The sequence below is a fragment of the Lithobates pipiens genome, unplaced genomic scaffold, assembly GCF_037356315.1.
Source record: "Lithobates pipiens isolate NorthernLeopardFrog02 unplaced genomic scaffold, aLitPip1_a1.2 Scaffold_27, whole genome shotgun sequence".
NCBI lineage: Eukaryota > Metazoa > Chordata > Amphibia > Anura > Ranidae > Lithobates > Lithobates pipiens.
The window spans coordinates 5,019,516-5,091,604 of NW_027507788.1; positions in this window are offsets into that span (position 1 = coordinate 5,019,516).

Below are 72,089 nucleotides of genomic sequence, written 5' to 3' on the forward strand. Positions count from 1 at the left end.
TTCTTCTCTCAGCAAAAACACTCCAGCAAAGTTCAGCAAAATATGCCCCTCAGCTGGCACAGCTGGGACCTCGATGAACAAATGAAGAAGCACAGCTGGATTGCCCAAAAGGGCAGCAGCCTTTTGGCCTAGGAACTTCTCCTCCTGGACAAGAACCCTTCTGCTCCAGGCCTCAAGCTATTTATTTTCTCTCCCAGCCACCTACTGGGCACAAGACAAGAACCCTTCTGCTCCAGGCCTCAAACTATTTATTTTCTCTCCCAGCCACCTACTGGGCACAAGACAAGAACCCTTCTCCTCCAGGCCTCAAGCTATTTATTTTCTCTCCCAGCCACCTACTGGGCACAAGACAAGAACTCTTCTGCTCCAGGTCTCAAGCTATTTATTTTCTCTCCCAGCCACCTACTGGGCACAAGACAAGAACTCTTCTGCTCCAGGCCTCAAGCTATTTATTTTCTCTCCCAGCCACCTACTGGGCACCCTCCCCAGGGCTTGGCTGGGACCACATAATATATACAGACCGTAGCTTTGACACTCCCAGCCCAGTACTTTCCAGAACCATCCAGGAGGCAAGGGGAAACAGTCAAACCCATAACCAGTAAGACTCTGACCAGGTCCAATCACAAGCAGCTCCACTAATTACAAAGGAGCTAAGAACTACATTTTCCCGAACATAGCGAGCTAGGAGGGTGCCGCAGATACTTTGTAATAAAAAAAAAAAGGAAAACAAAACCAATTGGAATAAATGGCAAGTATGTTTTGGATACAAAATTGCCAAAAAAGATCATAATTTCCTGTTTTATTTTATGTATCGGTCCCCAGCCCATTTGCTCGATCGCCCCTCGATCACTCCACCAGCTGCGTCAGACACAATTCCATCTAGTTCAACCATAAAAAAAAAATAATAATAATAAAAAATAAAATAAAAACAAATAAAATTTTTTTTTTAAATAAATTGGTCCCCAGCCCAACTCTTTGATTGCCCCTCGATCACTCCACCAACTGCGTCAGCCACAAGCCCATCTAGTTCAACCATAAAAAATAAATAAAATAAAAAATAAATAAAAAAATAAATAAATAAAATAAATGGCAAGCGTGTTTTGGGTACAAAATTGCCAAAAAAGATCCTAATTTCCTGTTTTATTTTATGTATCAGTCCCCAGCCCAACTCCTTGATCAGTCCCCTCGATCACTCTGCCAGCTGTGTCAGACACAAGTCCATCTAGTTCAACCATAAAAAAAAAGAAGAAAAAACAAATAAAACAAAAATTTATAAAAATAAATGGCAAGTATGTTTTGGGTACAAAATTGCCAAAAAAGATCGTAATTTCCTGTTTTGTTTTATGTATCAGTCACAAGTCCATCCAGTTCAACCATAAAAAAAAAAATAAAACTAAAAAAAATAAATAAAAAATAAATGAAAATAAATAAATGGCAAGCATGTTTTGGGTACAAAATTGCCAAAAAAGATCATAATTTCCTGTTTTATTTTATGTATCGGTTCCCAGCCCATTTGCTCGATCGCCCCTCGATCACTCCACCAGCTGCGTCAGGCACAATTCCATCTAGTTCAACCATAAAAAAAAAATAATAATAAAAAATAAAATAAAAAACAAATAAAAAAAAATAAAAAAAATAAATGGCAAGTATGTTTTGGGTACAAAATTGCCAAAAAAGATCGTAATTTCCTGTTTTATTTTATGTATCGGTCCCCAGCCCAACTCCTCGATCAGTCCCCTCGATCACTCTGCCAGCTGTGTCAGACACAAGTCCATCTAGTTCAACCATAAAAAAAAAAGAAGAAAAAACAAATAAAACAAAAATTTATAAAAATAAATGGCAAGCATGTTTTGGGTACAAAATTGCCAAAAAAGATCGTAATTTCCTGTTTTGTTTTATGTATCAGTCCTCAGCCCAACTCCTCGATTGCCCCTTGATCACTCCGCCGGCTGCGTCAGACACAAGTCCATCTAGTTCAACCATAAAAAATAAAAATAAATAAATAAATAAATAAAATAAATGGCAAGCGTGTTTTGGGTACAAAATTGCCAAAAAAGATCGTAATTTCCTGTTTTATTTTATGTATCGGTCCCCAGCCCAACTCCTCGATCAGTCCCCTCGATCACTTCGCCAGGTGCGTCAGTCACAAGTCCATCTAGTTCAACCATAAAAAAAAAACTAATAATAGAAAAAAAAAAAAAAACAAATAAAAAAAAAACGAAAAAAAAAAAATGGCAAGCATATTTTGGGTTCAAAATTGCCAAAAAAGATCGTAATTTCCTGTTTTATTTTATGTATCAGTCCCCAGCCCAACTCCTCGATTGCCCCTTGATCACTCCGCCGGCTGCGTCAGACACAAGTCCATCTAGTTCAACCATAATAATTAAATAAATAAATAAAAATAAAAATGTAAAAAAATAAATGGCAAGTATGTTTTGGGTACAAAATTGCCAAAATAGATCATAATTTCCTGTTTTGTTTTACGTATCAGTCCCCAGCCCAACTCCTCGATCTCCCCTTGATCATGCCGCCAGCTGCGTTGTTACATAGTTACATAGTTGTCAGGTTGAAAAAAGACACAAGTCCATCTAGTTCAACCATAAAAAAACTAATAATAGAAAAAAGAAAAAAAGAGAAAAAAAAAATTTAAAAAAATTAATGGCAAGCATGTTTTGGGTACAAAATTGCCAAAAAAGATTGTAATTTCCTGTTTTATTTTATGTATCGGTCCCCAGCCCAACTCCTCGATTGCCCCTTGATCACTCTGCCAGCTGCATCAGACACAAGTCCATCTAGTTCAACCATAATAATTAAATAAATAAATAAATAAAAATAAAAAACAGATAAAAATAAAAATGTAAAAAAATAAATGGCAAGTATGTTTTGGGTACAAAATTGCCAAAATAGATCGTAATTTCCTGTTTTGTTTTACGTATCAGTCCCCAGCCCAACTCCTCGATCGCCCCTTGATCACGCCGCCAGCTGCGTTGTTACATAGTTACATAGTTGTCAGGTTGAAAAAAGACACAAGTCCATCTAGTTCAACCATAAAGAAAATAATAATAATAATAATAAAAAATAAAATAATAAAAAAATAAAAATAATAATAATAAATAAATAAATAAATAAATAAATAAATAATAATAAAAAAAAATATCATACAATCCTGTATACCCAATCCTATACCCACAGTTGTTCTTAGGAGCGTCGGCCACCCAGCTCCCGGGGTTCATCTGGTTCTCTATTAAGGTAATCAATAGTCACATATGACACCAGGGTAACTTATTTGTATTGACACATGAGCATCACATTGGTTTTTATTGCGCGGCGCGGGCACGGCCTAACGTCTTCCGGTCAGAGGACACCTTGGATCTTCTTTTTTTTTTTTTTTTTTCTCTTTTTTTTTTTGTTTTATTGCCCTCTTCGGTTTTTTTTCCTTGTACAAATGTACTAATACAGACAATATCCATCCGTAATAGCCGGGGCCGAGTCAGCGGTACCATCTTCCCCGCAGACATGTCATTTTCTGCTATTACAGCAAGAGTGTTAAAGAAAATAGATGCCTGGATGTGTAATATAACAGCGCGGGGATTGGGGACGCTGAGCACAGTGCAGATATATATGTCACTTCCTCCCCCCATGGACTAATCCTCTATCTCACATTTCGGCCGTAGGAAAAATAAATTTCTTCTTTTGCCTCGCTGTATTTCCTCTAGAATAGAAGCGGTTTTTTTTTTTTTTGCTTTTTTTTTTTTTTGCTTTATTTTGAGCGCTGGCTTTTTTAATGCGGCTCCGCACCCCTTGCACCCTGTCGCCACTTTATCCACCTGCATGGAAAGAATTCAATAAGAGGAAGATGAAAGCTGAAACAATTATGCAAATAATATCTGAATGGAGGCCGGGGCAGAAGGCAGCGAATAAAAGCGCGGAAACAAGCGCACGCTAAAAAAAAAAGAAAAAGAAATGGAGAGCGGCGAAGTGGATGACGCTCGGGGGGTCGCCGGGATCAGCGGAATAATCGCCATCCTATTTGCAGTCTGGCTGCAAGTAGTTCTGTTTTTTTTGATTCACTTTATACCTATGTGCCTGAGTTTATCATCCCGTGTACCGTCATATTTAATCATGCCATTGTGCTTAATACCTGAGCAAGCGTCGTATGAGCTTTGCATACACAGTGAAATAAAACAGATGCCGGAGGGGATGATTTCTCCTCTGCGATCTGCCTTTTTTCTCCGCGACTGCAGTGGAGTCTAAGTAGGTTTACATAATTCCTTGTGCTTGCTTGCTGAATGACCTACTTCCCAGAGCTCGGCACAGGCTGCGCTTTAGAACAAAACCGTGCTGGTAAAGGGGTTACACCAAAGAGTTGATTTGTAAAGAATTCACATTCGTCATTCGTCCGGTGAAAATGCACGTACATCTGTTCTGTGCGAACGAGGCAGTTAAAAAAGCAAACAAACAAAAAAAATAAATAAAACGATTGTAAATAAGCTCTGTTCGAAAGTAAATCATTGAATTAAAATTGAAAAAAAAAAAAAAGATTTGGTCACTAGATGGGGCTAATCATGTTTACCTGAATGTAATGATCTCCACCCTGGCCATTTAGAAGAAGCCTTGTATTTAGTGATGGTTCCGGTATGGCACAGGATGAAGCTTGGGGGTGATGATCTTGGTATGTTATAGAATAAAGCTTGGGGGGGTGGTTCCAGTATAGCACAGAATGGGGTGATGGTTCCAGTATGGCACAGAATGAAGCTTGGGGTGATGGTTCCAGTATGCCATAGAATGAAGCTTGGGGGGGGGGGTGGTTCCAGTATAGTGCAGAATGGGGTGATGGTTCCAGTATGGCACAGAATGAAGCTTGGGGTGATGGTTCCAGTATGCCATAGAATGAAGCTTGGGGGGGTGGTTCCAGTATAGTGCAGAATGGGGTGATGGTTCCAGTATGGCACAGAATGAAGCTTGGGGTGATGGTTCCAGTATGCCATAGAATGAAGCTTGGGGGGGTGGTTCCAGTATAGTGCAGAATGGGGTGATGGTTCCAGTATGGCACAGAATGAAGCTTGGGGTGATGGTTCCAGTATGGCACAGAATGAAGCTTGGGGTGATGGTTCCAGTATGCCATAGAATGAAGCTTGGGGGGGTGGTTCCAGTATAGTGCAGAATGGGGTGATGGTTCCAGTATGCCATAGAATGAAGCTTGGGGGGGGGGGGTGGTTCCAGTATAGTGCAGAATGGGGTGATGGTTCCAGTATGGCACAGAATGAAGCTTGGGGTGATGGTTCCGGTATGGTACAGAATGAAGCTTAAGTTGATGGTTCTAAAATGGCACAGAATAAAGTTTGGTGTGATGGTCCCAGTATGGCGCAAAATTAAGTTTGGGGTGATGGTTCCATTATGGCCCAAAATGAAGCTTGGGGTGATGGTTCCAGTATAGTGTAAAATGAAGCTTGGGGAGATGGTTCAGATATGGCACAGAATGAAGCTTGGGGTGATGGTTCCAGTATGGCACAGAATAAAGCTTGGGGGGGGGGGTGTTCCGGTATGGCACAGAATAAAGCTTGGGGATTCAGATATGGCACAAAATTATTCTTGAGGTGATGGTTCTGGTATAGCACAGAATGAAGCTTGGGGTGATAGTTCTGGTATGGTGCAGAATGAAGCTTGGGGGGGGGGGGGGGTTGTTCCATTGTGGCACAAAATTGGGGTGAAGGTTCCAGTATGGCACAGAATGAAGCTTGAGGTGATGGTTCTGATATGGCCAAAAATGAAGCTTGGGTTGATGGTTCCATTATGGCACAGAATGAAGCTGGAGGTGATGGTTCCAGTATAGTGTAGAGTGAAGCTTGGGGTGGGGTGTGTGTGTGGGGGGGGGGGGGGGGGGGGGGTTGTACCAGAATGGCGCAGAATGAAGCTTGGGGGGATTGTTCTAATATGGCACAGAATGAAGCTTGGGGGGATTGTTCTAATATGGCACAGAATGAAGCTTGGGGGGATTGTTCTAATATGGCACAGAATGAAGCTTAGGGTGATGGCTCCTGTAAGGCACAGAATGAAGCTTGGGGTGATGGTTCCAGTATGGCACAGAATGAAGCTTAGGGTGATGGCTCCTGTAAGGCACAGAATGAAGCTTGGGGTGATGGTTCCAGTATGGCACAGAATGAAGCTTGGGGTGATGGTTCCAGTATGGCACAGAATGAAGCTTGGGGTGATGGTTCCAGTATGGCACAGAATGAAGCTTGGGGTGATGGTTCCAGTATGGCACAGAAGGAAGCTTCGGGGGATGGTTCCAATATGGCACAAAATGAAGCTTAGGGTAAAGGTTTCATAATGGCACAGAATGAAGCTTGGGGTTATGGTTCCAGTATGGCACAGAATGCAGCTTGGGGTGATGGTTCCAGTATGGCACAGAATGAAGCTTGGGGTTATGGTTCCAGTATGGCACAGAATGAAGCTTGGGGTAAAGGTTTCATAATGGCACAAAATAAAGCTTGGCGGGATTGTCCCGGTATGACCTGGAGAGCCAAAGGATTATCCGTTATTCACAAATGTACCAGCCTAATTTTTTTTTTCTAGAACTTGATCTTTGACCAGAGGCATGTACCCTATTACTTGTACGGGGTATAATTATCTACGTCGCTGGTGACCGTTATTGAAAAGCTTTATCTGTACTCTTACAGTAGACAGCAATTATCTCCCTGTGCCGGTACTTATGCCTTTTCTCAGGTCCCCTGTGCTAGATGTAGACCTATTATTTTTTTATCTGATACAAAGTGTTCGGTTTACAGAGAGAAGGATGAATAGTCCGCTTTATTTATTTATAAATGTATAATGCCGCTCTATCTATATAGCGTTCAGGTCCTACGGGTGATTGGAGAGGATCGGATGGTATCAGATGAAAGTTTGGTAGATGTCTGATAGAAGTATTGGGGTTTCAGGTGCAAACTTTGGGGTCCTTTTTATAAAAACAAAAGTACATAACCATTCGTGCAGCGAATCCACAAGTACATTCGTTCTGTGCGAATTGGGGGAAAAAAAATTATTCTTTAGGCCAGTGGTCTCCAAACTGCGGCCCGGGGGCCAGATGTGGCCCGTTGCTTGCTTTTATGCGGCCCTTGAGGCACTATTTTTATCCACTGATACCAACAATGGGACATAATTCCCCCCCTCCCCCCACTGACAAAGATGGGGCACATTTCCTCCCAACGACACTAACAGTGGTGCCCAATGACACCAATGAGGGGCACAATTCCTCCCAATGACACTAACAGTGGCGCCCAATGACACCAATGATGGGGTACAATTCCTCCCAAAGACACTAACAGTGGTGCCCAATGACACCAATGATGGGGCACATTTCCTCCCAACGACACTAACAGTGGTGCCCAATGACACCAATGAGGGGCACAATTCCTCCCAACGACACTAACAGTGGCGCCCAATGACACCAATGATGGGGCACAATTCCTCTCAACGACACTAACAGTGGCGCCCAATGACACCAATGATAGGGCACAATTCCTCTCAACGACACTAACAGTGGCGCCCAATGACACCAATGATGGGGCACAATTCCTCTCAACGACACTAACAGTGGCGCCCAATGACACCAATGATAGGGCACAATTCCTCCCAACGACACTAACAGTGGTGCCCAATGACACCAATGATAGGGCACAATTCCTCTCAACGACACTAACAGTGGCGCCCAATGACACCAATGATGGGGCACAATTCCTCTCAACGACACTAACAGTGGCGCCCAATGACACCAATGATGGGGCACAATTCCTCCCAACGACACTAACAGTGGCGCCCAATGACACCAATGATGGGGCACAATTCCTCTCAACGACACTAACAGTGGCGCCCAATGACACCAATGATAGGGCACAATTCCTCTCAACGACACTAACAGTGGCGCCCAATGACACCAATGATGGGGCACAATTCCACCCAATGACACTAACAGTGGCGCCCAATGACACCAATGATGGGGCACAATTCCTCCCAACGACACTAACAGTGGCGCCCAATGACACCAATGATGGGGCACAATTCCTCCCAACAACACTAACAGTGGTGCCCAATGACACCAATGATGGAGCACAATTCCATCCAATGACAACAATGGTGGGACGGTATTCCTCCTACTGACATCAATGATGGGGAATTGTTTATTTCTAATGGCATCGGGACCTATACTACTCCCTATGGCCACAGTCTGGCCCCCTTTAAGTCTGAAGGACAGCAAACTGGCCCTTTGTTTAGAAAGTTTGGAGACCCCTGCTTTAGGCTATTTTGTCTTCAAACTAGTTTATTCACTCATTTTCTCTGGCGCTCACTAAAAATGTTACATTGTATCTCCTATAGCAAAAGACAAATGTATTTCCTATGTTTCTCAGCTCCATCTGGCAACAATGTTGTGTTTGCTACTGTCCATGGTAAAGGAGCATTGGTTCAGAAGAGAATGTAGCCTAAAGACAGTGGCACTACCAGGGTCTGGCTTTCTGCCACCGTTGGGGGGAGACTTCAAGATGGCAGGAAGGGCTACAGAACATGTGAAAGAGTCTCGCTACACTGCAGCCAACCACCGAAAGTCGTGCAACTTGCTTGAGATTTCCTTGCAACTTTTGTGACTTAACATTGTGGCTTTGCCATTTTTTTTGATAACTAGATATTGTGTATTGGTTCAGGGTTGTGGGTTTGGGAATTGGCCAACAAGGACAATCCCGTCTTTGGTTCTCTACCTCCTGGTGCCTCCAGAAACACCAGATTTATGGTTTGAATTGTGCAATTTGCTGATAGGTTCACTTTAACCTTATTTCCCATTTCATATAAGAGTTCAGCTTTGGCCAACTGTTGCATAACTCATACATATTGACTGGCTCATCGTCATTATTATTTAACATATTGTATGTTTCAGTGCTGAGCTCTTCTCCCAGAACTCTCCATGGTGTCTTCGCACTGATCCTCCTTTTATTTTATTTTTTTGCTCTTCACTTGGATTATTCAGATCATTGAGATATGCACAACACTGCTGATTAAACCACCACTGGACGTTCCTTCGCCGCCCATCCTGACCGCCCATCTACAGCACACTTCATTAAAGGAGCTTTTTTAAAATGCTATCGTTAAAATTCTCTCCGACGCCCCGACTCTGCCCTCTGCATGATAATATTGATCTGTTTTTTTTTTCAGCCGTATGATGTTGATTTCATAGTTAGTAAGGTTGAATAAAGACACCAGTCCATCCAGTTCAACCGGAGTGAGTGTCTACAATTGTCCCTATCCCTGTATATTGCACTCTCACATCAGTCCCTACCCTCAAGGAGCCCACAATCCAAGGTCCCCATTCATATACTAGGGCCAATTTTTGGACCGAAGCCCATTAACCTACCTGCATGTCTTTGGATAGTGGGAGGAAACCGGAGTACCCGGAGGAAACCCACGCAGGCACAGGGAGAACATGCAAACTCCAGGCAGGTAGTGTCGTGGTTGGGATTTGAACCAGCGACCCTTCTTACTGCTAGGTGAGAGTGCTAACCACTACACCACTGTGCCGCCCACTACACCGCTGTGCTGCCCTTAATCTCTGTTGGTAGTGTAGTGCTCACCCCCAAAGGGTTCGCTGATTTGGCCCAGGTTCCTTTCCCAGATTGGTGCAAAAGCAGCCAAGCACAGAGCAACAGTCACTCTTCTTGCTCAAAGAACAGTCTAGGGCAGTGGTCTCCAAACTGTGGCCCTTTGCTTGCCTCTATCTGGCCCTTGGAACACTATACCTTCAACTGACACCATTATTGGGGCACTCTTCCTCCCACTGACATCATTGATGGGGCACTGATCCTCCTGCTGAGGCCAATGAAGGGGCACTATTCCTCCCACTGACCCAGTCAATGGGGCACTGTTCCTCTCATTGATATCAACAATAGGGCACTATTCCTCCTGCTAGAACCAACAATTGGGCACTATTCCTCCTGTTAGAACCAACAATTGGGCGCTATTCATCCTGTTAAAACAAACAATAGGGCACTATTCCTCCTGCTAAAACCAACCATGGGGTCCTATTCCTCCTTCCAAAACCAACCATGGGGCACTATTCCTCCTGCTAGAACCAACAACAGGGCACTATTCCTCCATCTAGAACCAACAATTGGGCACTATTCCTTCTGCTAAAACCAACCATAGGGCACTATTCCTCCTGCTAAAACAACCATGGGGCACTATTGCTCCTTCCAAAACCAACAATGAGGTACTATTCCCCCTGCTAAAACCAACTGAGTTCGCCGTGGCTAGATTGATGCCTCCCCAGCACTCTAACCCCTCTGAACCCCAGATATTTCCCCCCCAGCACTCTTACCATATACCATAAGATACTCCTTGTATTGTGACCCCACTACATCCCTGCTACCCCCTACACTGTGGCCTCTCTACATCCCTGATACCTCTAGCACTATAGCCACCCAAGCTACCCCAAGCATTGCTACCCCCTATACACCCCAGATACCCCCTCTGCATTGTTTTCCCCTATACACCCTTGATATCCCCCAGCACCATTATTCCATCCATGTAGTAGCCCCCTTTTTCCAGTGGAGATACAATGCATGTAAACTTTTGGCTCTGTGCCCACCTCGAGCACTGGGCTCACCTATACCAATCAAGCAGGCAGAAGGAGGGACAGAGGAGGGAGCATGCCTCTTGCATTCCAAGCCCTTCGGTGCAAAAAGTGCCGGACAGCTGGGCTCACCATGACACCATCCACAACGCCACTTCCGCAATGTGGGCTCTCAGTGCTGCCCACTCAGCAGTGCCGCCCACTCCAGCTCCTACCCGAGTCCCGAGCATTCAAGCTGCATGGGTGTGGGGTCAGAGCATCACTGGCGCTCCGGCCCCCGGCATGTGAAATAATAGGTATCGTTCTGCACGACGCGCCGCTGCCAACCTACCTCCCCCTGTGTATCCACCACTCTCAGTGCCATCATGGGGGCCCTCCAATTTTGGGGGGCAGCGTGGGCTCAAGGACCAGCTGCTTTGGGGAAAGTGCAGGACCCCCCCCCCCCATGCAGTTGGGGCCTCCAGGCAGTGCCCAGGTGTGCCCACTCATTAAGACAGCCCTGACGGGGCGGGGGGGAGGAGTCAGACAAGGGGAGCTCCCCCATTTTTATTGTAGTGCCCAAAGACAAGAATGTAAGACTGTGGCTTGGAAGAGGAATAAATAACAACTGAGAAGGAACCAGGATGGCTTCTTGATTGGCTCCTTACCGGCATCCCATAATCCGTCCTTCGCGTTCAGTATTTTGTTTAATGGGCGCATTGCAAAAGGTTGGCATAGAATGGGCCAAGTTCTTGAAAATGAGTGAATACTTGGCACCGGGGGGGAGGGGGGGGGGGGCGTTCTTATCGCCTATTCAGGAGCGCCTCGGGAACTCTCATCTCTGTAAAGAACTTCACAAACGCTCGCCCAGATCGGAGGATTTTCGGCGTGCGCCCAGCTGCGCTTCAAAACGTTAAAGGTTACGCTTTTTTTAATTAATTTTTTAGTTCTTTCAACCCCTCTTTGTAAAGGAAAAGTCTTTAATGAAATGTATACTGCGATGGCCGATCTAAATTCAATTTTCTTCAGACGCCTCGCTTTTTATAAAAAAAAATAAAAAATAAAAATAAAAAATAAATAAAAGTCGCGCGGGCCTTCTCGGCGGTCGCTCTCGGATTCCCCTGTTAAATGTCGATACGGAAACTTAAGTGCTTCTACTTTGTAAAATGTTTGGTGGATAAAAACTTGGCTGCTTTCTCAGCGCACTCCCCGCCGCATTGGCCGCCGGCGGGGGGGGGACTCGTTACTTGCCTTTGAATTAAAGATTTGTGTTTTCTCAGACCTGGTGAGAAGTTTTACTAAAGGTGATTATCCTGGAACAATAACGCCTTCCCCTCCCCCCTCCCCCCCCCTACCGAGCGAAACTTCGCGCAGCCTGGAAAGTGGAGGACACAAAGGAGCTTTCTTCCCGGCTGCCGATAATTACCACCGCGGCCGAGTCCCTTTCTTCTATTTCATGCATCTTCAAACACGGGGAAAGGAGCCGAGTGGACCTCACTGGAAGTTTCCGGTAATACGCTCATTTGCTTTCTCTAGAAGCCTGTGATTGATTGCGATGCTGAGTGTGAAAAGGAGCTCATAATTACCAGCGCTGTGCAGCTGAGCAACGCGGAGCATTCAATAATACCTGCCCCCAGGGGTCCAGGGCAGCGCCTCTCAACCTTTTTTTTCTTTTTTTTTTTTTTTTAGTCATGGCACCCTTTAGTAGTATGCAAAATGCCAAAAATTCCATGCGCCCAAATCTAAAATGGGATCCTTACATGAGAGAACACGTGTTCTACCGAGAACCTGAAATATGATAGAAACACCTATTAGAAACTAAGAAAGGACGCACGGTGGAGGGGGAGAGAGAGAGAGAGAGAGAGAGCGGGAAGAGGAAAGACAGAAATAGGAGTGAAAGAGAGAGATGGGAAAGTAGGAGGGGGATGGGTGAAGGGGAGAGAGGGGGAGGTGAGACAAAAAGCCTGGGGTGTGAGAGAAAGAGGGAGGTGATAAAGATTGGGGGGTGAGAGAGAGAGGGGGAGGTGATAAAGATTGGGGGGTGAGAGAGATAGAGGGAGGTGATAAAGATTGGGGGGTGAGAGAGAGGGGGAGGTGATAAAGATTGGGGGGTGAGAGAGAGGGGGGAGGTGATAAAGACTAGGGGGTGAGAGGGGGAGGTGACAAAGATTGGGGGGTGAGAGAGAGAGGGGGAGGTGATAAAGATTGGGGGTGAGAGAGAGAGGGGGAGGTCATAAAGACTGGGGGTGAGAGAGAGAGGGGGAGGTGACAAAGATTGGGGGGTGAGAGAGAGAGGGGGAGATGATAAAGATTGGGGGGTGAGAGAGAGAGGGGGAGGTGATAAAGATTGGGGGGTGAGAGAGAGAGGAGGAGGTGATAAAGATTGGGGGCTGAGAGAGAGAGGAGGAGGTGATAAAGATTGGGGGGTGAGAGAGAGAGGAGGAGGCGATAAAGATTGGGGGTGAGAGAGAGAGGAGGAGGTGATAAAGATTGGGGGGTGAGAGAGAGAGGAGGAGGCGATAAAGATTGGGGGGTGAGAGAGAGAGGGGGAAGTGAGAGAGAGGGGAGGTGAGAGGAGCAGAGAGGGGGGAGATAAAAAAAAGGGAGGTGGGAAAAGAAAGAGGGGGGTGAGTGAGAGAGAGGGAGGTGGGGGGGGGGTTGAGAGAGAAAGAGAGAGGTGAGGGTGGAGAGAGGAGAAAGAAAGAGGGGAGTGAGAAAGACTTGGGTGAGAGAGAGAGGGGGAGGTGATAAAGATTGGGGGGTGAGAGAGATAGAGGGAGGTGATAAAGATTGGGGGGTGAGAGAGAGGGGGAGGTGATAAAGATTGGGGGGTGAGAGAGAGGGGGGAGGTGATAAAGACTAGGGGGTGAGAGGGGGAGGTGACAAAGATTGGGGGGTGAGAGAGAGAGGGGGAGGTGATAAAGATTGGGGGTGAGAGAGAGAGAGGGGGAGGTCATAAAGACTGGGGGTGAGAGAGAGAGGGGGAGGTGACAAAGATTGGGGGGTGAGAGAGAGAGGGGGAGATGATAAAGATTGGGGGGTGAGAGAGAGAGGGGGAGGTGATAAAGATTGGGGGTGAGAGAGAGAGGGAGAGGTGATAAAGACTGTGGGTGAGAGAGAGAGGGGGAGGTGATAAAGATTGGGGGGTGAGAGAGAGAGGGGGGATAAAGACTGTGGGTGAGAGAGAGAGGGGAGGTGATAAAGATTGGGGGGTAAGAGAGGGGGAGGTGATAAAGATTCGGGGGTGAGAGAGAGAGGGGGAAGTGAGAGAGAGGGGAGGTGAGAGGAGCAGAGAGGGGGGAGATAAAAAAAAGGGAGGTGGGAAAAGAAAGAGGGGGGTGAGTGAGAGAGAGGGAGGTGGGGGGGGGGGGTTGAGAGAGAAAGAGAGAGGTGAGGGTGGAGAGAGGAGAAAGAAAGAGGGGAGTGAGAAAGACTTGGGTGAGAGAGGAAGGAGAGGACATGAGCGAGGGGAGTGAGAGAGAACAGGAGGTGAGAGAGTGAGGGGGAGCAGAGAGGGGGGGAGAGAAAAAGAGAGAGGTGGGGGAGAAAGAGAGGGGTGAGAGAGGTGAGGGGGCATGATACAGAGAGGGGGAGAAGATAAAGACTGGGGGGTGATAGAGAGAGGGGGAGGTGAGAGAGAGGGGAGGTGAGGGGAGCAGAGTGGGGGGGGGGGAGAAAAAAATGGGGATGGGGACAGAATGAGGGGGGTGAGAGAGAACGACTTGGGGAGAGAGGACATGAGAGAGAGGGGTGAGAGAGAGGAGGAGGTGAGAGAAAAAGAGGGAAATGGGGGAGAAAGATGGGGGTTGAGAGAGAGGGGGAGGTGTTTCTCACAGAGGTGGGAACATGATGCTTTGAGGCTGTTTCTCTGATAAAGGTCCAGGCCGACTTTGCCCCATTGAGGGGCCATATATTGTAAAATCTTTACCTTCTTCCCTCAGCCAGAACACTGAAGATGGGTCATGGATGGGTCCTCCAGCATGACAATGACCCAAAAACATACCGCCAAGGCAACAAAAGGAGTGGCTCAAGAAGAAGCTGATCTGCAGACTATACCAGGGGGGTCAATAGGAATCAGTTTTGTCAATAGATCTTTGAATATTTCAAAAAGATCAAACAATAAGTAAGATAGGACTCCCTGTAGCGTCATAGGCATGCACCTGTCATCATCAACAGCCTGGCACTACTACATGATGACCTTTGATGTGTGATTGCTTCCTGACTACTTCCCCCCTGACGAAGCGACGCGTGTGTCCTTGAAACGCGTCGGGCTGCCTGCTTTCTATGGGAACTCATCTTTAGTTTGATCCAATTTTTTTGGGGGTTTGATATTTCTAAATGTGTATACATGTATAATAAATTATATTGTATTTTTTGTACTCCGTTTGCTGTTAAAGTCACAGTTTCTTGGGGGGGGAATTCCTTTTTTTTTTTTTCCGAATTTACTGCATAAGGGATGTTGGCAACCCCCGAGTGGTATGGTTGGTTGTTCTTTCTTTTATATCTAACGATAGGCGCCAAAAACGCCACTTTGATCCTTAGTGGAATTTCTTAGTCATCATTTATATGTATGAAAGCCTCTTTGTTGGAATGACTTGATTTGAGTCTGACGTCCTCGCGTATAAACGCACAAATAGACTTGTTTGTAGCGTTGCGATTCCCGACATGCCACCTGCCACACAAAAGGGTAGAGAGACGGCGACACGGCTAGAACTTTCTTTCTTTAGAAAGCTTATCTTTTGATGGCCGACTCATGGTAAGGAGCGGAGCCGTTGACGGATCTAAAAGCCCCCCCCCCCCAACAGAACGTTTCGTGCGTTGCTCTCCAGTCTCTCGGGAAGCCTTGCGACTTTATTCTCTCCCCCCCCCCCCAGATGCGCTTCCTTCTGTATTGTACCTGGTAATGTATGCATCTGATAGTAAATTCATTCGCAAGTGTGCATGTTGCAGGCGCCGTACAGCCGCTCCCCTTGCGTAGCGCCCCGCTGGGTTTGGTTTTGATAATGCTGTTATTGAAAAAAAAAAGCTCAGGACTAATCTTTTTTTTTTTTTTTTTTTAGAACTGACGGCATTATCACCCAAGGGGGAGATGTGGGATATTTTGTTTTCTTCTTCCCTCTATTATTATTCCCTCTCAACAAAGAGAGCTTTGAAAGGCATAAGCAGTCCCGTTCTATAATACTTCACTTTTTTTTTTTTTCTTCTGAGCTTTTCTTTCTTTGAATCGCGTTTACCTGGAAATGCGTAAAAATCGCGGCGACTGATCTGAAGACCTGGACTTAAAAAATCTAGTTACTGAGCCGTATCTCTTTCTAAAGGATACGCCGCAGCGACCCGCAAATCCATGGGGGGGGGGGGGGGTGCTTTTTTAATTTTCTGTGTTTTTTTTTTTTAGAATGCAGTACCTTCTTATCGCAGCAAGATGTCGCTGTTGCAGGTTTGCATAGAGAGCAGGAAGCGGATCAGTCCGCACATGCACATTTCTGTGTGTTTGATACATTGTAAAAAAAATAAAATAATAATAAATAAAAAAAAAAAGCTACAAATGTCAAGAAGATAAAAAAAAAAAAAAACATCCCCTGCTTTCTTTGCTTTGTAACACCTTTGGGCTTCAAAGGCTAAGTTCATCTTTTTTCTTTTTTTTTTTTTCCTAAATTCCAGCTCCCCTATGTATCAATATAGCATTAATCACGGGGGTGGCCTGTCCATTGGGGGCGCATGGGTTGGGCCCTGATGCAGGACGCATGAATTCTAATGGTGGGGGGGATGAGTTTTTTTATAGCACCTGATTAGAGCCATAGGCTCTTCATGGTTTCATAGTTAGTAAGGTTGAATAAAGACACCAGTCCATCCAGTTCAACCTGGGTGAGTGTCTACAATTGTCCCTATCCCTGTGCATCACACGCTTGCATCGGTCCCTACCCTCAAGGAGCCCACAATCCAAGGTCCCCATTCATATACTAGGGGCCAATTTTGGACAGAGGTCAATTGGCCTACCTGCATGTCTTTTGGATTGTGGGGGGGGGGGGCCCGCGCGGGCTCGGGGGGGGGGGGGTGTGGGGTGGGCTCCGGATGGGTGATGTTGTGGTTGGGATTTGAGCCAGTGACCCTTCTTGCTGCTGAGTGAGAGTGCTAACCACTACACCATTGTAAAGCCACCCCCACCCCCCCCACCCCCGATAGGCTTCAAAATAGGGTGGGCTCGGGTCACAGAGCCCACCCAGTTGTGGGACAATAGCAAATTAATATTCGCTATGTTCACGCTGAATCTCCTCCCCGGCAATCCGGAAGTGGGTCTGAGACCCATTTCCCGATTGGCCAAAGGGAGAAGCGTTCCTAATTAGCCACTGGATTTATTTTACAAGTAGCGGGAAGGGACGCCCCCCCCCTTCCCCCCTGTCCCGCCGCCTTCTGTGGCTTTACTGGGATCTACCGTCCTACCGGTAGATCGACCAGCTGAGTCTTCCGCCGGATGATCATAGAGCGCAGCAAAGACCGGATTGGCTTAGTTGGGCTCTATTGTATAGTAACCCAGAAGCGATGACATCACTTCCAGGTTACGCGACTGCGAATGGCGGCACTTTAAAAAAAAACAAAAGCATTTGTTTTCGCCGATCGTGGTGTGACCAAATGCTTTTAAATGCAGAGGAGGGGATTTGGGGGGGGGGGGGGGGGTCTTATAGACCCCAGATCACTTTATAAAGAGGACCCGTCACGTGCCTATTACTGTCACAAGGATGCAAGAGAAGAAAGAAAGAAATTTAAGCAACAGTGTCGCACACAAAGGTGAACGCACGCACGCAAACAGCGATTGTCCCACACGTGTGAGGTATCACCACGAACGTCAGATCACGGGCAGCAATTCCAGCAGCAGACCTCCTCTGTAAATCGAAAGTGGTGACCAGTAAAGGTTTTTAGGGCGTCCCCTGAGGATAGTAAAATTGTCATCGTTTGTCGCTTGAGCACGCACAATTTTTAAAGCGTGGCATGTCTGGTGGTATCTAATCGGACATGTCGGCCGGTTCCTCAGACCTGCCAGTGGGAAGGGAGAGCCCGAGAGAGCTGGTGAAGGCTATTACAAGAGCGCTGACCGCCGGTGTTCTGATACAAAGTGTCCGCCTATCGAATAGTGTCCGCCCCGTACTGCGGAGGCGCAGCGCTTTTCTGCAGTACGGAGGACAAGGTGACTCCGAAAGTCTCAGAAGAAGAACGGCGCCTGGTTGAAGCCCCACCATCCAAGTGGACATAGGGTTGCTCATAGTAACAGGGCCACTCGTGGGCTTGCTTCGCTAGCCACACTTCAGGCACGGCCTTGCTTCGCTCGCCACGCTTTGGGCACGGCCTCGCTTCGCTTGCCACACTTTAGGCACGGCCTTGCTTCGCTGACCACGCTTTGGGCACGGCCTCACTTCGCTTGTCACACTTCAGGCACGGCCTTGCTTCGCTCACCACGCTTTGGGCGCGGCCTCGCTTCGCTTGCCATGCTTCAGGCACGGCTTTGCTTCGCTCACCACTCTTTGGGCACGGCCTCGCTTCGCTCGCCACGCTTCGGGCACGGCCTCGCTTCGCTCGCCACGCTTCGGGCAAGGCCTCGCTTCGCTCGCCACGCTTCGCTCGCCACGCTTCGGGCACGGCCTCGCTTCGCTCGCCACGCTTCGGGCACGGCCTCGCTTCGCTCGCCACGCTTCGGTCACGACCTCGCTTCGCTCGCCACGCTTCGGGCACGGCCTCGCTTCGCTCGCCACGCTTCGGGCACGGCCTCGCTTCTCTCGCCACGCTTCGGGCACGGCCTCGCTTCGCTCGCCACGCTTCGGGCAAGGCCTCGCTTCGCTCGCCACGCTTCGGGCACGGCCTCGCTTCGCTCGCCACGCTTCGGTCACGGCCTCGCTTCGCTCGCCACGCTTCGGGCACGGTCTCGCTTCGCTCGCCACGCTTCGGGCACGGCCTCCCTTCTCTCGCCACGCTTCGGGCACGGCCTCGCTTCGCTCGCCACGCTTCGGTCACGGCCTCGCATCGCTCGCCACGCTTTGGGCACGGCCTCGCTTTGCTTGCCATGCTTCGGGCACGGCCTAGCTTCGCTCACCACTCTTTGGGCATGGCCTCGCTTCACTCGCCACGCTTCGGGCACGGCCTCGCTTCGCTTGCCATGCTTCAGGCACGGCCTCGCTTCCCTCGCCACGCTTTGGGCACGGCCTCGCTTCGCTTGCCACGCTTCAGGCACGGCCTCACTTCGCTCGCCACGATTCGGGCACGGCCTCACTTCGCTCGCCACGATTTGGGCACGGCCTCACTTCGCTCGCCACGCTTCGGGCGCGACCTCGCTTCGCTCGTCCACGCTTCGGGCACGACCTCGCTTCGCTCGTCCACGCTTCGGTCACGGCCTCGCTTCGCTCGCCGCGCTTCGGGCACTGCCTCGGCTATTCTATATTCTAACTCTATGTCCACTTGGATGGTGGGGCTAGAACCTGGACTCACTGCGCAGGCGCCGTTTATCTTTGGAGATGTTCGGCTTCTCCTTGTCCCCCGTCCTGCGCAAGCGCAGCACAGGGCGGACACTATGTGATGGAGGGCACTATCTGATTGGACACCATTTTGTTTCGTTCTTCTAGAGGTGCTGCAATAAAGGGTCTCGGGAACTACGTCTGAGCCATCCCATAATCTTCCATGCCCACTCTCCTTGGCACGTACAGTAGATCTGTTTGCACCCCTGTGCCACAGTCTCCACTCCCGTGTAATTGTCTGACCTGGATGAAGTCATTGTTCAATTTGGAAGGGATCATGATAGGGAAACGGTATATACAGTGCCTTGAAAAAGTATTCATACCCCTTGAAATTTCCCACATTTTGTCATGGTACACCCAAAAACGTAAATGTATTTTATTGGGATTTTATGTGATGGACCAACACAAAGTGTCACATAATTGTGACGTGGAAGGAAAATGATACAAATAAATATGTGAAAAGTGTGGGGGGGGGGGTACATTTGTATTCTGCCCCCTTTACTCTGATACCCCTAACTAAAATCTAGAGGAACCGATTGCCTTCAGAAGTCACCTAATTAGTAAATAGAGTCCACCTGTGTGTCATTTCATCTCAGTATAAATACAGCTGTTTTGTGAAGCCCTCAGAGGTTTGTTAGAGAACCTTAGTGAACAAACAGCATCATGAAGGCCAAGGAACACACCAGACAGGTCAGGGATAAAGTTGTGGAGAAGTATAAAGCAGGGTTCGGTTATAAAGAAATCTCCCAAGCTTTGACCATCTCACAGAGCTCTGTTCAATCCATCATCGGAAAATGGAAAGAGTATGGGCACAACTGCAAACCTACCAAGACATGGCCGTCCACCTAAACTGACCGGGCCGGGCAAGGAGAGCATTCATCAGAGAAGAGCCAAGAGGTCCATGGTGACTCTGGAGGAGCTGCAGAGATCCACAGCTCAGGGGGGAGAATCTGTCCACAGGACAACTATTAGTCGTCTCTCCACAAATCTGCCCTTTATGGAAGAGTGACAAGAAGAAAGACATTGGAGGAAGAAAGTCATAAGAAGTCCTGTTTGTAGTTTGTGAGAAGCCATGTGGGGGAGGGGGCAGCAAACATGTGGAAGAAGGTGATCTGGTCAGAGGAGACCAAAATTCTACTTTATGGCCTAAAAGCAAAACGCTATGTGTGGGGGAAACTAACACCGCCCATCCCCCGAACACACCATCCCCACCGTGAGACATGGTGGTGGCAGCATCATGTGGTGGGGATGGTTTTCTTCAGCAGGGACAGGGAAGCTGGTCAGAGTTGATGGGAAGATGGATGGAGACAAATACAGGACAATCTTAGAAGAAAACCTGTTTAGAGTCGGCAAAAGACTTGAGACCGGGGCGGAGGTTCCCCTTCCAGCAGGACAACGACCCGAAACATCCAGCCAGAGCTACAATGGAATGGTTTACATCAAAGCATATTCATGTGTAATATAATAATAATAATAATAATATAATACAATAATAATATAATAATAAGAAGAAGAATAACCATAATAATAATAATATTATAATACAATAATAATAATAATAATAATAATAATAATAATAATAATAATAATAATAATAATAATAATATTATTATAATACAATAATAATAATACAAATAATAACAATAATAATAATAATAATAATAATAATAATAATAATAATAATAATATAATACAATAATAATATATTATTAATAATAATAATAATAATAATATTATAATACAATAATAATATAATAATAATAACAATAATAATAATATTATTATAATAATAATAATAATTATATCACTATCTTTGGAGACATTTTTTTCAATGATATTTATTAAGCATATAGCAGATAAAATAATAAAGAGGCGGAATGAGAGCTCTTCCGAGATGAACTCTTCATAACGACTGAAGGTGTCTCAGTAATGGGCTGTTGATAACAAGTTTGCCATTCATTCTGGACGTCTTTATAGTTCCTTTAACTTAAATGGCGATGCCAGGCCTCTAAGCGCGCCTCCGCTTCTCCATAAGGACGCTATTGATTTCGTCTTTCCTCTCCGTTAATCTAGAATGTGTAAAATAGGAAGTTTGACTGGCAGTTTATGATGTATCGTCGGCAGAGGTCAACTGGGTGGTCAACCAGAGATATTTAATTACTGAACAAACTGTCTCATTGTATTGATTTAGCCGTTACGTTCATGAAATATATATTAAAATAACGCTCGCCAAACCCCCCACCCCCCCCACCCCGCGCTCTCTGTTATATTTTGTACCCGGCGTGTTGTTTTTTTTTTTTTTTTTATTATTTTCCTGTCGGGTCTTATTTATTATTTTGCGGCAGATATTTCCTGTAGTGGCGTGTTTACATATATTACCTCAATAAAACCTGCGAGAGAATCACGTACACCAAAGTGGGAGAATTACAACTGTAATGAACAGTGACTGGTACAGATTTTAAAGTTTAATCCACTTGTTATACGCTATATTACCAAAAGTATTGGGACGCCTGCCTTTACTCGCACATGACCTTTCCCCAGTCTTATGCCGCGTACACGCAAACGGAATTTCGGCCAGCAAAAGACCGATGAGAGCTTTTCTCATTGGGAAAATGCGACCGCGTGTAGGCTCCGTTGGAAATTCTCAATTTTTTTTTTTTACGACGGAAAAACTTTCTATCGGAAATTTCCGATTGCGTGTAAGCAATTCCGATGCGCAAAAACTCACGCATGCTCAGATTGAACTAGGAGATGGAAGGTGTTGGCTACTGGCTATTGAACTTCCCTTTTCTAGTCCCGTCGTATATGCGTTGTACGTCACCGCGTTCTTGACGGTTGGAATTTTGGTGTGACCGTGTGTAGGCAAGACAGCTTGAGCGAATTCCCGCCGGAATTCCGTCCGGAAAACCATCAGAGCTTTTTCCAACCAAAATCCCAATCGTGTGTACGCAGCATTAGTCCGGAAGGGTTCAATATTGAGTTGGCTCCGCCCTTTGCGGCTATAACAGCTTCACCTTTTCTGGGAAGGCCGTCCACAAGGTTTAGGAGGGTGTCTATGGGAATGTTTGACCCATTCTTTCAGAAGTAAATTTGTGAGGTCAGGTACTGATGTTGGACAAGAAAGCCTGGCTCGCAGGTGTTCTATCGGGTTGAGGTCAGGACTCTGTCAAGTTCCTCCACCCCAAACGTGCTCATCCAATCCATGTCTTTATGGACCTTGCTTTGTGCGCTGGTGGGCAGTCATTTTGGAACAGGAAGGGCCGTCCCCAAACTGTTCCCACAAAGTTGGGAGCATGAAATTGTCCAAAACGTCTTGGTATGCTGATGCCATAAGAGTTCCCTTCACTGGAACTAAGGGGCCAAGACCAACCCCTAAAAAACAACCCCACACCATAATCCCCCCTCCCCCCACACCATAATCCCCCTTCCACCAGATGATTTGGACCAGTGCACAAAGCAAGGTCCATAAAGACATGGATGAGCGAGTTTGGGGTGAAGGAACTTGACTGGCGTGCACAGAGTCCTGACCTCATCCCGATAGAACACATTTGGGATGAATTATAGTGGAGACTGCAAGCCAAGCCTTCTCATTCAACATCAGTGCCTGACCTCACAAATACGCTTCTGGAAGAACGGTCAAACATTCCCCATAGACACCCTCCTAAACCTTGTGGACGGCCTTCCCAGAAGAGTTGAAACTGTTATAGCTGCAAAGGGCGGAGCCAACCCAATATTGAACCCTACGGAGTAAGACTGGGATGCCATTAAAATTCATGTGCATGTAAAGGCAGGCGTCCCAATACTTAATAGAATGTATTTGTGGGGGCTTCACTCAAGGTGTAATGCTTCCCGATGAGTTCAGTCCAGACAGGAAATACTGTTTTAGGGCTTGTTGATTAAAGAAATAAAGTTAAAGAAATCCAATGAAACAAAAGATTAGCTTTGCAGGGGTTTCCACCGGAAAGGGTGGATACAGGGTTAGAGGCTTCATCCCTCCCAAGGCTTCTTGAGGCCTCTGAACTCCAGAAACCAATCCGGGAGATACCAAACCCTCCCTGCTGCCCTGGCCCACACCCTGGCCTTTGGGGTGGGGGACCTCCTGTCTCTCAGGTGGAGTCCTGAACTACAGACGGGCTCTTGAGTATAAAGGCTGGGCATAACTGCACACTCAGTCTGCTGGTCTCCAGTAAGACCTGGACACAGGATTAGAGGCACCAATCCTCCTCCAGCAGGACCTCCATCTCCTGGCTCTTCCACCTTGGAAGCTGTACTCTCCTCAACCAGGCAGGGAGCCCTGAACTACAGACAGGCTCTTGTTTATAAACGTTGTGCATACCTGATCTCCAAAATGGGATATAGGCACCAATCCCATTCCAGCAGGACCACCATCTCTGGGGCTCTTCTACCTTGAATGCTGTACCCTCCTCAATCAAGTAGGGCAGCTTGAGGAATTCTGTGCTCCTCTCCAAATAAGTCCCAGCCTACACAGCACCTGCTCTTGTCCACACCTCCCCATGCCATAGCACGGGGAAAGAGAGGTCACCAGAACTCCCCCGAGATTTATATTCTTCCCCAGCACGCACCACTGGTATGAACCTCCTAGTGGTTGCATGAAGGGACATAAGGGCTCATTAGCCCATGATTGTTACCACCTCCAATAATATTGCCCTGAGTGCCAGTGACACCCTGTGGGGAAAAGCAGGAATACTAAACTTAGGGGAGAAACCAAATTAAGAAAACTACAAAATGGACTGTGCAAACTACTACCCAGGAAAGGTAAAGTTACAAGACACCTCTGAACGACAGGGTGGCCACAAGAATATAAAATATCTTAATATCTGATTTCAAGTCCTTATTCCTTTTAGGTCAGTTCTGCGTATCGGGTGCTTGAAAAGCCCATGGTGGGGGAAGCCCACAAAGGGGAACCAAACATGGTTCCGCTAGTGCACCTTCACATCTTCCTTCTCTAACATACACCTCACTCTATCCAACCTCACTAGACTCTAACTAATGTATATGAGAGGATTCTACAAGGATTATTGGGTTACTTCCTGTTAAAGAAGGGTGTAGTGCATGGGTCGCTCAGCGTGTGGCCCTCCAGCTGTTAAGGAACTACAAGTTCCATCATGCCTTAACCTTTGGGAGTCATACTTGTAACTGTCAGCCATGCAATGCCTCATAGTACTTGTAGTTACTCAACAGCTGCAAAGCCACAGGTCAAGCAACCATGGTGTAGTCCTTATACCTTTTAGATCAGAACTGAGTGTCGGATGCCTTAAAGCCCATGGGAGGCACACATAGGGGGACAAAACATGGCTAAGACATACCTCGCTCTACCCAACCTTACTAGACTCTACCCAAGGTATATAAGGGGATCTACCAGGATTATTGGGTAGCTTCCTGCTAATTGGGGCGTAGTCCTTATTCATTTTAGGTCAGTGCTGATTGTCGGGTGCCTTAAAGCCCACACAGGGAAAACCCACATAGGGGAACCAAACATGGTTCCACTAGTCCACCTTTACATTTTTCTTCTCCAAGATACACCTCACTCTACCCAACCTTACTAGACCCTACCCAATGTCTATGATGGGATCCACCGGGATTATTGGGTTGCTTCCTCTTAAGAAGGGCTTAGTCTTTCCAAACTCACTAGACTCTACCCAATGTATATGAGGGGATCCACCGGGATTATTGGATTGCTTCCACTTAAGAAGGGCTTAGTCTTTATTCCTTTTAGGTCAATGTTGAGTGTCAGATGCCTTAAAGCCTGTGACAGGTGAAGCCTACGTAGGGGAATCAAATGTGGTTCCGCTAGTCCATCTTCCTTCTTTAAAATACACCTCAATCTTCCCAACCTTACTAAATTCTAGCCAATGTATATGAGTGGATCTTACAGGAATATTGTGTTTCTTCCTGTTAATGAGGGTCCTTATTCTTTTTAGGTCAGTGCTGAGTGTCGGGTGCCTTAAAGCCCACATAGGGGAACCAAACATGGTTCCACTAGGCCACCTTTACAATTTTTTTCTCCGAGATACACCTCACTCTACCCAACCTTACTAGACCCTACCCAATGTCTATGAAGGGATCCACCAGGATTATTGGGTTGCTTCCTCTTAAGAAGGGCTTAGTCTTTCCAAACTCACTAGACTCTACCCAATGTATATGAGGGGATCCACCGGGATTATTGGATTGCTTCCACTTAAGAAGGGCTTAGTCTTTCCAACCTCACTAGACTCTACCCAATGTATATGAGGGGATCCACTGGGATTATTGGGTTGCTTCTTCTTTAGAAGGGCTTAGTCTTTATTCCATTTAGGTCAGTGTTGAATGTCAGGTTCCTAAAAGCCCGTGACAGGTAAAGCCTACGTGGGGGAACCAAATGTGGTTCCACTAGTCCATCTTCCTTCTCTAAGATTCACCTCACTCTACCCAACCTTACTAGGTTCTACCCAATGTATATGAGGGGATCCACAGGAGTCATTGGGTTGCTTCCTCTTAAGAAGGGCTTAGTCTTTATTCCTTTTAGCTCAGTGCTGTGTGTCAGATGCCTTAAAGCCCGTGACAGTTGAAGCCTACGTAGGGGAACCAAATGTGGTTCCGCTAGTCCATCTTCCTTCTCTAAGATAACACCTCACTCTACCCAACCTTACTAGATTCTACCCAATGTATATGAGGGGATCCACTGGGATTATTGGGTTGCTTCCTCTTAAGAAGGGCTTAGTCTTTGTTCCTTTTAGGTCAGTGCTGAGTGTCAGATGCCTTAAAGCCAGAGACAGGTGAAGCCTATGTAGGGGAACCAAATGCGGTTCCACCAGTCCATCTTCCTTCTCTAAGATATAACTCACTCTATCCAACCTTACTAGATTCTACCCAATGTATATGAGGGGATCCACGGGAGTTATTGGGTTGCTTTGTCTTAAGAAGGGCTTAGTCTTTATTCCTTTTAGGTCAGTGCTGAGTGTCAGATGCCTTAAAGCCCGTGACAGGCGAAGCCTACGTGGGGGAACCAAATGTGGTTCCACTAGTCCATCTTCCTTCCCTAAGATTCACCTCACTCTACCCAACCTTACTAGGTTCTACCCAATGTATATGAAGGGATCCACCAGGATTATTGGGTTTCTTCCTCTTAAGTAGGGCTTAGTCTTTATTCCTTTTAGGTCAGTGTTGGGTGTCAGATGCTTTAAAGCCCATGACAGGTGAAGCCTACATAGGGGAACCAAATGTGGTTCCACTAGTCCATCTTCCTTCTCTAAGATACACCTCACTCTACTCAACCTTACTAGATTCTACCCAATGTATATGAAGAGATCCACCGGGATAATTGGGTTGCTTCCTCTTAAGTAGGGATTAGTCTTTCCAACCTCACTAGACTTTACCCAATGTATATGAGGGGATCCACCTGGATTATTGCGTTGCTTTTTCTTAAGAAGGGCTTAGTCTTTATTCCGTTTAGGTCAGTGCTGGGTGTCAGATGCCTTAAAGCCCGTGACAGGTGAAGCCTACATAGGGGAACCAAATGTGGTTCCACTAGTCCATCTTCCTTCTCTAAGATACACCTCACTCTACTCAACCTTACTAGATTCTACCCAATGTATATGAGGGGATCTTACAGGAATATTGTGTTTCTTCCTGTTAATGAGGGTCCTTATTCTTTTTAGGTCAGTGCTGAGGGGATCTGCCAGGCTTATTGGGTCATTTCCTGTTTAGAGGGGCCAAAACTGAAGGAACTATGTTAGCCCCTTCCTACACACAGGTCCTAAGCATGTAAGGGTTGTAGGAAGGGCATCAATATATCAGGAGGGGGGGAAATCTGCTTATTAAAAGGGGGAACGTGTACCTGTTTTATAGTCAAGGAGGCCAGTACATGTTCCTTCTAGTGTGTCAGCAAATATACCAACATCATTTGTAAAAACGAGAGTCGGAGTGTCTCTCCAGCTTAATATGAGTTGTCACTCGATGATAGCAGCAGGCACACTCGACTCTTGAATAATTTATACCTTATGAAGATGGCATTAAACAAAACCGAAGTGCCGCCAGTGCGACGTGTCCTGCGAGGCACTCCTTTGTAACAGTCATTCTCAGATACCGATCACAGATTACTTCAAATTTAAATTCCCTTCTAATTACATTACTCAGAAGAGCAAGCACAAGCAGTTTTCTAATTGTAAAGTAACACCCATGTATCACCGCTTCCCCGGCGCGCATTTACCCTCCTCGCGCTTGGTCTTAACGGCGAAGGTTGTGATGACAGCTGTGCTGCCAGCTCTCCTGTTTCGGAAAAGAAAATTTAGATGATTTTAGCAATCTAACCCATTTGTCTTTGTAAGAAGTAGCCATCTAGAAGATTGCGGCTCATTCCTCACCATAAGACGAGTCTACGGCGGTGCATTATGAGGGGAATACTTCACAGCACACGGGTTTTAAATGTAGCCAGTCTCCCACAGGGATGTCATTAAGTATCCGCTGCTGTAGTCCAAAGAGACTGACTCCTGAGCGTATGATGTGCGTCCTCCTTATTCCACCCCACCCGCCCGGCTTTTAAATATCTCCTCTTGTGCTAGAGTACGTCGTCTAGGCCAACGTCGCGGGAATACTGGCAGACACCGAGAAACAGACCCACCGGCTATTTCCGAAAACAGCGCTTGCTTTATGGCGTCCCCATTACCGCGTCTGCCCGTGGTGGGCTTTGTGGCAGGTGAGCTCCTTATTTTAAACTGACCTTTGAAATCTCCCAACCGAGTCTTCTAGATATATTATTGTAATACAAATTAATCTTTCTTTTACTTCAGTTTTTTTTTTTTTTTTCTTTCTAATTAAGAGCCTTTCCTCTGAGCCCACACACCACATAACGAATAATAAGAAAAGAAAAAAAAAAAGAAGAAACTGTTCATTAGAGACACAGAAGACTTGACCTTGAATGTTCCTGCTCTACTTTCTGCTGCTCACAACTCCACCAGCTTGTACAAGTTGATCTAATTTTATTCATCTTCATGATTAATTTAAAGCTGAACCCCTGGTATGGGTTTTATTGCATTAGTTGCATTGGTGAAGCTTGAACCAATTATGCATCTACCATACCTGGGGGGGGGCAACGTGGAAGCGAAGAATCACTGTAGTAGTAGTCAGCTCTACTAGAGGGATCGCCACTGTCCTCCGGGTCGGCCATTCACAGAACGCCTTGCATTTTTTTCAATGATTGTAAGGTATTCTTTGATTGGACCAGGTGGAGAGGTTGAGCTGTGATGTCACGATCTCTACCTTGTCTAGAAACCGCGTACACACGATCGGAATTCTCGTCGGAAAAAAGCTCTGATGGTTTTCCCAATGGAATTTCCGACGGAATTCGGCTCAAGCTTTCAAACGATCACACCAAATTCTTATAATTCATAAGATTTAAAAATAAAATAAAAATTTATATAAGGGATCATCTAGAACCAAGGGGTTGGGTGCTTCATATACAAGGGATCATCGAGAACCAAGGGGTTTGGTGCTTCATATATAAGGGATCAGCCAGAAAAAAGGAGTTTGGTGCTTTATATATAAGAAATCATCGAGAATCGAGGGGTTTGGTGCTTCATATATAAGGGATCATCTAGAACCAAGGGGTTGGGTGCTTTGTACATAAGGGATCATCCAGAACCAAGGAGTTTGGTGCTTCATATATAAGGAATCATGGAGAACCAAGGGGTTTGGTGCTTCATATACAAGGGATTATCGAGAACCAAGGGGTTTGGCACTTGATATATAAGGGATCATGGACAACCAAGGGGTTTGGTGCTTCATATATAAGGGATCAGCCAGAAAAAAGGGGTTTGGTGCTTTATATATAAGAGATCCTCGAGAATCAAGGGGTTTGGTGGTTCATATATAAGGGATCATCTAGAAACAAGGGGTTTGGTGCTTCATATATAAGGGATCATCTAGAACCAAGGGCTTGGGTGCTTCATATATAAGGGATCATCCAGAACCAAGGAGTATGGTGCTTTATATATAAGGAATTATGGAGAACCAAGGGGTTTGGTGCTTAAAATATAAGGGGTCATCAAAAACCAAGGGATTTGGTGCTTCATGTACAAGGAATCATCAAGAACCAAGAGGTTTGGTACTTCATATATAAGGGATCATCGAGAACAAAGGGATTTGGTGCTTCACATATAAGTAATCATTGAGAACAAAGGGGTTTGGTCCTTCACATATAAGTGATCAGCCAGAAAAAAGGTGTTTGGTGCTTTATATATAAGGGATCATCGAGAACTAAGGGGTTTCAGTGCTTCATATATAAGGGATCATCGAGAACCAAGGGGTTGAGTGCTTCATATATAAGGGATCATCGAGAACCAAGGGGTTGAGTGCTTCATATATAAGGGATCATCGAGAACCAAGGGGTTGGGTGCTTCATATACAAGGGATCATCGAGAACCAAGGGGTTGGGTGCTTCATATACAAGGGATCATCGAGAACCAAGGGGTTTGGCACTTGATATATAAGGGATCATGGAGAACCAAGGGGTTTGGTGCTTCATATATAAGGGATCATCGAGAAAAAAGGGGTTTGGTGCTTTATATATAAGAGATCATCGAGAATCAAGGGGTTGGGTGCTTCATATATAAGGGATCATCGAGAAAAAAGGGGTTTGGTGCTTCCTATATAAGGGATCATCTAGAACCAAGGAGTTTGGTGCTTCATATATAAGGAATCAGGGAGAACCAAGGGGTTTGGTGCTTAAAATATAAGGGGTCATCAAAAACCAAGGGATTTGGTGCTTCATGTACAAGGAATCATCAAGAACCAAGAGGTTTGGTACTTCTTATATAAGGGATCATATAGAACCAAGGAGTTTGGTGCTTCATATATAAGGAATCATGGAGAACCAAGGGATTTGGTGCTTAAAATATAAGGGGTCATCAAAAACCAAGGGATTTGGGGCTTCATGTACAAGGAATCATCAAGAACCAAGAGGTTTGGTACTTCATATATAAGGGATCATCGAGAAAAAAGGGGTTTGGTGCTTCATATATAAGGGATCATCCAGAACCAAGGAGTTTGGTGCTTCATATATAAGGAATCATGGAGAACCAAGGGGTTTGGTGCTTAAAATATAAGGGGTCATCAAAAACCAAGGGATTTGGTGCTTCATGTACAAGGAATCATCAAGAACCAAGAGGTTTGGTACTTCATATATAAGGGATCATCGAGAACAAAGGGATTTGGTGCTTCAAATATAAGTAATCATTGAGAACAAAGGGGTTTGGTGCTTCGTATATAAGGAATCATGGAGAACCAAGGGGTTTGGTGCTTAAAATATAAGGGGTCATCAAAAACCAAGGGATTTGGTGCTTCATGTACAAGGAATCATCAAGAACCAAGAGGTTTGGTACTTCATATATAAGGGATCATCGAGAACAAAGGGATTTGGTGCTTCAAATATAAGTAATCATTGAGAACAAAGGGGTTTGGTGCTTCGTATATAAGGGATCAGCCAGAAAAAAGGGCTTTGGTGCTTCATATATGAGATATCATCCTGGACATCCTCATTAACAGGACCCATATACATTAGACCTTTTTGGAGATCACCATCCTCGTACTATGATATCTGAGCTGACAGGACTATAGGGTACTGATTAAAAATATGACGCTAACAATGGTGGCCCACAAATCTCACTCTGCAATGCTCCATAGTACTGAACTGCTCTAGTCTAATCCAGCCCAAATCTCTAGTGATAGAAGAAGATTAATTAAGATGGATAATCATAGATGTTGCTGTGCTTTCCCATTGTTGATAGCTGAACTAAGGCAAATGTTCTTTTCAAGCACAAAAAGCCTGAGGCTTCTCTCGCAAAGCACTTGTTATCGCTTGCCTCAGACGCCAATGTATTTAAGTACATTTCTCTCCTCTGTAAGGTGTAAAAAGATTTTGCATATTTTCAGTAATTTGAGGTAAAAATGCCAAAGCCACGAGATTACAAGCAGATGTTTCCTTACAAAGAGAAGATGGGGGAAAAAATGATTTTTAGAGATTGTTCAGAAATAGTCTGTGTGAGAATTGCTCTGTGGTAGCTTATGCGAGGAACATCTGATACATTGACAACTGCATGTTTCTAAGGTGTGTGATACGTTGTAGTTTCGACCAACAAAAGCAAGGCTCGGTGGACCCACAAAGGAGTGCATCTTCTTTCAAAGGGGCTGATCCGTAATGAAGGTATAGTGAAGGCCAGTGTTTCTCAACCAGGGTGCCATGGCATCCTGGCGTGCCATTTGGGTTTCTCTGGGTGCCCTGAGCACAGGACCAGTTTGCCCAGGATGGGGAGACCCTAATTTGATGTGGGACTCTATCAAGTTATGGGGGAATCTGATGTATAAGGAGGCCTCTGACTCTGCTATAGGATTGACTCTGTGGCGATGGGGGCTTCTAAGGCATGGGGGGATTTTGATGTGATGGAGGCACTGTGATGTGAATGAATGAGTGAATGAATAATTTGTATAGCGCTCAAAGCGAACTGAATCGCATCAAAGTGCTGTGCGGAGCTTTGTTGTCCAGCTTCTAGAAGAGGAAGGTCTTGAGTTTTTTCCTGAAGACCCGGAGGTTTTCTTCCAAGCAGATGTTAGTTGGTAGAGCGTTCCATAGCCGTGGTCCTTGGACAGCGAATCTCCGTCCCCCCTTAGATTTGTACCGAGATTTGGGAACGAGGAGGAGGTTTTGTTTAGAGGATCGAAGACTGCGGTTGGGCGTGTAGTGTTTTATTTTCTCGAATAGGTATTGATGGGGCGTCTCCATGCATGCATTTGTGGGTGAGGCAGAGGGTCTTGAATGTGATCCGATTCTTTACGGTTAGCCAATGTAGGCTCCTCAGGGAAGGGGAGATTCATTCCCAGGGTTTTTTCCCTGTTATCAGCCTTGCCGCCGTGTTTTGGATAAGTTGTAAGTGCGCAAGTTGATATTGGGGTAATCCTACGTAAAGGGAGTTTGCGTAATCAAGCCGCAAATTAATGACTGTTCCAACTACCACTGCTTTGTCCTTCTCTGGGATGAAAGGGATTAGTCTACGTAGCTGGGCGAAGCAGATGGTGAGAGCCACTGACTACTGCTCCTATTTGGGCATCCATAGACATTTGGGAGTCAAAGATGACCCCGAGACTTTTTGCCTTGGTCTTTGGGATGACGGTCTGTCCAAAAATGGTGGGGGGTGTCCAGGGGATCTTGGCTCGGGACTTATAGTTTGCGTGGAGGATGAGAAGCTCTGTTTTTGATTCGTTGACTTTGAGGGAGTTAGTGGTCATCCAGTCTTCTATCAGAGCGAGGCAATTTTGTAATTGCTGATGATGGTCTTTTTGTTCAGTGATGTGATGGGGCCTCTGACGTGAAGCTCGGACTCTCATATGAATGGTTGGCCACTGATGTGATCAGGGAGCCTCTAATGGAGTAATCTCCAAGATGCAGCTCTTTACCTGGCCCCTGGGGCACTAGTTCATCCACTTATACCAACAATGGGGCACAATTTCTCCCAATGACACCAACGATGGGTTAAGACCTTTTTTTATTCCCAATGGCCACAGTCCGGCCTCCCTAAAGTCTGAAGATCAGTAAACTGACCCTTTGTTTAGAAAGTCTGAAGCGAAAATCCAGCCTAAAAAAAATAAAAATAAATCAGCAGCTACAAGTACTTGGCTCGGGTGTAGGCGCGGCATTGCAAGTAAGGGAAATCGTCAGTGAAGCTTTGAGGCTTTACAGCTGGTTTCCAATTGCGCATGCGCGAGTCGCTCTGCACTTTCTGAATGGCCCCGTTGTCTTCTGGGGGACACACAGGTCCCAGAAGGCAAGGGGGGGGGGGGGGGGGGAGGATGATGCCGAGATGACGTACTTCCCTGTGGCGATGTTAGAATGGAAGTCCTGCTGGAGACGCAAAAAAAAAAAAAAAAGGTACAAAACGGCAGAAATAAATAAATAAAAGGATATTCAAAAATGAAGGGTGGGGTGATCGATTGATTAAAACCTGGTTTCGATTGATTAAGACCTGGAACTACGCTTTAATATCAGTTGAGCGTAGGTGAGTTGCGGCGAGAAAGAAGCTGGCAGTTCCAGATACAATTCCAGTTTTGACATTGAAGGCCAACCAGCCATCGCCCGCCGCCTTTCCGTGACAATTGTTTCAAATCAGTGAAAAATGAAGAACTCTCAGCTGGTTAAATAAAACAAGATATTGTGTTGTAGCTTTTCATTATTTATGTCACGAGCCGACTTCGCTTGGCTGTGTCTATCTTTCTGCGCGTTGCGGTGGTTTTATTATTATTTTTTTTGTGATTCCTTTTTCGAGTCGTCTGGAGTTCCGCTCTCTCCTAGACGCACGGCGCATTAGCACCTTCACAATGGATATTTCCTTGTCACCGCTTTGCGTGTAATTTCCATAATCACACCTGACGCCCCAAGATATTCCCGGACAAACCTCGGCAAATCACCGGAGTCAGACAATTGACAAGCCTCAAAATTTCTGCTGGTGTCTGAATTTTGGGACCCTTTTGGTTCGCTGACGTCAGCGGAGACATATCAGGCGTATCGGAATGTGATGAGACAGTGAGCTGCGATTTCAGTAGGCAAAAACCTGAAGAAAGTAGCCCCCCTGTGTTACTCGCGCTGGAGGCCAGGCATATGCAAATTCAATAAAAAATAGAATGCGGCAGCACTTGGGTGACTAAAATATACCTATCGCATTGCAAAACGTACATAGCCCGAAATAGTTTGTAAATTATTGCAGAGGCTTACAAAAATTGTAACTCTTATTTCATGTGATTTATTTAACCACTTGACCCCTGGAAGATTTAAACCCCCCCCCCCATCCATGACCAGAGCATTTTTTGCTATACGGCACAGCCTTATTTGAACTGACGATTGCAAGGTCGTGCGACGCTGTAGACATTTATATAATTTTTTCCCCACAAATATAACTTTCTTTTGGGTGGTGTTTTCTCACCTCTGCATTTTTTTTCTTTTTTGCACTATAAACAAAAAATTAATAAAATTTTAGAAAAAAAAAACAACAATATTTTTTACCTTCGGCTATAAAACATATCCAATTAAAACAAATAAAAAAATCAAATTTCTTCATAACTACAAAAATGGCAGCCATGCCAAGCAAGTGAGCCTCTGTGGGCACTATGCAGAAGGGCAGCTGCTTGGCATAGCACCTGTAAAGCCTTGTACACACGGTCGGAGAATCCGTCGGAATGTGTCCTATCGGACCGTGTCGTCGGATAATCCGACTGTGTGTGGTATGCATCGGACTGAATCTCCATCGGACCCAATTTTCCAACATGTTGGAAATATTTCCCGACCAACTGGGCCGGTCGGACCTAATGCGATCATGTGTAGAGCATTTTGATCGGACCAAGTGCCACGCATGCTCAGATGAAATTCCTACATCAAAGCTATTGGCTACTAGCCTGAATGTAGTCCCATCGTAACGAAATTACGTCATCATGTTTTGAAAGATCGGATTTTTCGCCAACTTTGTCCGACCGTGTGTATGCAACAGTTTCGGACAAGATCCGATGGACAAAATCCGACGGTCAGAATCCGACGGATTTGGTTGTGGAAATCTCCGACCGTGTGTACAGGGGCTAAGACTGTCATTGTAGTAGCTAGGTTTCCACAGAGGCTGATCAGGTATCACCTATGCACTTACATTGTGCCAAGATGGACCAATATTTCGTATGGAATATACATCATCCCTGGAGTTCAGCTTTAATTTAAAGTGACCCATTCCATTTATCTTAGGTGAAACCTTCTGTCCCGGTCTAGAGATAGGGTCAGAGACCAGTAGCTATAGCAGTAGAGAGGCTCCCACTGATCAGCAGGATAGGTATACAAGCAGGTCGCCCTGTGGATCACGCGGACTTACTCGAGGTGTGGGTTCTAAGCACTAACCAGTGTTTACCAGCGCTCCTGATAGTGGGGTTAGATTTTGCGGCATGTTAGTACCAGGTTGTGGTCCTCAGATCACCCCACCAGGAGTTGAATCAGCTGGAGTCCAGTAGCAGATGTAGCAGGTAGGTATCAAGCAGAAGCGTAGTCAGTAAACAAGCCAAAGGTCGGTATCAAGTGGTTGCAAGTATGGATCCAGTGTAAGCATAGTCAGTAAACAAGTCAAAGATTGGTAACAAGCAGTTGCAAGTTGGGATCAACAGAAGCGTAGTCAGTAAACAAGTCACAGGTCGGTAACAAGTGTTTGCAGGTTGGGATCAAGCAAAAGCAATGTTCACCAAAGCTCCTGATAGCGGAGATGGGTTTTTATGCGTGTAAGTACCAGGTCATGGTCCTCAGGATCGCCCCACCAGGAGGTGAGCAAGCTGGGGTCTAGTAGCAGATATAGTAGGTAGGGAATCAAGCTGAAGCGTAGTCAGTAAACAAGCCAAAGGTTGGTAACTAGTGGTTGCAGTTAGGATCAAGCGGAAGAATAGTCAGTAAACAAGTCAAAGGTTGTTAGCAAGTAGTTGCAGGTAGGGATTAAGCAGAAGCATAGTCAGTAAACAAGCCAAAGGATGGTAACAAGTGGTTGCAGGTTGGGATCAAGCAGAAGCGTAGTTGTGGAACAAGCCAAAGTTTGGTAACAAGTAGTTGCAGGTTGGGATCAAGCGAAAGCATAGTTAAGCAGTTGCAGGTTGGGATCAAGCAGAAGCATAGTCAATAAACAAGCCAAAGGATTGTAACTAGTGGTTGCAGGTTGAGATCAAGCAGAAACATAGTCAGTAAACCAGTCAAAGGTCAGTAACAAGTAGTTGCAGATTGGGATCAAGTGAAAGCATAGTCAGTAAACAAGCCAAAGGTTGTTAGCAAGTAGTTGCAGGTTGGGATCAAGCAATAGCATAGTTAGTCAGTAAACAAGCCAAAGGTTGTTAACAAGTGGTTGCAGGTTGGGATCAAGCAGACGCGTAGTCAGTAAAGAAGTTAACGTTTGGTAACAATAGTTGCAGATTGGGATCAAGCAGATGCATTGTCAGTAAACAAGCCAAAGGTCGATAGCAAGTGGTTGCAGGTTGGGATCAAGCGGAAGCGTAGTTGAGGAACAAGCCAAAGGGCAGTGACAAGATAAGGAGGGCAGCAGAAGTGACAAGAGCGAGATATTGGCTGGAGAGAGCACAATAATCTCGCAAACAGGAAGTGCAGAGACATGGCTTAAATCAGAAAGTTGATGTGAGGAGTAAGGCGTTCAAGGTTCAAGAGAAACAAGGTTCAAGACAAGATCCTTCAAGAAATTATCCAGCGAACTGTTCAGCATCTCAGTGGCTCAGCGAGAAGAGTTACTACCAGACACAAAGGTCCTGGGTTCAGGCAGTGGCGGCCCGTGCACTGTTGGCGCACGGGTTCCACCCCCTCATCCATGAACCCGGCCCCTTTCAGGACGCCGGACACATGGATTACTATGGCAGGGGTGGTACTTTTTGAAGCACCTGATTAGAGCTAGAGGCTCTAATAGGCTTCAAAATAGAGAGTGTGCCCTGATCCCACCCAATTGTGATGATAGCGAATCCATTTTCACTATTACCACACTAACCTTCCTCCCCGCCAATCAGGAGGCAGGGCATCAGAGCCGCAAACCCCGCGAGTGGGGGGGGGTCAGTGGGCACAGTAGCTGCATTTGATGGGCTCAGTGGCTGCATATACTGGGCACAAGTGGCTGCATTTGATGGGCAAGTGGCTGAATATGATGGGCACAGGTGGCTGCATATGATGGGCACAGGTGGCTGCATATGATGGGCACAATGGCTGCATATACTGGGCACAATGGCTGCATATACTGGGCACAAGTGGCTGCATATGATGGGCACACATGGCTGAATATGATGGGCACACGTGGCTGCATATACCGGGCACAAGTGGCTGCATTTGATGGGTACAAGTGGCTGCATATGATGGGTACAAGTGGCTGCATATGATGGGCACACGTGGCTGCATATGATGGGCACAGTGGCTGCATATGATGGGCACAAGTGGCTGCATATACTGGGCACAAGTGGCTGCATTTGATGGGCAAGTGGCTGCATTTGATGGGCACACGTGGCTGCATATGATGGGCATAGTGACTGCATATGATGGGCATTGTGACTGCATATGATGGGCACAAGTGGCTGCATATGATGGGCACAGTGGCTGCATTTGATGGGCACAAGTGGCTGCATATGATGGGCACAAGTGGCTGCATATGATGGGCAAAGTGGCTGCATATGATGGGCACAAGTGGCTAAGTTTGATGGACACATGTGGCTGCATTTGATGGGCACAAGTGGCTGCATTTGATGGGCACACATGGCTGCATTTGATGGGCACAAGTAGCTGCATATGATGGGCATAAGTGTGGGCATAAGTGGCTGCATATGATGGGCACAGTGGCTGCATTTGATGGGCAAGTGGCTGCATATGATGGGCACAGTGGCTGCATATGATGGGCACAGTGGCTGCATTTGATGGGCACAAGTGGCTGCATATAATGGGAACACGTGGCTGCATATACCGGGCACAAGTGGCTGCATTTGATGGGCACAAGTGGCTGCATATGATGGGCACACGTGGCTGCATATGATGGGCACGCGTGGCTGCATATGATGGGCACACATGGCTGCATATGATGGGCAAAGTGGCTTCATATACTGGGCACAAGTGGCTGCATTTGATGGGCAAGTGGCTGCATTTGATGGGCAAGTGGCTGCATTTGATGGGCACACGTGGCTGCATATGATGGGCATAGTGACTGCATATGATGGGCACAAATGGCTGCATATGATGGGCACAGTGGCTGCATTTGATGGGCACAAGTGGATGCATATGATGAGCACAAGTGGCTGCATATGATGGGCACAAGTGGCTGCATATGATGGGCAAAGTGGCTGCATTTAATGGGCGCAAGTAGCTGCATATGATGGGCATAAGTGGCTGCATATGATGGGCACAGTGGCTGAATATGATAGGCAGAAGTGGCTGCGTTTGATGGGCACAGTGGCTGCATTTGATGGGCATAGTGGCTGCATATGATGGGTACAGGCGCTGCATTTGATGGGCACAGTAGCTGCATTTGATGGGCACAAGTGGCTGCATATGATGGGTACACGTGGCTGCATATACCGGGCACAAGTGGCTGCATTTGATGGGTACAAGTGGCTGCATATGATGGGTACAAGTGGCTGCATATGATGGGCACACGTGGCTGCATATGATGGGCACAGTGGCTGCCTATGATGGGCACAAGTGGCTGCATATACTGGGCACAAGTGGCTGCATTTGATGGGCAAGTGACTGCATTTGATGGGCACACGTGGCTGCATATGATGGGCATAATGACTGCATATGATGGGCATTGTGACTGCATATGATGGGCACAAGTGGCTGCATATGATGGGCACAGTGGCTGCATTTGATGGGCACAAGTGGCTGCATATGATGGGCACAAGTGGCTACATATGATGGGCAAAGTGGCTGCATATGATGGGCACAAGTGGCTACGTTTGATGGGCACAAGTGGATGCATAAGATGAGCACAAGTGGCTGCATATGATGGGCACAAGTGGCTGCATATGATGGGCAAAGTGGCTGCATATGATGGGCACAAGTGGCTGCGTTTGATGGACACATGTGGCTGCATTTGATGGGCACACATGGCTGCATTTAATGGGCGCAAGTAGCTGCATATGATGGGCATAAGTGGCTGCATATGATGGACACAGTGGCTGCATATGATGGACACAGTGGCTGCATATGATAAGCAGAAGTGGCTGCGTTTGATGGGCACAGTGGCTGCATTTGATGGGCACAGTGGCTGCATATGATGGGTACAGTAGCTGCATTTGATGGGCACAAGTGGCTGCGTTTGATGGGCACAGCGAGGCTGCAATTGATGGGGGGGGGGGTGTTTCAGTATTTTTCTGTTTGTTTGCTCCCCCCCAATAAGTTTGAGCACCAGCTGCCACTGGGTTCAGGTCCAGGCCCTGATACATAGCTTATCACCAGTAAAGAGCACCAACTGCCTTATTTTCTGTAGTTAACGTCTGTCTACTTCTCATTTTACGAAAATGTCCTCCTCCTTATGACAGAGCATGGCTTCCTCGTTCCTTCTTTCAGACCTTCAGCCCCTCTTTTCTCCCACAGCCACAAAATGTTAACAAGCCCGATCATTCCTCTTTGCGTTTTAAGCATTTTTCAGAAAATTGCCGGATTGCCTATGATTCGACCTGAGAGCTCGAGCGAGCTGGAGGAGGCAATTGGGAAGCCATTGGCCAATTTCTTTATTTTTTTCGTAATGTAGACTCAATTGAGTATTATATGATTGATAAAATCTGAAACTCGTGTGGATTACAGAATGTTCTTCACGGCTCTTCTCACCGCCATTAGTATAATAAAAAAATACTCACCGGAAATTCTTTCAGTGGTTCTGGTATTGGCTATAATAGCATCTTCTCACCGCTCAGCGGCGGAAAACTGTGCGAAGAACGCAGACTCGAATCGCTCTTTTATTTGAGCTAAAACAAGAGTTATTATCCGGCTGTGTGTGTGTGTGGTGGTGGTGGAAGTTGGAGAGGAACGTGGAAGAGATTCCGCCGTTGTAGGCAAACAGAGCACAAAACCGGATTTATGACATGGAACCGCTTGTGTACCTAATCTGCGCCCGCGAATTAACGCTGACAAAAGGTCCGTTTTAGCATTGTAAACGCACGTTTACTGCCGGGAGGAGAACTTAAAACCTGGAGGGATAAAGCGCAGCCGGCTCTCCGCTTTCCATTACACACAAACTATCTAGATTTGAAGATATTTTCGTGTTTACCGAGTGAGGAGGTGAATGTCAAATATCTGCTTTTCCACACAAGATTTTTCATTCCTCGCAGCTGTGCGGGAAAATAGTTATTTGACTAGAATTTGACTCACTTCCAGACGCAACTCATGTCAGGCGGAATGAATATTTAACAGTGGAAAAGGAGATTGTCAGATTTTTTTTTTGGGTGAAATGTACAAACCGCTCCGGGAGGGGGGGGGGAGGAGAAATCTCATTAAAATGGATTAGGATTTTTTTTTTTTTACCCGGGCGATTGATATATTTTACACGCTTGCATTTGGGCCAGCTTGGCGCGATGGAAATATTAAAGTTGTAAAGCGGCACACGCGCTTGGGGGGGGGGGGGACACAGAAATATTTTATTTAACACAGGATAAAAGTTGGAAGTGTTCTCCCGCCGCTTATGCATTTCGGCCCTATGTGGGCCTTAACCCCTTGCTTAGCACTTTTACCCCCTTCTTGTCAGGGCCAATTTTCAGCTTTCAGCGCTGTCACACTTTGAATGACAATTCAATTATGTGCCAGTTACCTGCAAACGAAGCCCGCGAAATGTCCCCGCTGGAGCCGCATCCATCTTCGCCCCTCTTCCTTCCTGGGACTGTGGACTCCGGCTCTCTGTGACTGGCCGGAGTCATGTGACGTCACTCCCGTTAGGGCTGCCACCTTCTCTCCAAGCCAGACCTGGACACTTTAGCAGTGCACTATAGTACTATAAAAGACCTGGGACACCTTTGGGTGGCCCTAGAATAGTAGTAATGCAGCGTGTAAAGTGCACCGTGGCAAACAGTACACATGGCCAAATTGTTTTTACTGTTTTTTCATCGCCCTGCCCCCCTAGTACCTATCACATAGTTGCCAATTTTCCCAGGACAATCCCGATTTTGGGACCCTTGCCTGCAGCAGTTCTGGCTCCTGGCTCCAACAAAATGGCCGCCAGCGCTGCCACGAGAGCTTTCCCCTTGTGTTCAGCTACATCTCCTCTTGTTCCTCGTGTTCGGTGGTGAGGGGAGGGGGCGATCCGTGCAGCCAATGAATCGGCTTCTTTCTTCACAATTCTCCAGCCGGGGTTAGCTGCACGGATCGGCCCCTCCCCTCTCCACTGAACACGAGGAATGAGAGGAGGTGTAGCTAGACTGCAGCCAAAACTCCATCTGCAGCCAACACTCCGCTGCGGGCACTAATTTAAGAGGCACTCCACTGGGGACACTGATCTAAGAGGCATTCTGCTGGGGGCACTAACTTAAGAGGCACTCTGCTGGGAGCACTGATTTAAGAGGCACTCCGCTGGGGGCACTGGCTTAAGAGGCACTCCGCTGGGAGCACTGATTTAAGAGGCACTCCGCTGGGGACACCTGATGTAAGTGGCATTCTGCTGGGGACACTGACTGCTGGGGACACCTGAAGATGTAAGAGGCACTCCGCTGGGGACACCTGAAGTAAGGACAGACTCTGCTGGGGGCACCTGATGCAAGGACGGACTCTGCTGAGGGTACCTGATGGCATTTGTTGGCAGGTGACATGCTCAGGGGTCCCACTGATTATGGTGAGTTGAATGATTTCATTCTATATTACCGTGTAATAATAGTATTAATGCGCTTCAATCATTCTGACACCACAACAACCATGGTGCCGGGATGATTGAAGTGCTAACACCAGGTGTTTGGAGTATCTTTATCTGCTGATTTGTTAAACTCTGGAATACACATTTCTATTGTGGTGTAGGATCTGGGCCTGCTGTCCCTCCATCCCTCTTTCCTTCCTTCTCTCTTCTCCCCTCCTCTTTCCTTCTTTCTCTCTCCTTCCCTCCCTTTTTTTCCCCCCTTCTTTCTCATCTCTCATTCATTTCTGTCTCTAACCACACCCCCATTTGAACCACGGCCATATAAGCCACGCCCACTAGTTCATGTAAACCATGCCCATTTTTCAGCATGGCGTGCTGCACACGCTGCATCTTTCTTTTTTGCTATGTCACACCTACAAATGCATCCCACGCCCCCTAATTATAATACAACTCCGCCTACAGCCAAAAATAGGTGGAGGTGTAAAAAAGTAGGCGGAGTGTCCCTATACATTTTTTTACAACTATGCTGTCACCAGACAGCCGCCCACAGCTCCTGGGTGGCAACAGATTTTTATGTGACCATCTTGGTTACTTGGAGAGCCACAGCCCTGTCTGAATAATTTGTCCGAGATTCAGGCGGACTGAAAACCCGGACACATAATTCAAAACCCGGACTGTCCGGGTGAATCCTGGACAGGTGGTAACTCGGACTGTCCAGGTGAATCCTGGACAGGTGGTAACTCTAACTCTAACATGCGGCGTGCGGGAGTCGTCAGTCATGGCACTTGCTAGTGAAGAAACGGTGCGGACAGTCGTTTCCTCGCAGCGCATGCGCTGATGATATCACCGGCGCACTACAAGGTAAACATCTCGGTGCACGTTTAGGAGATATTTACCATATCTATAGGCAAGCCTTATTATAGGCTTACTTATAGATACAACGTCCGCATTGGGAGGGTATACAACCACTTTAAATAGGCTCTGCCCGACCCAAGATGGCTGCTAGAGTCACATGGGGTGGCAGCAGTCCAATCGGATAGCTTCCCCAGTGAACCAGGAAGCCATAGAGGAACCATGTTTCTCTTGACTTCCTCTCCAACTGTAATGCCGCCCCCTACAGTGGAGGAAGTAGGCTGCACCTGCCTACATACATCGTATAAGCCGAAGTGACACTTTTACTTTAAAAAGATGGCGCTTTATGTGAGCCGCAATTGTAAAAGCAATCATCTCACTTCACTTTAGAGGCAGATCCCAGAGTTACGGAGCAGATCAGCCCCTTGCTGCGGCGTACGCGCCGAAGACAAAGACCGCAGCTTTGAACCGCCGGCCTTCAAAGTCCTTGACTGCAACACGTGTGCCGCTTTTATCAGTTTAACGGCTAATTTTCCTCGTTAATAGTAAAAAAGATACTTGGGGAACGGCACAATGCGGCGGCAGCTGCTGCGGCTTTGTGATTGTGTAATTGGCAGGACCACCCTATAATTTCTAAATCTGCACGGGAAAAGGTTGAACCTCCGTTACATTAATCTTCCTCCTTCTGAAGCATTTTCTCTTTTTAAAAAAACAAAAACCCTTTGAAGATTTTTTTATTTATTTTTTTATTTTTTATTTTATTTTAGTCCGTTGGGCTAATATAAATGGAAATTTTGGCTTCCAGCCTGTTTTTTTGTTTGTTTTATTTGGTAAACATTTGATGTTTTTTTTGTTTTTGTTTTTTGTTTGTTTTGTTTTGCAATGTATCGAATAACTTTATAGAAAATGAAAACAAAAAAAAAAGCCAAACAAAAAGACACAAAGAAACAATAAAGCATTGTATTTCTGAGTCAGATTGATGTCTTAAAATGAGCCGCTTTTGTGGGAAAGCATAAAATAGGCGAATAGCAAGATTTATGGGATGGGCCTGTGGCTCAGTGGGTAGAATACTTTTCACGAGATCAGGATTTTGTTAGTTTTCAGTGTTTACTACGCCTAATAGTGGCGGCTGGTGCTCAAAATTTGGGGGGGGGGGGGGGGCGCAAACATACTGAAAAAAAATTCTGAAAAAAACCCCCATCAATTGCAGCCTCACTCTACCCATCAAACGCAGCCACTCTGCCTGTTGAATGCTGCCACTTTGCCCATCAATTGCCGCCACCGTGCCCATCAATTGCCACCACTGTTCCCATCAAACACAGCCACTGTTCCCATCAAATGCAGCCACTGTGCCCATCAAACGCAGCCACTGTGCCCATCAAACGCTGCTACTGTGCCATCAATTGCAGCCACTGTGCCCATTAATTGCAGCCACTGTGCCCATCAATGGCCGCCACTGTACCCATCAAATGCAGCCACTGCGCCCATCAAATGCAGCCACTGTGCCCATCAATTGCTGCCACTGTGCCCATCAATTGCCACCACTGTGCCCATCAAATGCAGCCACTGCGCCCATCGAACGCTGCCACTGTGCCCATCAAACGCTGCTACTGTGCCATCAATTGTAGCCACTGTGCCCATCAATTGCCACCACTGTGCCCATCAAATGCAGCCACTGTGCCCATCAATTGCCGACACTGTGCCCATCAATTGCCACCACTGTTCCCATCAAACGCAGCCACTGTGCCCATCAAACGCAGCCACTGTTCCCATCAAACGCAGCCACTGTTCCCATCAAACGCAGCCACTGTGCCCATCAAACGCTGCCACTGTGCCCATCAAATGCAGCCACTGTGCCCATCAAATGCCACCACTGTGCCCATCAATTGCCGCCACTGTGCCCATCAAATGCAGCCACTGTGCCCATCAATTGCCGCCATTGTTCCCATCAAATGCAGCCAGTGCGCCCATTAAACGCAGCCACTGTTCCCATCAAATGCAGCCACTGTGCCCAAAAAAACGCTGCCACTGTGCCCATTAAATGCTCCCACTGTGCCCATCAAATGCAGCCACTGTGCCCATCGAATGCAGCCACTGTGCCCTTTGAATGCTGCCACTGTGCCCATCACATGCTGCCACTGTGACCCCCCCGCCCGCTCGCCGCCTGCCTGGCACTTACCCTGTCTCGGTGGGGCAGCGGGTGATGACGGCAAACAGCGTCCTCCATGATCCTCCATGGACATGCTCCTCCATGTCCTCCATGTCTTCTCCCAAGTCCCGTCCTCTCCTCCCGTCCTCTCTTATATGCGATTGGACGCCTGAATGCAGCCACTGTGAATTCGAGCGGAGACTGCGAGCCAGGCCTTCTCATCCAACATCAGTGCCTGACCTCACAAATGCGCTTCTGGAAGAATGGTCAAACATTCCCATAGACCAGGGGTGTTGCTAGGTCTACAAAATATCTGGGACTAGAGTCCATAGCAGCGAAGTAGAGAAAGTCATACTCTTGGGCGGGCATACAAATGTATATAATATACGTGTGTGTATATTATCATTACATCGGGGTCCCCAGAATCCCCCTCATTACATCAGGGTCCCCAGAGAGCCTCCCTACTTATATCAGGGTCCCAAAGAGCCTCACTACTTACATTAGGGTACTCCGAGAGCCTCAACCTTACATCAGGGTCCCCAGAGAGCCTCAACCTTACATCAGGATCCCCCGAGAGCCTTCCCCTTACTTCAGGGTCCCCAGAGAACCTCACCCTTACTTCAGGGTCCCTAGAAAGCCTTCCTCTTAAATCAGGGTCCCCAAAGAGCCCCATCCTTACTTCAGGGTCTCCAGAGAGCCTTTCTCTTACTTCAGGGTCCCCAGAGAGCCCCCCTTACATCAGGGTGCCCAGTGAGCCTCCTCTTACATCAGGGTCCCCAGAAAGCCTCCCCCTTACACCTGGTTCCCCAGAGAGCCCCCCCCCTTACATCAGGGTCCCCCGAGAGCCTTCCCCTTACTTCAGGGTCCCTAGAAAGCCTTCCTCTTAAATCAGGGTCACCAAAGAGCCTCATCCTTAATTCAGGGTCACCAGAGAGCCTTCCTCTTACTTCAGGGTCCCCAGAGAGCCCCCCTTACATTAGGATCCCCATAGAGCCCCCTTTACATCAGGGTCCCCAGAAAGCCTCCCCCTTACACCAGGGTCCCCAGAGAGCCTCCCCTTACATCAGGGTCCCCAGAGAGCCCCCTTACATCTGGGTCCCCAGAGACCAGAAAGCCCCCTCCTTACATCAGGGTCCCCAGAGAGCCTTCTCCTTACTTCAGGGTCCCCAGAGAGCCTTCCTCTTACATCAGGGTCCCAAGAGAGCCCCACCTTTACTTTAGGGTCCCCAGAGAGTTTTTCTCTTACATCAGGGTCCCGAGAGAGCCTTTCTCTTACTTCAGGGTCCTCAGAGAGCCCCCCTTACATTAGGATCCCCAGAGAGCCTCCCCTTACATCAGGGTGCCCAGTGAGCCTCCTCTTACATCAGGGTCCCCAGAGAGCCTCCCCCTTACATCAGGGTGCCCAGAGAGCCTCCCTACTTACATCAGGGTCCCCAGAGAGCCTCCCCCTTACATCAGGGTGTCCAGAGAGCCTCCCTACTTACATCAGGGTCCCCAGAGAGCCTCCCCCTTACATCAGGGTCCCCAGAGAGCCTCCTCTTACATCAGGGTCCCCAGAGAGCCTCCTCTTACATCAGGGTCCCCAGAGAGCCTCCTCTTACATCAGGGTGCCCAGAGAGCCTCCTCTTACATCAGGGTCCCCAGAGAGCCTCCTCTTACATCAGGGTGCCCAGAGAGCCTCCTCTTACATCAGGGTCCCCAGAGAGCCCCCCTCATTACATCATAGTGCCCAGAGAGAGGGCAGGCAGTAAGAGATGATAGTCGGTGGTAAATGTGGTATACACTATATATACAATCACCCGACACTAGTTAGTTTCCACAATCCATGACTTGACTTCACAGTTCACACAAATACGTTTTAAATTCAAACTGTAGCACTGACGTAAGTAATTTTTATTTTCCACAGTAGCGTGACAATCCCTCCCCCTCCGGTCTAACTAATCCCTCTCACCTTAAAGTGGTTCTGCACCTTTAAAAAAATATATTAAAAGCCAGCAGCTACAAATACTGCAGCTGTTGACTTTTTATAAATTGACACTTACCTGTCCCAGGGTCCAGCGATGTCGGTGGCAGATGACGAGCGATCGCTCGTCTCTCTGCTGCCCCCCGCCGCCATCCTCTGTCAGGGAATCGGGAAGTGAAGCATTGCGGCTTCACTGCCCCGGTTCCCTACTGCGCATGCGCGAGTCGCGCTGCGCGTCTCTGCTGGTCCTCGCTGTGTCCTGGGAACTGTGTGTTTCCCAGAACACAACGGGGTGGGGGGGAGGGGCGGGGCATCTGCGGCGGTCTTGTCCTGGAAGTGGGTGCAGATACCTGGATTATCCAGGTAACTGCACCCCCCTCCCCCCTGAAAGGTGCCGATTGTGGCACCGGAGGGGGGGAGGGATTAGATGAGCGGAACTTCCAATTCAGGGTGGAGGACCGCTTTATGGCACATGGCAGGGGTGGTCATGCAAGCGGGTATCAAAAGGGTTAACGCGGACCATAAACTTCTCTCACGTCTCTTTAGATCTCAGCAAGGACGCCGGGTCATGAGCAGAAAGAAAAGATCTATAGTGCTCACCGCTTAAGTATAAGATTTCATTTTTGTGTTCAAACACAAACTACTCACATAAAGATGATAAAAACACAGCATGTAAAGCCGACAATCGTGTTAGTTCCGTAGGGCAGCAGCGGGTGACGTCATGCGTAGCTCCTCCCCTCGTACGCGTTGCGTTCAATCAGAACGTCTACATCACGGACTTCTCCCCCCTTCCCTTCATTAGCAGACGGAGGCACTTGGGGAAGGGGGGAGGAGTCCGGTGATGTCGACGTCCGTGACGTCACCGGATGTCTGATGGAACTCCCTGAAGACCCGGAAGCCAGCGGAGAGGTGAGTATTTTGTTCGATCAAAAAAATGAACGATTAATTCGAGGAATTCATCTTTCATTTTCACAGCCCTAGTATATATATATATATATATATATACAGTGCCTTGCGAAAGTATTCGGCCCCCTTGAACTTTTCAACCTTTTTCCACATTTCAGGCTTCAAACATAAAGATACAAAATGTTTATTTTTTGTGAAGAATCACCAACAAGTGGGACACAATTGTGAAGTGGAACGAAATCTATTGGATTTTTGAAACTTTTTTAACTAATAAAAAAATGAAAAGTGGGGCGTGCAAAATGATTGGGCCCCCTTGCGTTAATACTTTGTAGAGCCACCTTTTGCTGCGATTACAGCTGCAAGTCGCTTGGGGTATGTCTCTATCAGTTTTGCACATCGAGAGACTTAAATTCTTGCCCATTCTTCCTTGCAAAACAGCTGGAGCTCAGTGAGGTTGGATGGAGAGCGTTTGTGAACAGCAGTTTTCAGCTCTTTCCACAGATTCTCGATTGGATTCAGGTCTGGACTTTGACTTGGCCATTCTAACACCTGGATACGTTTATTTGTGAACCATTCCTTTGTAGATTTTGCTGTATGTTTGGGATCATTGTCTTGTTGGAAGATAAATCTCCGTCCCAGTTTCAGGTCTTTTGCAGACTCCAACAGGTTTTCATCCAGAATGGTCCTGTATTTGGCTGCATCCATCTTCCCCTCAATTGTAACCATCTTCCCTGTCCCTGCTGAAGAAAAGCAGGCCCAAACCATGATGCTGCCACCACCATGTGTGACAGTGGGGATGGTGTGTTGAGGGTGATGAGCTGTGTTGCTTTTACGCCAAACATATCGTTTTGCATTGTGGGCAAAAAGTTAGATTTTGGTTTCATCTGACCAGAGCACCTTCTTCCACATGTTTGGTGTGTCTCCCAGGTGGCTTGTGGCAAACTTTAGACCAGACTTTTTATGGATATCTTTGAGAAATGGCTTTCTTCTTGCCACTCTTCCATAAAGGGCAGATTTGTGCAGTGTACGACTGATTGTTGTCCTATGGACAGACTCTCCCACCTCAGCTGTAGTTCTCTGCAGTTCATCCAGAGTGATCATGGGCCTCTTGGCTGCATCTCTGATCAGTCTTCTCCTTGTCTGAGCTGAAAGTTTAGAGGGACGGCCAGGTCTTGGTAGATTTGCAGTGGTCTGATACTCCTTCCATTTCAAAATGATGGCTTGCACAGTGCTCCTTGGTATGTTTAAAGCTTGGGAAATCTTTTTGTATCCAAATCCGACTTTAAACTTCTCCACAACAGTATTACGGACCTGCCTGGTGTGTTCCTTGGTCTTCATGATGCTCTCTGCGCTTTCAACAGAACCCTGAGACTATCACAGAGCAGGTGCATTTATACAGAGACTTGATTACACACAGGTGGATTCTATTTATCACCATCAGTCATTTAGGACAACATTGGATCATTCAGAGATCCTCGCTGAACTTCTGGAGTGAGTTTGCTGCACTGAAAGTAAAGGGGGCCGAATAATTTTGCACGCACCACTTTTCAGTTTTTTATTTGCTAAAAAAATTTAAAATATCCAATAGATTTCGTTCCACTTCACAATTGTGTCCCACTTGTTGGTGATTCTTCACAAAAAATAAAAATGTTATATCTTTATGTTTGAAGCCTGAAATGTGGCAAAAGGTTGAAAAGTTCAAGGGGGCCGAATACTTTCGCAAGGCACTGTATGTATATATATATATATATGTGTGTGTGTGTGTCTGAGGTTTGGGATGCACACCCGAGCGCTCCTCTATCAGAGGACGGTTGAGATTCTCGCTGTCCTCTTATATCCGAAGGGCGGGAGTTGCAGAAGAACAGGAAATCATACAGTTGTCACAATGTATCGAGACACAAGAAGAAAAAAATTACATATGCGGGAAAATATTCCCCACAGCAGAAATAGTTGCTGAATAAGTCTTATTTCCCGCAGTACAAATGACAGCCCCGGAAGGCTTGGATAATAATACGGTGCCGTATGTAATATTGCGCTCTTCGCACTCCTATTTAATTAATATTTCCTTTTCAGGAATTACAAAATCCGGGATAATGTATATATTTTTTTTCCAGCATGCGAGAAATACATCACCGCCTGACGTTCATACACTGCTCTATAAGCCCGTCATATATCTCCTGGATCCAGGTGACCGGTATAAATCCTGGGTGCCCCGTTCTCCGGCTTTATAAATGTCCAACCCTTTCCCGGCAATAAATTACCGGCTCGCCTGGCTGGGCCCCTGCCGTATTGTGCCTGGCGCGGGCCTATTGTTATTAGGGCCAGCCCATCGGTGCAGGAAGAGCTCCTGATAGAAAGGTATGTTTCTGCATTAAGTGGCTCAGTGCCTCTCCTCCCTGTAATGTTATTCGTTTTTTTTTTTTTTTTCGGGCGTTCGTAGAGATGGAGTGCTCCCCGTCCTGTAGCAAAACGAAGATTAAATGCGCTGTTGTTTTATGGGGAAACGCTCAATGTGAATTGTTTGCCGGCGTGTTTTATGCTACTTTTCTCTCCCCAATTCCTCTCACTTTATGGGGCCGATGCATTAATTATACGGTTAGGTGGGAGCGCAGGATGAATGCTGAAGGATTGCACACCGAAGGTAAAAAAAAAAAAAAAAAAAAAAAAGGGTCTGGTTGTATCTGTAAGACTAGATGTCCAGAGCACCCCACCCCCTCCTTACAAAGGATGTCAAAATCCACCCCCACCATCAGAAGTAAAGAGTCCTCCACCCTCCCTTACATCACAGTGCACCCCCCCTAATTTTGTGCTGGTGCCAGGAAGAAGCTGGGGGGGTGGAGCTGGGAAGCAGAAAGTGCAGGTGTTCTGGCATAATCAGTCCGGCCATCATATAGAGTCCGCCCCGTACTGCGCATGCGCAGCGCTTACGCAGTATGGAGCAGAAGCAGCTTCGGAAAATCTCTGAAGAGGAACGGCGCCTGCGCCGTGAGTCGAGGTGGTAGCCCCACCATCCAAGTGGACATAGGGCTGGGAAAATAAAAGGCCCCTCGTGGGCGCACTTCGCTTGCCACGCTTCGCTCGCCACGCTTCGCTCGCCACACTTTGGGCATGGCCTCGCTTCGCTCGCCACGCTTCGGCCACAGCCTCGCTACGCTTGTCACGCTTCGCTTGCCACGCTTCGCTTGCCACGTTTCGGGCACGGCCTCGCTTCACTCGCCACGTTTCGGGCACGGCCTCGCTTCGCTCGCCACGCTTCGCTCGCCAACGCTTCGCTTGCCATGTTTCGGGCACGGCCTCGCTTCGCTCACCACGCTTCGCTCGCCACGTTTCGGGCACGGCCACGCTTCGCTCGCCACGCTTCGGGCACGGCCTCGCTTCGCTCGCCATGCTTCGGGCACGGCCTCGCTTCGCTCGCCATGCTTCGGGCACGGCCTCGCTTCGCTCGCCATGCTTCGGGCATGGCCTCGCTCCGCTTGCCACGCTTTGCTCGCCACGCTTTGGGCATGGCCTCGCTTCGCTCGCCACGCTTTGGGCATGGCCTCGCTTCGCTCGCCACGCTTCGGGCACAGCCTCGCTACGCTCGCCACGCTTCGCTTGCCACGTTTCGGGCACGGCCTCGCTTCGCTTGCTACGCTTCGCTCGCCACGTTTCGGGCACGGCCTCGCTTTGTTCGCCACGCTTCGCTCGCCACGTTTCGGGCACGGCCTCGCTGTGCTCGCCACGCTTTGGGCACGGCCTCGCTGCGCTCGCCACGCTTCGGGCACGGCCTCGCTGCGCTCGGCTCTTTTATATTCCAATTCTATGTCCACTTGGATGGTGGGGCTAGAACCTGGACTCACGGCGCAAGGCAGGGCAGGACTTACCATTGGACTTGACTGGGCTCAAGCCCATGGGCCCCACCCAATAGGGGGCCCCGCCAAGATACATAGCCGAGTGTACCCTGCTCCGCTCGGCTCACAGTTACTGGGCGTGACTGTGAGCCGAGCCGAGTACACTCAACTACTCTCGGCTCCGTTCGGGACTGCGAGAGGACCCGAGAGCCGCCGAGATACACAGGACTCTGTATCTCGGCAGAGACTGCAATGACAAGGCTGCAATGACACGGGACAAGGCTGCAGATGGATGGGCAAGGCTGCAGATGGACACTGATAAGGCTGCATTGATGGGCATTTAAATGTAAGTTTTTTTCCTTAAACTTCCCTCCTAAAAGTTTTTTCCTTAAAATTACCTCCTAAACGTGGGGTGCGTGTTATACGCCAATAAATATGGTAATGTATAGAAGGTAGGGCCTGAAAGTGACTTAAGCCCAGGGGCCCCCACCACCCTAAGTCCTGCCTTGGGCGCAGGCGCCGTTCATCTTCGGCTATTTTCGTAATCCGTGTGTGCTGTGCACTGCGCATGCGCAGTACACAGCGGACACTATCCGATGGGGGACTGTATATGATAGGACACAGGTTCTGAAGGAGGGCCATGGGAGGGCTGGAGTCAGCTGCCTGAGACCAGGAGAGGCAGAGACAAGGGGATGCTGAAGCTGCACAGAGAGACGCAGAATCTGTAGGGGGGAGTTTTGTCCTCCTCTCTCTCAGTGGTGGACTGCTGAGATGGTGGAGGGTGGCAGAGAGACGAGCCTTTCCGCGGCTGCATGCAGGGTTGCCACTTCTTCTTCATGCCAAACCCGAACACTTTAGTGGCGCAAAGCAAAAAATAGGATTGTAAAAGACCTAGGACACCTTTGGGCGCTCCAAGGAGAATAGTAATGTGGCTTGCATAGTGCCCCCTCACCCTCACTGTTCTGAGCTACATTACTGCCTGAATATTGTGTCCAGGTGTCAAGTGGACTGAAACCCGGACACACACGATTCAAAACCCGAACTGTCCGGGTGAATCCTGGACAGGTGGCAACCCTAGCTGCATGGAGAAGTGCAGGATCTGAAGGAGGAGTTCTGTCCTCCTCTCTGCTGTGGACTGCTGGGACAAGTTGAGGGGAGGAGACGAGGGGGGGGGGGTGCCGCAGCTTCAGGAGAAGTTACGAACGGCCACATAAAATGGCCAGATTCGGCCCCGTGGCCCCTGTGTTTGACACATGTGGCCTAAAGGCTCACCTAAACCTCACCCACACACGCAGATAGTGCCCATGGTTGGACTTGAACCTGAGACCCCACTAGTTTGAGTGAAATAACCCAAAGCAATCCATCTGGATTCACCGTGAGAACATCCATCTCTGGGGGTTTTTTTCTTTTTTTTTTCAACCGTCTCGAAGCCGACGGTGAAAATCTGCATTTTTCAGTTTGTGTGACTTTTTTTTTCCCCCCTCTGTATACCACTCAGGGGTTGTCTCCTGTTTACAGTACATTGCTGTCACATATTTCACCTCTTCTTCAGAGGATATTAGACTCCAGTTATACATCGCATATATTTCCACTTTAATGGCGCTTATAATTCACAGTAAATTAATATTTCAGGTGCGCGCTCAGCCGGCAACCTTTTCAGGAGTATTTACAGATGTGCTAATATATTTATCAGCCGGGGTGTCTATGAATTATTTTTACAGTGATTATCGTATTAATTTGAATATGAGATTATAAAAATCACCATGAATAATGAATGGAGATGAAGCATATAAGGGGGAGAGCTACATAAATTGTCCTTGCCGGGAACATTTCTAACTTGCACAGCCTGGAAATACCCGAAACGGGGGCTATTAAAGAAGAACTCCGGCTCATGGCAGCATTTCCCAACTTTCTTTTTTGCAGTTGTGCCCCCCCCCCTTTAAAAAGTATGCAAAACACAGAGGCACCCCAGTCTAAAATGTTATCAATGGAAAAACCTGAGCTTAGGGCGATACACACAACCAACTTCATGGCATTCATTTCACATCAGAGGCCCCCCCCATCACATCAAAAATCCCCCTTCCCCCCCCGAATCATGTCAAAGACTTTCCCATCACAGAGCCCCCCAATCACACAGTCCTCCTATCATCTCAGAACCCCCATCATAGCACTCCCCCTCCGGTTACACAGGTCCCTCTTCATCAAACAGTCCCCCATCACAGAGCCCCCCCAGTTATAGTTCCCCATCACAGAGCACCCCCCCCCCCCCATTTACACAGTCCCTTATTACATACCCTGTTTCCCCTAAAATAAGACCTAGCGTGATTGTCGGTGTTGGCTGCAATATAAGCCCTACCACCCAAATAAGCCCTACTCTGTTTCCTCAAAAATAAGCCCTACCCTGAAAAGAAGACCTACAAGGACTTTAACTAGGGCTTATTTGGGGGGTAGGGCTTTTATTGCAGCTATCACCGACAATCACACTAGGTCTTATTTTAGGGGAAACAGGGTAGCCCCCAATCATATAGTTCCCCCATACAGGCCCCTCTTTGTCACACAGTCCCCCTATCATCACAGAACCCCCATTATAGAACCCCCCCTCCAGTCACAGAGAGGTTCCCCCATCACAGAGCCCCTCGATTATAGTCCCCCATCACAGTTCCCCCCCCAATCATGGTCCCCATCAGAGGTCCCCCATCATAGATTCCCACCCCAATCATGGTCCCCATTAGAGGTCCCCCATCACAGATCCCCCCCAATCATGGTCCCCATTAGAGGTCCCCATCATAGAACCCCAACCAATCATGGTCCCCATTAGAGGTCCCCCATCACAGATCCCCCCAATCATGGTCCCCATCACAGAGCCCCCCACATTCACACAGTCCCTCATCACAGAGCCCCCAATCACACAGTTCCCCATCACAGAGCCCCCCAGTCACAATGGACCACCATCATTACAGAGCCTCATCATAGACCCCCTCATTCACACAGTCCCCCCATAATCACAGAACCCCCATCATAAACCCCCTCTCCAGTCACACAGGACCCCTGTCATCACAGAGGTCCCATCATAGAGCCCCCAAATAAGACAGTACCCCTATCATCACAGAGCACTCAACATCATAGCCCCCCCCCCCCCGTCACACAGGCCTCTTTTGCTCTTTTTATTATACAGCCCCCCATCTCATCTCAGAGCCCCCTATTCACACAGTCCCTCATCACAGAGTCCCCCAATTACAGTTCCCCATCAAAGAGCCCCCCAGTCACACAAGACCCTCAAAAAGCCCCATTATAGACCCCCCCGGTCGCACAGTCCCTCATCACAGATTCCCCCAATCACAGTCTCCCATCACAGAGCCCCCCAATCACACAGTCCCTTTGTCACAGATTCCCCCAATCACAGTCTCCCATCACAGAGCCCCCCAATCACAGTCTCCCATCACAGAGCCCCCCAATCACACAGTCTCCCATCACAGAGCCCCCAATCACACAGTCCCTTATCACAGAGCCCCCCCAATCACACAGTCTCCCATTACAGAGCCCCCAATCACACAGTCCCTTATCACAGAGCCCCCAATCACACAATCCCTTATCACAGAGCCCCCCAATCATACAGTCTCCAATCACAGAGCCCCAATCACACAGTCCCTTATCACAGAGCCCCCCCAATCACAGTCTCCCATCACAGAGCCCCCCAATCACACAGTCTCCAATCACAGAGCCCTCAATCACACAGTCCCTTATCACAGAGCCCCCAATCACACAGTCTCCCATCACAGAGCCCCCCCAATCACAAAGTCTCCAATCACAGAGCCCCCAATCACACAGTCCCTTATCACAGAGTCCCCCCAATCACAAAGTCTCCCATCACAGAGCCCCCCCAATCACAAAGTCTCCCATCACAGAGCCCCCCCAATAACACAGTCTCCCATCACAGAGCCCCCAATCACACAGTCCCTTATCCCTAATCATACAGCCCTGCATCACAGAGGCCCCCCTCACAGTCTCCCATCACAGAGCCCCCCCAATCACACAGTCCCTCATCACAGATCCTCCCCAATCAGAGTCCCTTATCACAGAGGCCCCCCTCACAGTCTCCCATCAAAGAGCCCCCCCATCCCAACAGTCCCTTATCACAGAGCCCCCAATCACACAGTCTCCCATCTCAGAGCCCGCCAATCATACAGCCCCACATCACAGAGCCCTCAATAATACAGTCTCCCATCACAGAGCCCCCCAATCATACAGTTCCCCATCATAGAGTCCCCCAATCACACAGTCTCCCATCACAGAGCCCCCCATTCAAACAGTCCTCATCACAGAGCCCCCGAATCACAGTCTCCCATCACAGAGCCCCCCAATCATACAGTTCCCCATTACAGCCCCCCCAATTACAGTCCCCCCCCATTAGAGCCCCTCCCCTCCAATCATACAGCCCGCATCACAGAGACCCCAATAATACAGTCTCCCATCACAGAGCCCCCAAATCACACAGTCTCCCATCACAGACCCCCCCCAATAACACTGTCCCATCACAGAGCACCCCCCCCATTCACACAGTCCCTCATCAGAGACCCCCCAAATCACACAGTCTCCCATCACAGAGCCCCCCAATCACAGTCTCCCTTCACAGAGCCCCCCAATCATACAGTTCCCCATTACAGCCCCCCCCAATTACAGTCCCTTCATTGGAGCCCCCCCCCCCTCCAATCACACGGCCCCCATCACAGACTCCCCAATCATACAGTTCCCCTTTCACTCATAACACTGATCCAGGAAACACTGGGTCCCCTCTGGGAACTGCCCCCCCCCACCTGTGACCTGTGGTGTGTATCCCCCCTTATGGCTGCCATGTTAGGTAGGTTGAAGCGGAGTTCCACCCAAATGTAGAAGCTCCACTTATCTGCTTCCTCCCCCTCTGCAGTGCCACATTTGGCACCTTTCGGGGGGGTTGGGGGGAACAGGTACCAGTTTTTGACAGGTACCCGTCCCCACTTCCAAGAGATGTCGCTGCTGTGAGATCACTCGGAAGTTCAGCCCCCCTCCTCCCTCCCCCGCCGCCGGGCCATTCAGAAAGCGCAGCCAATTCTCTTACCAGGAATGGTGGCGGCAGCACCCGAGAGCCGAAACACCTGCTGCGGTGCCAACATCGCTGCATTCCAGGACAGGCGAGTGTCCTAATATTAAAAGTCTGCTATAAAAAGTGGGTGTTTGTTGGGATGGGCCAATAAAACCGCAGAATAACGACCTAATTTTACCATCCCCTGGCCCACAAGTGTAAATGAGGCCTTACATATCTCTACCACACACCGCATCTCTGGTAGGATAGGAAGCCGGATTTCTCTGTGCTGCCATTTAGGGTCCCCCCCCCCCCCCCAACTTGTTAAAGGAGAAGCAGCAGCCTGATAAGCTGTCACTCTGCTCTCTCCTCCAATCAGCGTGCTCATTGATAGCGCATGCACACCTACTGATTGTTTCCCTGTGATGCCTTTACCTCTCCCAGTCTGAACTCTGCTGTGCAAGGACTGCAAAAGGCTGATACCGAGTCAAATTCAGATACATACACTGCAGGCATAAAAAAAAAAAAAAATTGTTGATGTTTTTTTTTTTGGCGTACGGAGTCGCATTATTTAGCGTCGTTTATATCTGCCAGGAGTTCAGCTTTGACAGATTTCTCTTTCAGCCACGCCGGAATCATCGGAAGACGGGTTATTGATAGTAGGAGGATGTTCATAAACATGCGTGCTCCCTGCGACTCCGTCCCCTCCCCCTACCGCAGGTTTCCAGGAATCGCTGTGTTATCATAGCAGTAACCCCAATCGCTCCAGCGGTGAATTATTCATGATGGGGGTGTTAGATATTCATCGTTTCTTCACTCCCTGGAATCTCACACTCCTCTTTACAGGCGATCCGTCTTACAGCTGGAAAATTGGGTCATGCGGCGCCGCCATCCAAATGTCCTCCCCACCCCCCGCCCCACCCCGCTTTCCCTGAACCTGTCACAGATCCTTTACTCTTTCTTCATTTTATTACCGTTCAATTAGAACGCACTTTTCTGCTTAACACAGACCTGTGATTAAGACCTATGGAAATGGAGGGGGCTTAACGGCATCCCGAATGCGTTGGTGGTCCACTGTCAGGAGAAGAGGGTCCAGTGGACGATGCGAAATCCCAATCCCCATTGCAAAAGGGAACCGTCCAACCACCCAGCTTGGGCGCCTCCGTCAAGGTATATGGCTTCCTCCAGTCTGGACCCCGGGACCGGGTATTATAGCTGAATATTGCGCCCAAGGACTAGACGACACTAGCTTAGGTGCAAACTGGTACCCTTTATTGTAAACCCACACAGAATTCATACAGCGCCTTGAAAAAGTATTCATACCCTTTGAAATGTTCCACATTTTGTCATGTTACAACCAAAAACGTAAATGTGTTTTATTGGGATTTTATGTGATGGACCAACACAAAGTGTCACATAATTTAAAATGATTCAAATAAATATGTGAAAAGTGTGTGGGGGAGGGGCATTTCTATTCAGCCCCCTTTACTCCGATACCCCTAACTAAAATCTAGTGGAACTAATTGCCTTCAGAAGTCACCTAATTAGTAAATAGAGTCCACCTGTGTGTTATTTCATCTCAGTATAAATACAGCTGTTCTGTGAAGCCCTCTGAGGTTTGTTAGAGAACCTTAGTGAACAAACAGCATCATGAAGGCAGAGGAACACACCAGACAGGTCAGGGATAAAGTTGTGGAGAAGTATAAAGCAGGGTTAAGTTATAAAAAAAATCTCCCAAGCTTTGAACATCTCACAGAGCTCTGTTTAATCCATCATCGGAAAATGGAAAGAGTATGGGCACAACCACAAACCTACCAAGACACGACCGTCCACCTAAACTGACCGGGCCGGGCAAGGAGAGCATTCATCAGAGAAGAGCCAAGAGGTCCATGGTAACTCTGGAGGAGCTGCAGAGATCCACAGCTCAGGGGGGAGAATCTGTCCACAGGACAACTATTAGTCGTCTCTCCACAAATCTGCCCTTTATGGAAGAGTGACAAGAAGAAAGACATTGGAGAAAGAAAGTCATAAGAAGTCCTGTTTGTAGTTTGTGAGAAGCCATGTGGGGGAGGGGGCAGCAAACATGTGGAAGAAGGTGATCTGGTCAGAGGAGACCAAAATTCTACTTTATGGCCTAAAAGCAAAACGCTATGTGTGGGGAAAACTAACACCGCCCATCCCCCTGAACACACCATCCCCACCGTGAGACATGGTGGTGGCAGCATCATGTGGTGGGGATGGTTTTCTTCAGCAGGGACAGGGAAGCTGGTCAGAGTTGATGGGAAGATGGATGGAGACAAATACAGAACAATCTTAGAAGAAAACCTGTTAGAGTCGGCAGAAGACTTGAGACCGGGGCGAAGGTTCCCCTTCCAGCAGGACAACGACCCGAAACATCCAGCCAGAGCTACAATGGAATGGTTTACATCAAAGCATATCCATGTGTTAGAATGGCCCCAGTCACAGTAAAAGTCTACAACAGTTTATGAGACAAACTCATACGATGTTCCAGTAGTCTGAAAAGGTGGAATTTATTTATCTTCATAGATCTCGAGGGATGTTGTTGATAAATGTTTCTGTCCCAAGTGAAGGAGCCTCTCCAACCCAGTCTGCAGGAGGGCCGCCATACTTCCTCTGACCATTAACCTGCACAAGAGTAAAATATTATGTCTTTTCACCTACTCCAGAAAGGGAAGCTTTATTGTCCTAATTCTGAGGACTAATCCAAGCCTTCGCTTTCAGTGTTCATCGTGTGGTTGTCCATCATTAGAGAATGATCTGCTCTCTCCATGGGCCATAATCAGTGGGTAGGAGGCTTGCCCCTAGTCCTCTCCAAAAGCCCCCGTCCTGGTTGAGTCTGTCACACCAATCAATAATGTTCTAGCCAACATTCACCACTCTACCTCCTCCCCCTCCCATTGAAGCCAGAACTCAACCCGAGACTGGATCACGTCCATCGTATGCATGATCATCTTACCCTCTGATGCTACAATGAAGGGCAGCATGTTTACACAGTCGTCCACCTTCTTGTAAGAGGGTCTTGGGGATTGGTTGGTTTTGGCACCAAGAGCAACAAGTCCCTTCTCCTTCCCCAGTCCTGCTAGAACATTGTCCCTCCTGTTGAGGCCAAACCCTTCCGCCATCTCTGCTCCTTGCCATAGGCCTCCACACAACATTCCTGCCCATATACCTTATGTACTTCCCCAAGGAAGTAATGTCAACAGAAATCACATCACCAGGATGCACCTTCTGGAGTCCCTTGACATTACCCAGTCGATCACATTTAGTGGACGGTCCGCAGTAGTCACAAGTGAAAGCATGTACAGCACCTCAGCAGCCATCTACCCTTACAGTCTTTGCTCTGCCCAGGGTCATTAGTACTCACAGGACTGTACTCTATGTAGTCACCTCCTTGCTAGGTACTTCTCTCCTGGGGACCATCCAGGGAAGCAGCCTCATACGGGGATCTCCAGCCTGGCCTAAAAGACCTTTTGCACCGCATCCTAGTCCCCACCTCCATAAAGGGACAGAAAGACTACAGCCAATCCAAAGACATGCAGGTAGGTTAATTGGCTTCTGTCCAAAAAAATTGGCCCTAGTATATGAATGGGGACCTAGGATTGTGGGCTCCTTGAGGGTAGGGACTGGTGTACAGGGATGGGGACAGTTGTAGACACTCACTCAGGTTGAACTGGATGGACTGGTGTCTTTATTCAACCTTACTAACTATGAAACTATGAAACTACAGCCAACTCCATTTGCGTATAGGTCCTGTCCACCTAGCCTCCTGTCCCATCCATGGCCTACTTGTGCTGGATACTTCTTCATAGGTGTGGGGTTCCCATTCCCCACTCCTTGATTGAGGAGTGGTCTCTCTGCAGCAGTCCCATACATTCCTTCCCAAGGCAGACCTTTAGCTCTGCAGTTAGCAGTTGTCATGCTCTCTTTGGACTTTAGTAAACCAGGCTCTGAGTGTCCAGGAGCATGGGTGTCCGCAGGTAGGGGCAAGGGGGGCCAAGTGCCCCCCCCCTGGAATCAGGGATGAGATCTTAAATTCAACAGAGTTCTATCCCTATCGGGGTGCGGGCAGCCCACACCCATGTGCAACCCGCCAGTGGGGTGACACCATCAAGGTTCTGCCAAGCCCCCCTATCAGTGTAGTGTGACTCCGGGCTCTTTTCCGTGCTCAGTCCAGCAGAGAACTCGGCAGCGGTGCTATCAGGTTTACCCCGGTCACCCCTCCTTTCTCCACCCAGCTTCCTGCCCTCTCTGTTCCTTCCCTATTGGCCATAACTGTTCCTGCCCGCTCTGTTCCTTCCCTATTGGCCATAACTGAGGGCCAATCAAAAGAGACTAGGAGAGGAGAGAATCATAGGACATGTAGTCCCAAAGATTGGTGGCCCCATTTTCCACAGGGAGGAGGATACAGCTTGATCGAGAGATTGAGAGACTGTAGCCTGGGAAAAAAGCTGAGGGAGAGGGTGCTACAGGAAAAAGAACAAGGATTGTGCTGGGCAGAAGCCAGAGATAGAGAGAGCCACGCTGCCCAGTGCCACCAGAGAGAGAACTACACTGCCCCATGCCACCGGAGAGAGCTATGCTGTCCAGCACCACCAGAGAGAGCCATGCTGCCCAGCACCACCAGAGAGAGCCATGCTGCCCAGCACCACCAGAGAGAGCCATGCTGCCCAGCACCACCAGAGAGAGAAAGACTGAGTCACTGCCAGGGTACATACATGCTACACTACTGACCAGAGTCGCCCTGGGGCGCGTGAGAGATCGTTCAGCCGGAGGGATTACTGGTGTTGTTTCGCTGGGTTTGGTAAGAGGGCCTGTTGGCCATTATCCATTACCTATCCTAGGGATTGTACTAAGTCTGCAGTCTCTGACCATGATAATCTGATAATGACATTGTCGAAAAGGGGCGGCTCATGGGTGACCCTAAAATTATGCCCCCCCTTGAAAAAAGTTCTGCGGACGCCCATGTCCAGGAGGTAGCAAATACCAGTTCTGTTCCATAGGCTGGCCCTTTCTCCCCCCCATGATCCTTTGCATTTAATTCGAATTTTAATACATTTTGAATTCAGCAAAGGACATTATGGGACTGAACTTCACTAACAATGACTCTTTCCAACCTCCATTTATCCTCTTAGGTATATGTTCTTTAAAGATTTCCACCCACCGGCTAGTTTGCTCCGTGTTTTTTTGGCCATACATTATGTGTTCTCTCTCTCTGGGATGATGTTTGATACACCCGGAGCAGCAGAGGAGGTTTCCATTGAGATGTATTAGCTAAGTCGCCGTGTGTGGCGTAGATGGTTTTTTTTTTTTTTGCACTGTGTAAAACAGGTTGATTTTTAGATGGAGAATTTGCTATCATGCAGAGTTGATATCACCATTTACCGACCGTAATAACAGCAATTACAATGAGCTACAGGCAATCCTATTCATCAGAGCTGGAAGTACCACTCTGTTACCGGATGTGCTGTAGAAGCTTTAGCCGACTGCAAACCTGTAATTACACCTATATGTCTTCTCATTGTGAGCATCAACTAGACTGGCTGTTAGAATAAGTAATGCCACATCTGATTCACATCATTTTACCATACATGGGGCCCGGTTCTTGGGTGCATTTCAGCTTTTAGACAGAAACCGCATTTTTTCAACATACTCCTAGTTAAACAGAACCTTTCATAAAGGAAAACCATAAAATAACCTGGAACGTGTTCTGAGACCAAGAGAGATTGGTGACAAAACTAAAATTGTGGCCTATTTGTTCAATAGAGGTCGGTAGCCTATCCACCCACTGGAGACTGGTGACATCAGTGAGAATGCAGCCTAGCCATTCACTAGAGAGCGGTGACATCAGTGAGAATGCAGCTTATCCAATCACTAGAGAGCGGTGACATCAGTGAGAATGCAGCCTATGCGTTCACTAGAGAGCGGTGACATCAGTGAGAATGCAGCCTATCCAATCACTAGAGAGTGGTGACATCACTGAGAATGCAGCCTATCCAATCACTAGAGAGCGGTGACATCCCTGAGAATGCAGCCTATCCAATCACTAGAGAGCGGTGACATCACTAAGAATGCAGCCTATCCATTCACTAGAGAGCAATGACATCACTGAGAATGCAGCCTATCCAATCACTAGAGAGTGGTGACATCACTGAGAATGCAGCCTATCCAATCACTAGAGAGCGGTGATATCACTGAGAATGCAGCCTATCCAATCACTAGAGAGCGGTGACATCACTGAGAATGCAGCCTATCCATTCACTAGAGAGCGATGACATCACTGAGAATGCAGCCTATCCAATCACTAGAGAGCGGTGATATCACTGAGAATGCAGCCTATCCAATCACTAGAGAGCGGTGATATCACTGAGAATGCAGCCTATCCAATCACTAGAGAGCGGTGACATCACCGAGAATGCAGCCTATCCATTCACTAGTGAGCCGTGACATCACTGAGAATGCAGCCTATCCAATCACTAGAGAGCGGTGACATCACTGAGAATGCAGCCTATCCAATCACTAGAGAGCGGTGACATCACTGAGAATGCAGCCTATCCATTCACTAGTAAACCGTGACATCACTGGGAATGCAGCCTATCCATTCACTAGAGAGTGGTGACATCACTGAGAATGCAGCCTATCCAATCACTAGAGATCTTGACATCACTGAGAATGCAGCATATCCAATCACTAGAGAGTGTTGACATCACTGAGAGTGTAGCCTATCCATTCACTAGAGAGCCGTGACATCACTGGGAATGCAGCCTATCCATTCACTAGAGAGTAGTGACATCACTGAGAATGCAGCCTATCCAATCACTAGAGATCTTGACATCACTGAGAATGCAGCATATCCAATCACTAGAGAGTGGTGACATCACTGAGAATGCAGCCTATCCATTCACTAGAGAGCCGTGACATCACTGAGAATGCAGCCTATATTTTAAATATTGACAGATGACATCACTTAAATGGGGAGAGAGGAATGCCCGGGGTGCAGAACAATGCCACACTTGACAGGAGAGGCACAATTTTGTATTGTACATAAAAAAAATTACAAATTGAGGCAATGTGTTTCAGGGCAATTGCACCCCTTCTTCCCCTGAAACGCGTTGGCTCAATTTGTAAATTTTTTACGTTAGAAAAAGATTATGATTGCCATGATTGTGGCATTACTCTGGACACCGGGCGTTCCTCTCTCTCCATTCAAGTTTGTAGGCACCATTGTTGTACCGGCACGGTAGCAGCCCATACCTCCAAAGCGAGTCAAACACCACCACTAATCCACAGATCCCTATAATATCGACCACAATTCGTTTTTTAACCAGTCCAGTGCAGTCCCTACCTATAGAAATGCAAAATGACTGAGAATTTAGCGTATCCAGTGAAGGGTCACATTATGGATAAGGCAGCCTCTCCATTCATTAGAGGATCCCTGGCATCATAAGACATCACTGATAAATGAACCTCCATATCAATAAGGGGCTATGACATCATTGCAGGGGCAACCTATGCTTCTACTAGGCGCTGGTGACATCATTGATGGATGGATGAAGTGTTGTGATGGATCTTCTTGGTTTGCATCAGATGGCTTTTGCTCCAGGCAATCCGCGAGCGCGTGTTTTATTTTTTTTTATTTTTTTTTTAAGCATATTGTGATTTTTGGGGACCTGGAATCCAACCGGCAGAATGTCAGGAACACCCGGAACAAAGATTATTCTAATGAGTCTTTTTATCACAAACTCTTTGGGCATAAAATTAGCTCAGCGGAGTCGACAGTAATTGCTGGAAGAGAGTGCGGAGCTGGACTTTTCATTTTTTATCGAAATGACAAGTTTAATTATCACAAATTATTGTGACCCGCACCCCCCCTCCCCCCCCCCCTTCCCCCACCTCCTCTACATTCATCCAGCTCCTGAATCATTATACAACTCACAGCACTACCTGTGTATTAGCATAGCGTACACCAGGGGATACCTTACATGAAACACAGTCAGCTTTGTTAATTAAAGTCACTGAAAAGAGGCGCCCATGCATGGGAAGTACATTTAAATGATATTATTAGGCTGATGTTTGGCATCCATAGAGACTTTATCTCGCATATTTCCAAAATAAAATGTGAATTGTGATATATGAATACGTTTGAACAATTATTTGCTCGGTCGAAGACTCAATGGAGTTGAAACATTTTGTTTCTTTGAAGAATTTCAATGAGGCCAGAGGTGTGATGGCTTCAGATTTAGGGGTTCAGGAAGAGTATCCACAAAAGAGCATCACGATTCATGGGCATGGAGGCCTCCTTTTTCCAAACCTTCTCACTCCCTATCTAGTTGCTGGCCCATCTAAAGTTCTGCTACCATGTATAGAACCCTCCTAAAATGTGAACAGTTATTTGCTCGGTTGAAGACTCAATGTGGTTAAAACATTTTGTTTCTTTGAAGAATTTCAATGAGGCCAGAGGTCAGATGGCTCCAGATTTAGGGGTTCAGGAAGAGTATTCACAATAGAGCATAACGATTCATGGGCATGGAAGCATTCTTTTTCCAAACCTTCTCACTCCCTATCATCTGTTTGCTGGCCCATCCAAAGTTCTGCTACCATGTATAGAACCCTCCTAGAATTTGAAAAATTACTTGCTCTGTCGAAGACTCAATGGGGTTGAAACATTTTGTTTCCTTGAAGGATTTTAATAAGGCCAGAGGTGAGATGGTTTCAGATTTAGAAGTGATAGTTTCATAGTTTGTTAGGTTGAATAAAGACACCAGTCCATCAAGTTCAACCTGAGTGTCTACAATCGTCCCTATCCCTGTACATTGCACACTCACATCAGTCCCGACCCTTAAGGAGCCAACAATCCAAGGTCCCCATTCATATACTATGGTCAATTTTTTTGACTGAAGCCAATTAACCTACCTGCATGTCTTTGGATTGTGGGAGGAAACCGGAGTACCCGGAGGAAACCCACGCAGGCGCAGGGAGAACATGCAAACTCCAGGCAGGTAGTGTCGTGGTTGGGATTCGAACCAGCGACCCTTCTTAGTGCTAGGTGAGAGTGCTAACCACTACAGCACTGTGCTGCCCAAATGTGATGTGATGGCCCAAAAGTGATGGCTTCAGATTTAGGGGTTCAGGAAGAGTATCCACAAAAGAGTATCATGATTCATGGGCATGGAGGCCTCCTTTTTTCCAAACCTTCTCACTCCCTATCATCTGGTTGCTGGCCCATCCAAAACTCTGCCACCAAATGTGTAGCACCCTCCTAGAATTTGAACAATTATTTGCTCGGTCGAAGACTTAATGGAGTTGAAACATTTTGTTTCTTTGAAGAATTTCAATGAGGCCAGAGGTGTGATGGCTTCAGCTTTAGGGGTTCAGGAAGAGTATCCACAAAAGAGTATCACGATTCATGGGCATGGAAGCCTCCTTTTTCCAAACCTTCTCACTCTCTATCATCTGGTTGCTGGCCCATCTAAAGTTCTGCTACCACGTGTAGCACCCTCCTGGAATTTGAAAAATTACTTGCTCAGTCGAAGACTCAATGGAGTTGAAACATTTTGTTTCCTTGAAGGATTTCAATGAGGCCAGAGGTGAGGTGGCTTCAGCTTTAGGGGTTTGAGGAAGAGTATCCACAAAAGAGCATCATGATTCATGGGCATGGAGGCCTCCTTTTTCCAAACCTTCTTACTCCCTATCATTTGATTGCTGGCCCATCCAAAGCTCGGCTACCATGTATAGAACCCTCCTAGAATTTGAACAATTATTTGCTCGGTCGAAAACTCAATGAGCATGAAACATTTTGTTTCTTTGAAGAATTTCAATGAGGCCAGAGGTCAGATGGCTCCAGATTTAGGGGTTCAGGAAGAGTATTCACAATAGAGCATAACGAGTCATGGGCATGGAAGCCTCCTTTTTCCAAACCTTCTCACTCCCTATCATTTGATTGCTGGCCCATCCAAAGCTCGGCTACCATGTATAGAACCCTCCTAGAATTTGAACAATTATTTGCTCGGTCGAAAACTCAATGAGCATGAAACATTTTGTTTCTTTGAAGAATTTCAATGAGGCCAGAGGTCAGATGGCTCCAGATTTAGGGGTTCAGGAAGAGTATTCACAATAGAGCATAACGAGTCATGGGCATGGAAGCCTCCTTTTTCCAAACCTTCTCACTCCCTATCATCTGTTTGCTGGCCCATCCAAAGTTCTGCTACCATGTATAGAACCCTCCTAGAATTTGAACAATTATTTGCTCGGTCGAAGACTCAATGGAGTTGAAACATTTTGTTTCTTTGAAGAATTTCAATGAGGCCAGAGGTGAGATGGCTTCAGATTTAGGGGTTCAGGAAGAGTATCCACAAAAGAGTATCACGATTCATGGGCATGGAGGCCTCCATTTTCCAAACCTTCTCACTCCCTATCATCTGGTTGCTGGCCCATCCAAAGCTCTGCTACCACGTATAGAACCCTCCTAAAATGTGAACAATTATTTGCTCGGTTGAAGACTCAATGTGGTTAAAACATTTTGTTTCTTTGAAGAATTTCAATGAGGCCAGAGGTCAGATGGCTTCAGATTTAGGGGTTCAGGAAGAGAATTCACAAAAGAGCTGTCAGGTCACCTTGAGGCGAGGTGACAGATGCACACCGTAGGAAACAGGAGTGCACCGCAAGGTTGTGGACCCTACGGCTGACTGCTGCAGACGGGGGACAGATCCCACTGGGGTTACAGCGTAAGATTCCCCGGGGCGCGGAGTCTAAGAGCCAGCAGGTGTTCACCAGCGCCTCTAGTGGTGAGGATGGACTTGGCTGCAACTGGCTCCAGGTCGCGACCCCCAGGGTCCCTCAGCTCACACCCACAGTAGGCAACAGGAGGATAGGGATGGTGAGGGACAAAGCCAAGGTCGGGGCCACAAGCAGACAAGAATAGTCGGGTACACGCCAAAAGGTCAGGATCACAGGCAAACAGGGATAGTCAAAACACACCAAAGTTGGCAACGGAAAACAGTAGCAGAGCACACGGCAGGTAACAGGAAGCTAACACACAAAGGATTACACAATGGTTGATCAGCATTGATGGCTTGCAGTGCACAGGTTAATATAGGGCTCCCTGATAGGGCCTGGGGTGGAGCCATGCTTAGAGGAGAGGTTATAAAAACCACCAGGTGGAAGTGGCTGACCTCTTAGTCTGAAGACATGAGGGAAGGTAAGCAAACACAGGAAGATCACTGCATAACCATGACCCTGCAGACATGATCCAAGAGATGGTCAGAGACTGCAGATATGATACAAAAGATGGTCAGAGACTGCAGACATGATACAAGAGATGGTCAGAGACTGCAGACATGATACAAAAGAGGGTCAGAGACTGCAGACATGCTACAAGAGATGGCCAGAGACTGCAGACATGCTACAAGAGATGGTCAGAGACTGCAGACATGATACAAGAGATGGTCAGAGACTGCAGACATGATGCAAAAGAGGTTCAGAGACTGCAGACATGTTACAAGAGAGGGTCAGAGACTGCAGACATGATACAAGGAGGGTCAGAGACTGCAGACATGATACAAGGAGGGTCAGAGACTGCAGACATGGTACAAGAGAGGGTCCAAGACTGCAAACATGATACAAGAGATGGTCAGAGACTGAAGACATGATACAAGATATGGTCAGAGACTGCAGACATGATACAAAAGAGGGTCAGAGACTGCAGACATGATACAAGAGATGGTCAGAGACTGCAAACATGATACAAAAGAGGGTCAGAGACTGCAGACATGATACAAGAGATGATCAGAGACTGCAGACATGATACAAAAGAGGGTCAGAGACTGCAGACATGCTACAAGAGATGGCCAGAGACTGCAGACATGCTACAAGAGATGGCCAGAGACTGCAGACATGCTACAAGAGATGGTCAGAGACTGCAGACATGATACAAGAGATGGTCAGAGACTGCAGACATGATACAAGGAGGGTCAGAGACTGCAGACATGATACAAGGAGGGTCAGAGACTGCAGACATGGTACAAGAGAGGGTCCAAGACTGCAAACATGATACAAGAGATGGTCAGAGACTGAAGACATGATACAAGATATGGTCAGAGACTGCAGACATGATACAAAAGAGGGTCAGAGACTGCAGACATGATACAAGAGATGGTCAGAGACTGCAAACATGATACAAAAGAGGGTCAGAGACTGCAGACATGATACAAGAGATGATCAGAGACTGCATACATGATACAAAAGATGGTCAGAGACTGCAGACATTACACAAGAGATGGTCAGAGACTGCAGACATGATACAAGAGATGGTCAGAGACTGCATACATGATACAAGAGGTGGTCAGAGACTGCAAACATGATACAAGAGATGGTCAGAGACTGCAGACATGATACAAAAGAGGGTCAGAGACTGCAGACATGCTACAAGAGATGGTCAGAGACTGCAGACATGCTACAAGATATGGTCAGAGACTGAAGACATGATACAAGAGATGGTCAGAGACTGAAGACATGATACAAGAGATGGTCAGAGACTGCAGACATGATAAAAGAGATGGTCAGAGACTGCAGACATGATACAAAAGAGGGGCAGAGACTGCAGACATACTAAAAGAGATGGTCAGAGACTGCAGACATGATACAAGAGATGGTCAGAGACTGCAGACATGCTACAAGATATGGTCAGAGACTGAAGACATGATACCAGAGATGGTCAGAGACTGCAGACATGATACAAGAGATGGTCAGAGACTGCAGACATGGTACAAGAGAGGGTCCAAGACTGCAAACATGATACAAGAGATGGTCAGAGACTGAAGACATGATACAAGATATGGTCAGAGACTGCAGACATGATGCAAAAGAGGTTCAGAGACTGCAGACATGTTACAAGAGAGGGTCAGAGACTGCAGACATGATACAAGGAGGGTCAGAGACTGCAGACATGGTACAAGAGAGGGTCCAAGACTGCAAACATGATACAAGAGATGGTCAGAGACTGAAGACATGATACAAGATATGGTCAGAGACTGCAGACATGATGCAAAAGAGGTTCAGAGACTGCAGACATGTTACAAGAGAGGGTCAGAGACTGCAGACATGATACAAGGAGGGCCAGAGACTGCAGACATGGTACAAGAGAGGGTCCAAGACTGCAAACATGATACAAGAGATGGTCAGAGACTGAAGACATGATACAAGATATGGTCAGAGACTGCAGACATGATACAAAAGAGGGTCAGAGACTGCAGACATGATACAAGAGATGGTCAGAGACTGCAAACATGATACAAAAGAGGGTCAGAGACTGCAGACATGATACAAGAGATGATCAGAGACTGCATACATGATACAAAAGATGGTCAGAGACTGCAGACATTACACAAGAGATGGTCAGAGACTGCAGACATGATACAAGAGATGGTCAGAGACTGCATACATGATACAAGAGGTGGTCAGAGACTGCAAACATGATACAAGAGATGGTCAGAGACTGCAGACATGATACAAAAGAGGGTCAGAGACTGCAGACATGCTACAAGAGATGGTCAGAGACTGCAGACATGCTACAAGATATGGTCAGAGACTGAAGACATGATACAAGAGATGGTCAGAGACTGAAGACATGATACAAGAGATGGTCAGAGACTGCAGACATGATAAAAGAGATGGTCAGAGACTGCAGACATGATACAAAAGAGGGGCAGAGACTGCAGACATACTAAAAGAGATGGTCAGAGACTGCAGACATGATACAAGAGATGGTCAGAGACTGCAGACATGCTACAAGATATGGTCAGAGACTGAAGACATGATACCAGAGATGGTCAGAGACTGCAGACATGATACAAGAGATGGTCAGAGACTGCAGACATGATACAAGAGATGGTCAGAGACTGCAGACATGCTACAAGATATGGTCAGAGACTGAAGACATGATACCAGAGATGGTCAGAGACTGCAGACATGATACAAGAGATGGTCAGAGACTGCAGACATGATACAAGAGATGGTCAGAGACTGCAGACATAAGAAGAAGTACAGAAGAAAGTCAAAGACTACAGGAGTTGCTGGAACATGTTTCCGGACACAATCATAGACTGCTAGAACTCACTTCTAGAATGAGACAATAAGTAAAGAAGATTAGAGTCTTCAGGGGTCATAAGGGCCACACAAAAAAAGTGCCAAAGGACCACGTGTGGCCCCCTAGGCCCCAGGTTGAGCACCAAAGCTTCATATCAAGCTATAAAAACAATGGCTTTCATTGTCACCTCTATACAAATCCGAAAACGAGGGTTGGAATAATGTATCAAAGTCCGCCCTTCCCTTTCTTTGAATGTACCTAGCGAATCGGAAGCATTAATTTGATATGTAGGCCTTGCAGTATTTTTTGAATCTTATGACTTAATGAGAATCTTGTAATTAAAGAATGTTAGAATGCGCTGTGCAGGTGTGGAATTTGCAAGCAATCAGCTGGAGAAAGTGTTTTCTTGCTTTCTTGTTCCTCTATTTGTAATGTTCGGGGGATGCGGTGATGGCTCAAAAATAGATGATTGATTGTACGAGTCTTCCTTACCAATGACTGATTGTCCTTGGGAATTAAATATTACAGTGAGGAGTCCGCCACGGTGAGGAGAGCGCACTGATCTGATGTCTGCGTGCAATTAATAATGCCTGCCTGTGAACGCTTACATTACTCTCCCAAAATGATGGTTTCCATTGTAGTATTACACATCGGTGCTTCTCAACCATATTGAGACCGGGGTACGGTAAATTCCTCCAAAACCTTCTAATGCCCCACCAGTAAAAAAAAAAAATGATGCTCACGCAATAAAAGTATGGGAATACAAAATATGTGTAGGAATGTCGGAAGGCTCTGGATGGGGTTGGATGTTACCATGGGGGGGGGGGGGGGGGGGCTGAAGGTTCTGGGGGAGGTTAGGGGACTCTGCAGCAGGGTTGGTGGCCTTGTTGGGTGTGAGGGAGCTGGTGACAACTGTGGGGAATGGGGTATCTGAATGGGGTTGGATGTCACTATAGGGGGGTGAAGGTTCTGGAGGTGGTTCAGCAGGCTTGGTGGCCCTGTTGGGGATGAGGGAGCTGGGGACAACTGTGGGGGATGGGGTCTCTGGATGGGGTTGGATGTCACTATAGGGGGGTGAAGGTTCTGGAGGTGGTTCAGCAGGCTTGGTGGCCCTGTTGGGGATGAGGGAGCTGGGGACAACTGTGGGGGATGGGGTCTCTGGATGGGGTTGGATGTCATTATAGGGTGGCTGAAGGTTCTGGAGGTGGTTAGGGAACTGTTCAGCAGACTTGGTGGTCCTGTTGGGCATGAGGGAGCTGGGGACAACTGTGGGGGATGGGGTCTCTGGATGGGGTTGGATGTCATTATAGGGGGGCTGAAGGTTCTGGAGGTGGTTAGGGAACTGTTCAGCAGACTTGGTGGTCCTGTTGGGGATGAGGGAGCTGGGGACAACTGTGGGGGATGTGGTCCCTGGATGGGGTTGGATGTCACTATGGGAGGGATGAAGGTTCTAGAGGGGGATAGGAAACTCTTCAGCAGACTTGGTGGCTCTGTTGGGTGTGAAGGAGATGGGGGCAACTGTGATGGATGGCATCTCTGAATGGGGTTTGATGTCACTGTGGGGGGGTTGAAGGTTCTGGGGGAGGTTAGGGGACTCTGCAGCAGGGTTGGTGGCCTTGTTGGGTGTGAGGGAGCTGGTGACAACTGTGGGGAATGGGGTATCTGAATGGGGTTGGATGTCACTATAGGGGGGTGAAGGTTCTGGAGGTGGTTCAGCAGGCTTGGTGGCCCTGTTGGGGATGAGGGAGCTGGGGACAACTG